Genomic DNA, 72,089 nt, shown 5'->3' with positions numbered 1-72,089 from the left:
CCTAGGGTAGGGTCATGGACCTGTCCAGCATACCCGCCCCAAGGACATCTTTACAAAGAATCAGAAGCAGTCGAAGAGAAATCATCATCCACTCGACCGTGGAGATGCGCTCACTCGACCACCTTGAAGACACTCAACCACCAGAAGATGAGGAACCCTCCACTCTGCAACGGTTAAGACTTAAACCATAGCATTATGAGCATTTATGACATTTACTGTAGACATTACCAGTAACGTCTTTAATTTATGAGCATTGAACTCTATGTAACGGAGGAGAGATGGGGTCCTGGCGCACTCTATATAAGCCGCCTCCCTCCTCTGGGACAAGGGTTCGCACTTTTGTAAACACGCACACACATATAATCCAGTCGACCGCCTCAGGGCACCGAGACGTAGGGCTGTTACTTCCTCCGAGAAGGGCCTGAACTCGTAAAACTCGTGTGTACAACTACTCCATAGCTAGGATCTTGCCTCCTCAAACCTACCCCCCATTCTACTATCAGTCTTAGATCCACGACACCCGGTCCCTAGACCTTGGGGCCCACAGGTCACAACAATAGTGGCACTTGGTTAGGATTTTGACCCAAAAAATCCTTAGGCACATGGGATGGCTTAGTGTATGAGTTTCCATGATCCTCAGGCTTTCTTGAACTCCCTCAACCCCTATCAATAGTGTGGTTTTCCTACGACTTGAATAAAGACATAAAACCTTAAGAGTCTTCATATAACCGATACCTTTTTTCCTTTTTGAAATGGGGGTCAATCATTTTCGTAATATATCACCGAGAGACAAATGTCCCGAGGTAAACTTGAGAACCAATATTAGTCCTACAAACGATTAACAGATGGTCCAAAGACTCTTAGGACTCCAATTTGGATGCCTATTTAGGCCAGAACGCACCAAGACGTTTGAAATCCCTAGTTCAACCCCAAATCAGGGGAGTTCATGTTGGGGAACGTAGCAGAATTTTAAAATTTTCTACGCATCACCAAGATCAATCTATAGAGTCATCTAGCAACGAGGGAAAGAGGAGTGCATCTACATACCCTTGTAGATCACAAGCGGCAGCGTTCAAGAGAACGGGGTTGATGGAGTCGTACTCGACGTGATTCAAATCACCGATGACCAAGTGCCGAACGGACAACACCTCTGCGTTCAACACACGTACGGTTGGGAAGACGTATCCTCCAACTTGATCTAGCAAGGGGGAAGAAGAGGTTGATGAAGATCCAGCAGCACGACGGCGTGGTGGTGGAAGCAACGGTGATCTCGGCAGGGCTTCGCCAAGCGCTGGGAGACGGAGGAGTGTCACGGAAGAGACAGGGAGAGGCCTGGGGCTTTGGTGCGCAGCCCTCCCTTCCCCCCACTATATATAGGGTGCCTAGGAGGGCGCCGTCCCTAGGAGATCCAATCTCCTAGGGGGGGCGGCGGCCAAGGGGGTGCCTTGCCCCCCAAGGCAAGGGTGGCGCCCCCCACCCCTAGGGTTTCTAACCCTAGGCGCAGGGGGAGGCCCAAGGGGGGTGCACCAGCCCACTAGGGGCTGGTTCCCCTCCCACTTCAGCCCATGGGGCCCTCCGAGATAGGTGGCCCCACCCGGTGGACCCCGGGACCCTTCCGCTGGTCCCGGTACAATACCGGTGACCCCCAAAACCTTCCCGATGGCCAAAACTGGACTTCCTATATATAAATCTTTACCTCCGGACCATTCCGGAACTCCTCGTAACGTCCGGGATCTCATTCGGGACTCCGAACAACTTTCGTGTTACCGTGTGCTAATATCTCTACAACCCTAGCATCACCGAACCTTAAGTGTGTAGACCCTACGGGTTCGGGAGACATGCAGACATGACCGAGAAGCCTCTCCGGTCAATAACCAACAGCGGGATCTGGATACCCATGTTGGCTCCCACATGCTCCACGATGATCTCATCGGATGAACCACAATGTCGAGGATTCAATCAATCCGTATACAATTCCCTTTGTCAATCGGTATGTTACTTGCCCGAGACTCGATCGTCGGTATCCCAATACCTTGTTCAGTCTCATTACCGGCAAGTCACTTTACTCGTACCATAATGCATGATCCCATGATCAACCACTTGATCACATTGAGCTCATTATGCTGATGCATTACCGAGTGGGCCCAGAGATACCTCTCCGTCATACGGAGTGACAAATCCTAGTCTCGATTCATGCCAACCCAACAGACACTTTCGGAGATACCTGTAATGTACCTTTATAGTCACCTAGTTACGTTGTGACATTTGGCACACCCAAGGCACTCCTACGGTATCCGAGAGTTGCACAATCTCATGGTCTAAGGAAATCATACTTGACATTCAGAAAAGCTACAACAAACGAACTACACGATCTTTGAGCTAAGCTTAGGATTGGGTCTTGTCCATCACATCATTCTCCTAATGATGTGATCCCATTATCAATGACATCTAATGTCCATAGTCAGGAAACCATGACTATCCTTTGATCAACGAGCTAGTCAACTAGAGGCTCACTAGGGACGTGTTGTGGTCTATGTATTCACACATGTATTACAATTTCCGGATAACACAATTATAGCATGAACAATAGAAAATTATCATGAACAAAGAAATATAATAATAACCATTTTATTATTGCCTCTAGGGCATATTTCTAACAGTCTCCCACTTGCACTAGAGTCAATATTCTAGTTACATTGTGATGAATCGAACACCCATGCAGTTCTGGTGTTGATCATGTTTTGCTCTAGGGAGAGGTTTAGTCAACGGATCTGCTACATTCAGGTCCGTATGTACTTTACAAATCTCTATGTCTCCATTTTGAACACTTTCACGAATGGAGTTGAAGCGACGCTTGATATGCCTAGTCTTCCTGTGAAACCTGGGCTCCTTGGCAAGGGCAATAGCTCAAGTGTTGTCACAGAAGAGAGTCATGGGGCCCGACGCATTGGGTATGACTCCTAGGTAGGTAATGAACTCCTTCACCCAGACTGCTTCTTGTGCTGCCTCTGAGGCTGCCATGTACTCCGCTTCACATGTAGATCCCGCCACAACGCTTTGCTTGCAACTGCACCAGCTTACTGCCCCACCATTCGAAATATACACGTATCCGGTTTGTGACTTAGAGTCATCCAGATCTGTGTCGAAGCTAGCATCGACGTAACCCTTTACGACGAGCTCTTCGTCACCTCCATAAACGAGAAACATTTCCTTAGTCCTTTTCAGGTACTTCAGGATATTCTTTACCGTTGTCCAGTGTTCCATGCCGGGATTACTTTGGTACCTTCCTACCAAACTTACGGCAAGGTTTACATCGGGTCTGGTACACAGCATAGCATACATGATAGACCCTATGGCCAAGGCATAGGGGACGACACTCATATTTTCTCTATCTTCTGCCGTGGTCGGGCATTGAGCCGTGCTCAATCTCGTACCTTGCAATACAGGCAAGAATCCCTTCTTTGACTGATCCATTTTGAACTTCTTTAATATCTTGTCAAGGTATGTGCTCTGTGAAAGACCAATGAGGCGTCTCGATCTATCTCTATGAATCTTGATGCCTAATATATAAGCAGCTTCTCCAAGGTCCTTCATTGAAAAACACTTGTTCAAGTAGGCCTTTATGCTTTCCAAGAATTCTATATCATTTCCCATCAACAGTATGTCATCCACATACAATATGAGAAATGCTACAGAGCACCCACTCACTTTCTTGTAAATGCAGGCTTCTCCATAAGTCTGCATAAACCCAAACGCTTTGATCATCTCATCAAAACGAATGTTCCAACTCCGAGATGCTTGCACCAGCCCATAAATCGAGCGTTGGAGCTTGCACACCTTGTCAGCATTCTTAGGATCGACAAAACCTTCCGGCTGCATCATATACAATTCTTCCTTAAGGAAACCATTAAGGAATGCCGTTTTGACATCCATTTGCCATATCTCATAATCATAGAATGCGGCAATTGCTAACATGATTCGGACGGACTTCAGCTTCGCTACGGGTGAGAAAGTCTCATCGTAGTCAACCCCTTGAACTTGTCGATAACCCTTAGCGACAAGCCGAGCTTTATAGATGGTCACATTACCATCCGCGTCTGTCTTCTTCCTAAAGATCCATTTATTTTCTATGGCTCGCCGGTCAACGGGCAAGTCAGTCAAAGTCCATACTTCGTTTTCATTCATGGATCCTATCTCGGATTTCATGGCTTCCAGCCATTTGTCAGAATCCGGGCCCGCCATCGCTTCTTCATAGTTCGAAGGTTCACCGTTGTCTAACAACATGATTTCCAAGACAGGTTTGCCGTACCACTCTGGTGCGGAACGTGTCCTTGTGGACCTACGAAGTTCAGTAGCAACTTGATCTGAAGTTTCATGATCATCATCATCAACTTCCTCTCTAGTCGGTGCAGGCACCTCAGGAACATTTTCTTGAGCTGCGCCACTTACCGGTTCAAGAGGTAATACTTCATCAAGTTCTACCTTCCTCCCACTTATTTCTTTTGAGAGAAACTCTTTCTCTAGAAAGGACCCATTCTTGGCAACAAAGATCTTGCCTTCGGATCTAAGGTAGAAGGTATACCCAATAGTTTCTTTAGGGTATCCTATGAAGACGCATTTTCCGATTTGGGTTCGAGCTTTTCAGGTTGAAGTTTCTTGACATAAGCTTCGCATCCCCAAACTTTTAGAAACGACATCTTATGTTTCTTCCCAAACCATAATTCATACGGTGTCGTATCAACGGATTTCGATGGAGCCCTATTTAAAGTGAATGCGGCAGTCTCTAAAGCATAGCCCCAAAATGATAGCGGTAAATCGGTAAGAGACATCATAGATCGCACCATATCTAATAGAGTGTGATTACGATGTTCGGACACACCATTACGCTGAGGTGTTCCAGGCGGCGTTAGTTGTGAAACTATTCCACATTTTCTTAAGTGTGTGCCAAATTCGTGACTCAAGTATTCTCCCCCACGATCTGATCGCAAGAACTTGATTTTCCTGTCACGTTGATTCTCAACCTCACTCTGAAATTCCTTGAACTTTTCAAAGGTCTCAGACTTGTGTTTCATTAAGTAGACATACCTGTTGGAAATATGCCCTAGAGGTAATAATAAAAGGATTATTATTATATTTCCTTGTTCATGATAATTGTCTATTATTCATGCTATAATTTTATTATCCGGAAATCGTAATACATGTGTGAATACATAGACCACAATGTGTCCCTAGTGAGCCTCTAGTTGACTAGCTCGTTGATCAACAGATGGTCATGGTTTCCTGGCTATGGACATGGGGATGTCATTGATAACGGGATCACATCATTAGGAGAATGATGTGATGGACAAGACCCAATCCTAAACATAGCACAAGATCGTATAGTTCGTTTGCTAGAGTTTTTCCAATGTCAAGTATCTTTTCCTTAGACCATGAGATCGTGTAACTCCCGGATACCGTAGGAGTGCTTTGGGTGTACCAAACGTCACAACGTAACTGGGTGACTATAAAGGTATACTGCGGGTATCTCCGAAAGTGTCTGTTGGGTTGACACGGATCAAGACTGGGATTTGTCACTCCGTATGACGGAGAGGTATCTCTGGGCCCACTCGGTAATGCATCATCACAATGAGCTCAAAGTGACCAAGTGTCTGGTCACGAGATCATGCATTACGGTACGAGTAAAGTGACTTGCCGGTAACAAGATTGAACGAGGTATTGGGATACCGACGATCGAATCTCGGGCAAGTAACATACCGATTGACAAAGGGAATTGTATACGGGGTTGCTTGAATCCTCGACATCGTGGTTCATCCGATGAGATCATCGAGGAGCATGTGGGAGCCAACATGGGTATCCAGATCCCGCTGTTGGTTATTGACCGGAGAGCCATGTCGGTCATGTCTACATGTCTCCCGAACCCGTAGGGTCTACACACTTAAGGTTCGGTGACGCTAGGGTTGTAGAGATATGAATATGCAGTAACCCGAAAGTTGTTCGAAGTCCCGGATGAGATCCTCGACGTCACGAGGAGTTCCGGAATGGTCCAGAGGTGAAGAATTATATAGGAAGTGCAGTTTCGGCCATCGGGAGAGTTTCGGGGGTCACCGGTATTGTACCGGGACCACCGGAAGGGTCCCGGGGGTCCACCGGGTGGGGCCACCCATCCCGGAGGGCCCCATGGGCCAAAGTGGGGAGGGGAACCAGCCCATAGTGGGCTGGTGCGCCCCCCTTGGCCCACCCCACGCGCCTAGGGTTGGGAACCCTAGGGTGGGGGGCGCCCCACCTGGCTTGGGGGGCACTCCACCCCTTGGCCGCCGCCCCCCCAGGAGATCCCATCTCCTAGGGCCGGCGCACCCCCTAGGGGGCCTATATAAAGGGGGGGAGGGAGGGGGCAGCCGCACCCTTGAGTCTTGGCGCCTCCCTCTCCCCTGCAACACCTCTCCCTCTCGTAGTAGAACGGCGAAGCCCTACTGCGGTGACCCCTGCATCCACCACCACGCCGTCGTGCTGCTGGATCTTCATCAACCTCTCCTTCCCCCTTGATGGATCAAGAAGGAGGAGACGTCACGCTGACCGTACGTGTGTTGAACGTGGAGGTGCCGTCCGTTCGGCGCTAGGATCTCCGGTGATTTGGATCACGTCGAGTACGACTTCCTCATCCCCGTTCTTTGAATGCTTCCGCGCGTGATCTACAAAGGTATGTAGATGCAATCCGATCACTCATTGCTAGATGAACTCATAGATGGATCTTGGTGAAACCGTAGAATTTTTTTTGTTTTCTGCAACGTTCCCCAACAGTGGCATCATGAGCTAGGTCTATGCGTAGTTCTCTTTGCACGAGTAGAACACAATTTATTGTGGGCATAGATGTTGTCAACTTTCTTGCCGCTACTAGTCTTATTTTGCTTCAGCGGTATTGTGGGATGAAGCGGCCCGGACCAACCTTACACGTACGCTTACGTGAGACTGGTTTCACCGACTGACATGCACTAGTTGCATAAGGTGGCTAGCGGGTGTCTGTCTCTCCCACTTTAGTTGGAGCGGATTCGATGAAAAGGGTCCTTATGAAGGGTAAATAGAAGTTGACAAATCACGTTGTGGCTTTCACGTAGGTAAGAAAACGTTCTTGCTAGAACCCTTTTGCAGCCACGTAAAACTTGCAACAACAATTAGAGGACGTCTAACTTGTTTTTGCAGCGAGTGCTTTGTGATGTGATATGGCCAAAGTTGTGATGAATGATGAATGATATATATGTGATGTATGAGATCATGTTCTTGTAATAGGAATCACGACTCGCATGTCGATGAGTATGACAACCGGCAGGAGCCATAGGAGTTGTCTTTTTTTTGTATGACCTGCGTGTCATTGAGAAACGCCATGTAAATTACTTTACTTTATTGCTAAACGTGTTAGCCATAGTAGTAGAAGTAATAGTTGGCGAGCAACTTCATGGAGACACGATGATGGAGATCATGATGATGGAGATCATGGTGTCATGCCGGTGACAAGATGATCATGGAGCCCCAAGATGGAGATCAAAGGAGCTATGTGATATTGGCCATATCATGTCACTATTATTATTTGATTGCATGTGATGTTTATCATGTTTTTGCATCTTGTTTACTTAGAACGACAGTAGTAAATAAGATGATCCCTCATAATAATTTCAAGAAAGTGTTTCCCCTAACTGTGCACCATTGCGACAGTTCGTTGTTTCGAAGCACCACGTGATGATCGGGTGTGATAGATTCCAACGTTCACATACAACGGGTGTAAGACAGATTTACACATGCAAACACTTAGGTTGACTTGACGAGCCTAGCATGTACAGACATGGCCTCGGAACACAAAAGACCGAAAGGTCGAGCATGAGTCGTATAGAAGATATGATCAACATGAAGATGTTCACCGATGTTGACTAGTCCGTCTCACGTGATGATCGGACACGGCCTAGTTAACTCGGATCATGTTATACTTAGATGACGGGAGGGATGTCTATCTGAGTGGGAGTTCATTATATAATTTGATTAGATGAACTTAATTATCATGAACTTAGTCTAAAATCTTTACAATATGTCTTGTAGATCAAATGGCCCACGTTGTCCTCAACTTCAACGCATTCCTAGAGAAAACCAAGATGAAAGACGATGGCAGCAATTATACGGACTGGGTCCGGAACCTGAGGATCATCCTCATAGCTGCCAAGAAAGATTATGTCCTAGAAGCACCGCTAGGTGACGCACCCATCCCACAGAACCAAGACGTTATGAACGCTTGGCAGACACGTGCTGATGACTACTCCCTCGTTCAGTGCGGCATGCTTTACAGCTTAGAACCGGGGCTCCTAAAGCGTTTTGAGAGACACGGAGCATATGAGATGTTCGAAGAGCTGAAAATGGTTTTTCAAGCTCATGCCCGGGTCGGGAGATATGAAGTCTCCGACAAGTTCTTCAGCTGTAAGATGGAGGACAATAGTTCTGTCAGTGAGTACATACTCACTATGTCTGGATTACATAACCACTTAACTCAGCTGGGAGTTAATCTCCCGGATGACGCGGTCATTGATAGAATCCTTCAGTCGCTTCCACCGAGCTACAAGAGCTTTGTGTTGAACTTCAATATGCAGGGGATGGAAAAGACCATTCCTGAGGTATTTTCAATGCTGAAATCAGCAGAGGTAGAAGTCAAAAAGGAACATCAAGTGTTGATGGTCAATAAAACCACCAAGTTCAAGAAAGGCAAGGGTAAAAAGAACTTCAAGAAGGACGGCAAGGGAGTTGCCACGCCCGGTAAGCAAGCTGCCGGGAAGAAGCCAAAGAATGGACCCAAGCCCGAGACTGAGTGCTTTTATTGCAAGGGAAGTGGTCACTGGAAGCGGAACTGCCCCAAATACTTAGCGGACAAGAAGGCCGGCAACACAAAAGGTATATGTGATATACATGTAATTGATGTGTACCTTACCAGTATTCGTAGTAGCTCCTGGGTATTTGATACCGGTGCGGTTGCTCACATTTGTAACTCAAAGCAGGAGCTGCGGAATAAACGGAGACTCGCGAAGAACGAGGTGACGATGCGCGTCGAGAATGGTTCCAAGGTCGACGTGATCGCCGTCGGCACGCTATCTCTACATTTACCCACGGGATTAGTTTTAAACCTCAATAATTGTTATTTAGTACCAGCTTTGAGCATGAACATTGTATCAGGATCTCGTTTAATTCGAGATGGCTACTCATTTAAATCCGAGAATAATGGTTGTTCTATTTATATGAGAGATATGTTTTATGGCCACGCTCCTATGGTGAATGGTTTATTCTTAATGAATCTCGAGTGTAATGCTACACATATTCATAGTGTGAATACCAAAAGATGTAAGGTTGATAATGATAGTCCCACATACTTGTGGCACTGCCGCCTTGGTCACATAGGTGTCAAACGCATGAAGAAGCTCCATGCAGATGGACTTTTAGAGTCTCTTGATTACGAATCATTTGACACGTGCGAACCATGCCTCATGGGTAAGATGACCAAGACTCCGTTCTCAGGAACAATGGAGCGAGCAACCAACCTATTGGAAATCATACATACTGATGTGTGCGGTCCAATGAGTGTTGAGGCTCGTGGTGGCTATCGTTATGTTCTCACCCTCACTGATGACTTGAGTAGATATGGGTATGTCTACTTAATGAAACACAAGTCTGAAACCTTTGAAAAGTTCAAGGAATTTCAGAGTGAGGTTGAAAATCAATGTGATAGAAAAATCAAGTTTTTGCGATCAGATCGTGGAGGAGAATACTTGAGTCACGAATTTGGCACACACTTAAGAAAATGTGGAATAGTTTCACAACTCACGCCACCTGGAACACCTCAGCGTAATGGTGTGTCCGAACATCGTAATCGCACTCTATTGGATATGGTGCGATCTATGATGTCTCTTACCGATTTACCGCTGTCATTTTGGGGCTATGCTTTAGAGACTGCCGCATTCACTTTAAATAGGGCTCCATCGAAATCCGTTGAGACGACACCGTATGAATTATGGTTTGGGAAGAAGCCTAAGCTGTTGTTTCTAAAAGTTTGGGGATGCGATGCTTATGTCAAGAAACTTCAACCTGAAAAGCTCGAACCCAAGTCGGAAAAATGTGTCTTCATAGGATACCCTAAAGAAGCTATTGGGTATACCTTCTACCTCAGATCCGAAGGAAAGATCTTTGTTGCCAAGAATGGATCCTTTCTAGAGAAAGAGTTTCTCTTGAAAGAAGTAAGTGGGAGGAAAGTAGAGATTGATGAAGTACTGCCTCTTGAAGCAGAGAGTAGCGCAGCTCAGGAAAATGTTCCTGTGGTGCCTGCACCAATTAGAGAGGAAGTTAATGATGATGATCAAGATATTTCTGATCAAGCTCCTACTGAACTTCGAAGGTCCACAAGGACACGTTCCGCACCAGAGTGGTACGGCAACCCTGTCTTGGAAATCATGTTGTTAGACAACGGTGAACCTTCGAACTATGAAGAAGCGATGGCGGGCCCGGATTCTGACAAATGGCTGGAAGCCATGAAATCCGAGATAGGATCCATGTATGAAAACGAAGTATGGACTTTGACTGACTTGCCCGATGATCGGCGAGCCATAGAAAATAAATGGATCTTTAAGAAGAAGACAGATGCGGATGGTAATGTGACCATCTATAAAGCTAGGCTTGTCGCTAAGGGTTATCGACAAGTTCAAGGGGTTGACTACGATGAGACATTCTCTCCCGTGGCAAAGCTGAAGTCGATCCGAATCATGTTAGCAATTGCCGCATACTATGATTATGAGATATGGCAAATGGACGTCAAAACGGCATTCCTTAATGGTTATCTTAAGGAAGAACTGTATATGATGCAGCCGGAAGGTTTTGTCGATCCTAAGAATGCTGACAAGGTGTGCAAGCTCCAACGCTCGATTTATGGGCTGGTGCAAGCATCTCGGAGTTGGAACATTCGCTTTGATGAGATGATCAAAGCGTTTGGGTTTATGCAGACTTATGGAGAAGCCTGCGTTTATAAGAAAGTGAGTGGGAGCTCTATAGCATTTCTCATATTATATGTAGATGACATACTTTTGATGGGAAATGATATAGAACTTTTGGACAGCATTAAGGCCTACTTGAATAAGAGTTTTTCAATCAAGGACCTTGGAGAAGCTGCTTATATATTAGGCATCAAGATCTATAGAGATAGATCAAGACGCCTCATAGGTCTTTCACAAAGCACATACCTTGATAAGATATTGAAGAAGTTCAATATGGATCAGTCTAAGAAGGGGTTCTTGCCTATGTTGCAAGGTGTGAAATTGAGCTCAGCTCAATGTCCGACCACAATAGAAGATGTAGAAGAGATGAGTGTCATCCCCTATGCTTCAGCCATAGGTTCTATTATGTATGCCATGCTGTGTACCAGACCTGATGTAAACCTTACCGTAAGTTTGGTAGGTAGGTACCAAAGTAATCCTGGCAAGGAACACTGGACAGCGGTCAAGAATATCCTGAAGTACCTGAAAAGTACTAAGGAAATGTTTCTCGTTTATGGAGGTGACGAAGAGCTCGTCGTAGAGGGTTACGTCGACGCTAGCTTCGACACAGATCTGGATGACTCTAAGTCACAAACCGGATACATGTATATTTTGAATGGTGGGGCAGTAAGCTGGTGCAGTTGCAAGCAAAGTGTTGTGGCGGGATCTACATGTGAAGCGGAGTACATGGCAGCCTCAGAGGCAGCACACGAAGCAGTCTGGGTGAAGGAGTTCATTACTGACCTAGGAGTCATACCCAATGCGTCGGGCCCGATGACTCTCTTCTGTGACAACACTGGAGCTATTGCCCTTACCAAGGAGCCCAGGTTTCACAGGAAGACCAGGCATATCAAGCGTCGCTTCAACTCCATTCGTGAAAGTGTTCAAAATGGAGACATAGAGATTTGTAAAGTACATACGGACCTGAATGTAGCAGATCCGTTGACTAAACCTCTCCCTAGAGCAAAACATGATCAACTTCAGAATTCCATGGGTGTTCGATTCATCACAATGTAACTAGATTATTGACTCTAGTGCAAGTGGGAGACTGTTGGAAATATGCCCTAAAGGCAATAATAAAAGGATTATTATTATATTTCCTTGTTCATGATAATTGTCTATTATTCATGCTATAATTTTATTATCCGGAAATCGTAATACATGTGTGAATACATAGACCACAATGTGTCCCTAGTGAGCCTCTAGTTGACTAGCTCGTTGATCAACAGATAGTCATGGTTTCCTGGCTATGGACATGGGGATGTCATTGATAACGGGATCACATCATTAGGAGAATGATGTGATGGACAAGACCCAATCCTAAACATAACACAAGATCATATAGTTCGTTTGCTAGAGTTTTTCCAATGTCAAGTATCTTTTCCTTAGACCATGAGATCGTGTAACTCCCGGATGTTGTAGGAGTGCTTTGGGTGTACCAAACATCACAACGTAACTGGGTGACTATAAAGGTATACTATGGGTATCTCCGAAAGTGTCTGTTGGGTTGACACGGATCAAGACTGGGATTTGTCACTCCGTATGACGGAGAGGTATCTTTGGGCCCACTCGGTAATGCATCATCACAATGAGCTCAAAGTGACCAAGGGTTTGGTCACGGGATCATGCATTACGGTACGAGTAAAGTGACTTGCCGGTAACGAGATTGAACGAGGTATTGGGATACCGACGATCGAATCTCGGGCAAGTAACGTACCGATTGACAAAGGGAATTGTATACGGGGTTGCTTGAATCCTCGACATCGTGGTTCATCCGATGAGATCATCGAGGAGCATGTGGGAGCCAACATGGGTATCCAGATCCCGTTGTTGGTTATTGACCGGAGAGCCATCTCGGTCATGTCTACATGTCTCCCGAACCCGTAGGGTCTACACACTTAAGGTTCGGTGACGCTAGGGTTGTAGAGATATGAATATGCAGTAACCCGAAAGTTGTTCGGAGTCCCGGATGAGATCCTGGACGTCACGAGGAGTTCCGGAATGGTCCGGAGGTGAAGAATTATATATAGGAAGTGCAGTTTCGGCCATCGGGAGAGTTTCGGGGGTCACCGGTATTGTACCGGGACCACCGGAAGGGTCCCGGGAGTCCACCGGGTGGGGCCACCCATCCCGGAGGGCCCCATGGGCCAAAGTGGGGAGGGGAACCAGCCCATAGTGGGCTGGTGCGCCCCCCTTGGCCCACCCCATGCGCCTAGGGTTGGGAACCCTAGGGTGGGGGGGCGCCCCACCTGGCTTGGGGGGCACTCCACCCCTTGGCCGCCGCCCCCCTAGGAGATCCCATCTCCTAGGGCCGGTGCACCCCCTAGGGGGCATATATAAAGGGGGAGGGAGGGGGCAGCTGCACCCTTGAGTCTTGGCGCCTCCCTCTCCCCTACAACACCTCTCCCTCTTGTAGTAGAACGGCGAAGCCCTGCTGCGGTGACCCCTGCATCCACCACCACGCCATCGTGCTGCTGGATCTTCATCAACCTCTCCTTCCCCCTTGCTGGATCAAAAAGGAGGAGACGTCACGCTGACCGTACGTGTGTTGAACACGGAGGTGCCGTCCGTTCGGTGCTAGGATCTCCGGTGATTTGGATCACGTCGAGTACGACTTCCTCATCCCCGTTCTTTGAACGCTTCCGCGCGTGATCTACAAAGGTATGTAGATGCAATCCGATCACTCGTTGCTAGATGAACTCATAGATGGATCTTGGTAAAACCGTAGATTTTTTTTTGTTTTCTGCAACGTTCCCCAACAATACCCATATCTACTCAAGTCATCAGTGAGGGTGAGAACATAACGATAGCCACCGCGAGCCTCAACACTCATTGGACCGCAGACATCAGTATGTATGATTTCCAATAAGTTGGTTGCTCGCTCCATTGTTACTGAGAACGGAGTCTTGGTCATTTTACCCATGAGGCATGGTTCGCACGTGTCAAATGATTCGTAATCAAGAGCCACAGGTATGTGGGACTATCATTATCAACCTTACATCTTTTGCTATTCACACTATGAATATGTGTAGCATTACACTCGAGATTCATCAAGAATAAACCATTCACCATCGGAGCATGACCATAAAACATATCTCTCATATAAATAGAACAACCATTATTCTCGGATTTAAATGAGTAGCCATCTCGTATTAAACGAGATCCTGATACAATGTTCATGCTCAAAGCTGGCACTAAATAACAATTATTGAGGTTTAAAACTAATCCCGTGGGTAAATGTAGAGGTAGCGTGCCGACAGCGATCACATCGACCTTGGAACCATTCCCGACGCGCATCGTCACCTCGTCCTTTGCCAGTCTCCGCTTATTCCGCAGCTCCTGTTTTGAGTTACAAATGTGAGCAACCGCATCGGTATCAAATACCCAGGAGCTACTACGAGTACTAGTAAGGTACACATCAATTACATGTATATCACATATACCTTTTGTGATGCCGGCCTTCTTGTCCGCTAAGTATTTGGGGCAGTTCCGCTTCCAGTGACCACTTCCCTTGCAATAAAAGCACTCAGTCTCGGGCTTGGGTCCATTCTTTGGCTTCTTCCCGGCAGCTTGCTTACCAAGCGCGGCAACTCCCTTGCCGTCCTTCTTGAAGTTCTTCTTACCCTTCCCTTTCTTGAACTTAGTGGTTTTATTCACCATCAACACTTGATGTTCCTTTTTGACTTCTACCTCTGCTGATTTCAGCATTGAAAATACTTCAGGAATGGTCTTTTCCATCCCCTACATTTTGAAGTTCATCACAAAGCTCTTGTAGCTCGGTGGAAGCGACTAAAGGATTCTGTCAATGACCGCGTCATTCAGGATATTAACTCCCAGCTGAGTCAAGTGGTTATGCAACCCAGACATTTTGAGTATGTGCTCACTGACAGAACTATTTTCCTCCATCTTACAGCTAAAGAACTTGTCGGAGACTTCATATCTCTCGACCCGGGCATGAGCTTGAAAAACCATTTTCAGCTCTTCGAACATCTCATATGCTCCGTATCTCTCAAAACGCTTTTGGAGCCCCGGTTCTAAGATGTAAAGCATGCCGCACTGAAAGAGGGAGTAATCATCAGCACGTGTCTGCCAAGCGTTCATAACATCTTGGTTCTATGGGACGGGTGCGTCACCTAGCGGTGCTTCTAGGACATAATCTTTCTTGGCAGCTATGAGGATGATCCTCAGGTTCCGGACCCAGTCCGTATAGTTGCTACCATCGTCTTTCAGCTTGGTTTTATCTAGGAATGCATTGAAGTTGAGGACAACATGGGCCATTTGATCTACAAGACATATTGTAAAGATTTTAGACTAAGTTCATGATAATTAAGTTCATCTAATCAAATTATTCAATGAACTCCCACTCAGATAGACATCCCTCCAGTCATCTAAGTATAACATGATCCGAGTTAACTAGGCCGTGTCCGATCATCACGTGAGACGGACTAGTCAACATCGATGAACATCTTCATGTTGATCGTATCTTCTATACGACTCATGCTCGACCTTTCGGTCTTCTGTGTTCCGAGGCCATGTCTATACATGCTAGGCTCGTCAAGTCAACCTAAGTGTATTGCGTGCGTAAATCTGGCTTACACCCGTTGTATTCGAACGTTAGAATCTATCACACCCGATCATCACGTGGTGCTTCGAAACAACGAACCTTCGCAACGGTGCACAGTTAGGGGGAACACTTTCTTGAAATTATTATGAGGGATCATCTTATTTAAGCTACCGTCGTTCTAAGCAAATAAGATGTAAAACATGATAAACATCACATGAAATCAAATAGTGACATGATATGGCCAATATCATTTGCTCCTTTGATCTCCATCTTCGGGGCTCCATGATCATCGTTGTCACCTGCATGACACCATGATCTCCATCATCATGATCTCCATCATCGTGTCTTCTTGAAGTTGTCACGTCAACTATTACTTCTACTACTATGGCTAACGGTTTAGCAATAAAGTAAAGTAATTACATGACGTTTATGTTGACACGCAGGTCATAAATAAATTAAGACAACTCCTATGGCTCCTGCCGGTTGTCATACTCATCGACATGCAAGTCGTGATTCCTATTACAAGAACATGATCAATCTCATACATCACATATATCATTCATCATTCATCACAACCTTTGGCCATATCACATCACAAAACACTTGCTGCAAAAACAAGTTAGACGTCCTCTAATTGTTGTTGCAAGTTTTTTACGTGGCTGCTATAGGTTTCTAGCAAGAACGTTTCTTACCTACGCCAAAACCATAACGTGAATTGCCAATTTCTATTTACCCTTCATAAGGACCCTGTTCATCGAATCCGATCCGACTAAAGTGGGAGAGACAGACACCTACCAGCCACCTTATGCAACTAGTGCATGTCAGTCGGTGGAACTGGTCTCACGTAAGCGTACGTGTAAGGTTGGTCCGGGCTGCTTCATCCCTGGTCCGGGCTGCTTCATCCCACAATGCCGCCGAATCAAGATAAGACTAGTAACGGCAAGCAAATTGACAATATCGACGCCCACAACTGCTTTGTGTTCTACTCGTGCATAGTAACTACGCATAGACCTAGCTCATGATGCCACTGTTGGGGAATGTAGCAGAATTTTAAAATTTTCTACGCATCACCAAGATCAATCTATGGAGTCATCTAGCAACAAGGGAAAGAGGAGTGCATCTACATACCCTTGTAGATCACGAGCGGAAGCGTTCAAGAGAATGGGGTTGATGGAGTCGTACTCGACGTGATTCAAATCACTGATGACCAAGTGCCGAACGGACAACACCTCCACGTTCAACACACGTACGGTTGGGAAGACGTCTCCTCCAACTTGATCCAGCCAGGGGGAAGGAGAGGTTGATGAAGATCCAGCAGCACGACGGCGTGGTGGTGGAAGCAACGGTGATCTCGGCAGGGCTTCGCCAAGCGCTGGGAGACGGAGGAGTGTCACGGAAGGGAGAGGGAGAGGCCTGGGGCTTTGGTGCGCAGCCCTCCCTTCCCCCCACTATATATAGGGTGCCTAGGGGGGGGCGCCAGCCCTGGGAGATCCAATCTCCTAGGGGGGGTGGCGGCCAAGGGGGTGCCTTGCCCCCCAAGGCAAGGGTGGCGCCCCCCACCCCTAGGGTTTCTAACCCTAGGCGCAGGGGGAGGCCCAAGGGGGACGCACCAGCCCACTAGGGGCTGGTTCCCCTCCCACTTCAGCCCATGGGGCCCTCCAGGATAGGTGGCCCCACCCGATGGACCCTCGGGACCCTTCCGGTGGTCCCGGTACAATACCGGTGACCCCCGAAACCTTCCCGATGGCCGAAACTGGACTTCCTATATATAAATCTTTACCTCCGGACCATTCCGGAACTCCTCGTGACGTCCGGGATCTCATCCGGGACTCCAGACAACTTTCGGGTTACCTTGTGCTAATATCTCTACAACCCTAGCGTCACCGAACCTTAAGTGTGTAGACCCTACGGGTTCGGGAGACATGCAGACATGACCGAGAAGCCTCTCCGGTCAATAACCAACAGCGGGATCTGGATACCCATGTTGGCTCCCACATGGTCCACGATGATCTCATCGGATGAACCACAATGTCGAGGATTCAATCAATCCGTATACAATTCCCTTTGTCAATCGATATGTTACTTGCCCGAGACTCGATCGTCGGTATCCCAATACCTTGTTCAGTCTCATTACTGGCAAGTCACTTTACTCGTACCGTAATGCATGATCCTGTGATCAACCACTTGATCACATTGAGCTCATTATGATGATGCATTACCGAGTGGGCCCAGAGATACCTCTCCGTCATACGGAGTGACAAATCCCAGTCTCGATTCGTGCCAACCCAACAGACACTTTCGGAGATACCTGTAATGTATCTTTATAGTCACCCAGTTACGTTGTGACGTTTGTCACACCCAATGCACTCCTACGGTATCCGGGAGTTGCACAATCTCATGGTCTAAGGAAATGATACTTGACATTCAGAAAAGCTACAGCAAACGAACTACACGATCTTTGAGCTAAGCTTAGGATTGGGTCTTGTCCATCACATCATTCTCCTAATGATGTGATCCCGTTATCAATGACATCTAATGTCCATAGTCAGGAAACCATGACTATCCTTTGATCAACGAGCTAGTCAACTAGAGGCTCATTAGGGACGTGTTGTGGTCTATGTATTCACACATATATTATGATTTCCGGATAACACAATTATAGCATGAACAATAGAAAATTATCATGAACAAAGAAATATAATAATAACCATTTTATTATTGCCTCTAGGGCATATTTCCAACAGTTCAGGCGGTCCACCACCCACCTGGCCCACATTCAGTCAGGCTAGCCCAACTCTCCTCACTTATATATAGCTTTTGGGGAATGAGCTAGAGATGCTCTCTAGCGGGGATCCCTTATCCTATAGTTCTATATTGTATCCCCTATCCTCTAAAAAGCTATATTTTAGGGGATTGAACTTTTCTTCATCTAGAAAATCCCCTAAACTTATTCCCCAGACCAATTCAACTCCACATGGGAGCCTCTCTTCATCTTCTTCTTACTTCTTCCGTCTTTCTTCTTCTTCCTTTCATGTGGACAACGATGACTTCTCACCACTAGACGATGTCCATGAGCTATCTAGGGCTTGGATATATGATCCGCAAAAGTAGTTTGATAAAGGATCATCGAGCATGATTGTACGCATGTGAAGGAGTCTACAAAGTAGGTGCAATTCGTCTTCCATGGGCCACGGTTTCAACATTTCTTCTTCAGAATGAGTTCTTCTCATCTTCCTTCTCCTAGTGGCACGATGGCGTGGTTCCGAAACGCAAGGAATCATTGGAATCGATGTTGGCGGCCATGTTTCTCAGTACAAAAAAATCTATGTCATGTTTCTCCTTTGTAGGAGTCTGTCTGCTTGGGTCGCTGCTCTACTCATGGCCAGTGAGGACAGGGAGGAGCCATCGAGCCAGGGATGCTAGGGACAAGCTCCACAATGGTTGGAGACAAAGAGGAAGACAAAATGATGAAAAAAGAAGTTTGCCGGAATCTCACCGGAGACGGTGAGGAGGCGGGGATGTGGAGCAAATATAGGCTAGGGGGAGATTTTAGTGGGGGTTATATTGGAGGCACTAAACTTTTTTAGGGATTTGTTGGACGGTGTTTAATCCCCTAAACCAGATATTTTCCCCAAAAAAAATACCTTTTGAGGGATCCGCTAGAGATGATCTTAGATTCCTACTTGAGGTTGGGGCTCTTCAAAAGTTTCACAAATTTGCCACATTCATATGACTCTACCTATAAAGCTTATGTGCTAGGGTTTTGAAAGTTAAATATTATCCTAATGGGCGGTTGGAGGATATTGTTTTTGCAGGTAACGCGTCCTCTACTTGGCAGGCCATAACATATGGCTTGGAGCTCCTCAAGAGAGGGCTCGTATGGCGGATCGGTGACGGTCAAAATGTTCGTATCTGGCGCGACCCTTGGCTCGAACGACCGGCGTCATACCGGCCCATATCACAGGCTGAAAGGTGCCGGTTACGCCGGGTGGCAGAACTACTTGATGATCATGGTGCATGGAAAATAGAGTTACTTCAAGAACACTTCTTGCCACTTGATGTTGATGAAATACTAAAGTTGCGTCCCTCGCCAAGGATGCATGATGTCTTGGCTTGGGGTCCATACCCAAAAGGCATCTTTTCTGCCAAGTCGGCTTACAAGATTGGTCTTGAGGATAAATTTCACACGTCTTCATGAGCCGCAAGCAGGCCACCGGATGGCAATTGTGCCGTCTGGAAGGCAATGTGGAGGTGCCCTGCTGCACCTAAGGTATGCGTCTTCGGTTGGCGGATTGCAACCAACTCATTGGCTACGATGGAGAATAAGCATAAGAGAACCTTGGAAAAATCTTATGTGTGTGGCCTATGTGGCGTTGAGCAGGAGGACACCTTCCATACTATTTGCAGGTGCCCCATGGCGTGTGCACTATAGGAGGCCATGAGGGAGTCATGGCTACTCCCGGACCTGGCGACGGTCGTGAACACCGGCAAGGAATGGCTACTTCACCTCCTGGATAACTGCACCGAGTTGCAGCGGCTGGTCATCCTCATGACCTTTTGGCGTGTGTGGCATTGTAGGAACGAGGTCACACATTACAAGCCGGCACCAGCTATCGAGTGTCCGTGGAGATTCTTGTGTAGCTACATCGAGTCCCTACCGTGCATCAAGCAGCATCCATAAGGAGATTTGGTGAAAGGCAAGATGGTTCAGAGTGTAGCGCATATGGTCAAGCAAACAGTAGCATCACCGAGAGGTATAGTAGCTAACACAACTTGGGAGAAACCTCCGGCGGGATGGACGAAGCTCAACGTGGATGGATCATACATCCATGGCGAGAATACAGGGGGTGCCGGCATGGTACTAAGGGACGACACCGGGGCCATCATCCTTTCTTCGTGTTGCTTTCTTCGATCATGTCGCTCTTCGATGGAGGCGGAAATGGCAGCGTGTCTTGAGGGCACGTCCCTGGCACTGCAGCGAACGGAGAAGTCATTAATCATTGAGTTAGATTGCAAGCAGGGAGTGTGCGCCCTGATGGATAGCAGCGTCAACAGATGTTCACTGGCGAGCTAGGTGAAGGAGACGAAGAGGGCCCTGCATGGGATCCGGAGGCATAGTTTTGGCCATGTCTCATGGCGGCCGGCGCCCCAGCCAAAGCTGACCTCGCGGCGGCCGAGCCGCGTTCGGCAACGCTTTGGGGTCGGCCGGCGGCGGGTATTGCCCCTCTCCCTTCCGTGCATCCCTTCCGAGTCCCCGGGTTGGTTTGGATCTTGCCGGATCCACCTCCGGTGTGTTCTGGTGGAGCAGATCGGTGTCCGGGGGAAACCTTGGCAGCCTTAGGCTGACTGGCAGCGGCGACGCCGATTTTTGGCGCCGCTTTCCTCCTTGGGGGCGTTGCTGAGGGCACCATCTCTCCTCTCCAACCCATGTCCGGGTGAAAGCCCAAGATCCGATGCGGATCGGGCGTCGGCGGCGCCTTAGGCACCGTAACCTTCCTGGAGGCGACGCCAAGGACATTGGGATCGGATGGAAGGGTCTGCAGGTGAGGGGTGGGGGTGTGCTGCCTCCCTTCGGTGGAGCGGTGTTTCATTCTACATATTCTTGGCGGCGGCTCTTGGCGGCATGGAGCAGCGGAGGCTGGGCGTCAGATGTGTGGTGACGGACACGCGCAGGAGGTCGACGCTGTCTGGCGTCGTGGTGGCGTCGGCGGCAGCGAGACCAGGCAAGGCTGTTACAACAGTACAACTCTGAAGATGGATATGTGGTAGGTGGTTGTGGCGGCCTCATACCCGGCGGGCGGCCTGGTTGAGGAGCACGCCGGACTGGTGGGTGCCCATACCCGGCAGGCGTCCAGGTTGGGACCTCAGGTCTTAGATGTTAGGTTTGGCTGCGAGGTCTGTTTGGTATTAGGCCCAGACCATCAGCGCCCCTTCATCAGTTAGATAGGAGTAGCGACAGAGGTTGCGAAGATGGTGGCTTTGGTCTTACTGTTGTACGACTTTGTAAGGTTTTGTGCTAATAATTAATAAAGTGGCCGTATGCATCGACCAGATGCAGAGGCCGGAGGTATTCCTCCTTTTCGAAAAAAAAAAAAAAAAATAGTTTTGGCCATGTCTGGAGATCAGCCAACAGTGCCACCCATTGTCTAGCTCATAGGGTACGCACCACCCAGCGTACTAGGCTCCGGGCCCAAGGATCTTTCTCTTATTTGTGAAAACGAGTGTAACACCTTTTCTTAACTAATACAATCTCGTTTCATCCGCAAAAAAGAAAAAAAAACTAATCCAACTTGTGCAGGTTTCACTTCTAACCGTACTGTATACAGGGAGGGGAAAAGCCTTTTGTAGTTTATATGCTCAGTATAATACACAATTGAACCAATCCAGTAGCGAGCAGAAAATCACCGGGGCTGTCTGCCTGCCTGCCTGCCTCTACTACACCCACGTTGTCCCGAGTCCCGACCCTCTGCTACTCGCCAGGAGCTGCTGCCACTTCAACCCTATGAAAACTCAATCACCTCACCATGTCTCTACAACAAAGCGTCTTCGACGGGCAGAACGAAATTAGCGTCGCCATGACTACCACCTAGCTCCTCCTCCTCCATCAAGCCATCCTCAGCGCCTCCCTGAAGCCGATGCTGAAGCTGCTCTCCAGCCCGGCCCCGGCCTTCTTCGCCAGCCCCAGCGCCGGCTTCTGCATCATCGCCACGAACTCGTTGTAGTCTATGCGCCCGTCCTGCCAAAGCAACCAACACACGAGATCATCAGCGTTTTGGTGTTTCAGTTCAGTCAGAGCACCCCGAAGAGAAGAGAAGAAAAAAGAAGGGAGGGAAGGTGTGACTGACGTTGTCCTGGTCGACTTCTCTGATCATGTTGTCGAGGCTGAGGTCGTCGGAGCCGAGGCCGAACTCCTCGCACGCGAGCTGCAGCTCGTCGGGGGTGATGTAGCCGCTGCCGTCCTTGTCGAAGTACTGGAACGCCGCGAACAGGTGGTCCTCCCGCTCCACCTTGTTCAGGTGCAGCGTCGCCGCGATGAACTCACCGTAGTCGATCGTCCCGCTCTTGTCCACGTCCGCCTGCATTCACCCCATTTCATTCTTCGTGTCAATGCCAACACACTTCTTTCACTGGATTCATCACACTCTTGTGAATTTGAGTGACAAACTTACGGCCTGCATGAGCGCGTAGATCTCCGACTCCTGGAGGTTGGCGCCCACCTTCTTGAGCCCCACCTTGAGCTCCTCGTACGTGATCTGCCCGCTGTTGTCCGAGTCGATCATCTTGAACATCTCCTTGAGGCCGGCGATCTCGTCCTCGGACAAGTTCTCCGCAATCACCTGGACAGACACACACATACACACGCGTCAGGACAAGTCGATTTGGATGGTTTTGCATTCTTGGTCTCTTCCATGATAACATCCACCAAGCTCCAAATGGCAGGTGGTGCCGGCCACTTGGCTTGGTGGACGAGCACAAAGGCAAGATGACAATTCAGAGCGACAAGGCATGCGAAAGAAACAATCATTTCAAGCCGGGAAGTGAATGCTTCTTACCCTGAGAGCCATCTTTTTCAGCTTGTTCATGGCCGAGAACTGCTTCATACGGGATAGAACAGCAGAGTCCAGAGGCTTGTCAGGAGCCAGACCGCCAACCTGAACCCATGGATGCCCTGAGACAATGCGAAAATAGAAATCTTCAGACTTCAGCAACACAATTCACTAAAGAGTAAAGACCATTGAGAGAACTAGAATTTATTTAGTCATGTGATGAGAAATTTAATGACTCACGTAGAACTTCATGGGCAGTCAGTCTCTTCTTGGGGTCCCTGAGGAGCATTCTCCTCACGAGATCCTTGGCGCCTTCGGAGATGCTGGGCCATGGATCTGACTCGAAGTCGAGTTTCCCGTGTAGAACCTCTTCGAATATGCCCTGCTCGTTCTCTGATCGATGAAAAGAAACAAGGCTGTAATTAGATCAAAATGCCAAAAAATTGTAAAGTAATTGCGCATTGTGTCGAAGAAGTAAAGAAGTCAGAAAGTGAACACAATTCATACCTGCCCAAAATGGCGGCACGCCACACAACAGAATGTAGATGATCACACCGGCGCTCCAGACGTCTGCCTCGGGGCCATATTTCTTCTTCAGGACTTCCGGCGCGACATAGTAGGGGCTTCCGACAACGTCGGTGAATATTTGACCTGGGATAATTAAGATCCACATTAGCAGAGATTACAGTGGAGAATGTCTCAAATCTGATGAAAATTCAAAAAAAGATTCAGGCTGCAGTCTGATAAAGATGTGTGGCCAAGATGTTTATGGTTGCAGTTGAATGGCATAATTTCTCAGGAAAAAACATGTTGCTGAAAGCACAATGCATTGCAAAAATTCAGTATGCTGTCATGCTTTATGAAGCCCACAACATGGTCACATCAATCAGTCTGGATGGGATGTGAGCGTGTGACCAAATTATGGATCAAATCAAGGAACAGAAATACAGAACCATGGTAGCAAAATGACAAATCATACATATTTTCTTGCCCATCTAGATGCAGTGCAATGTATGATAAGTATTGTTTTCATGTTTATTTTTCTGAAAAATAAATACGAACATAGGCAAGTGTTTCCTTTTCTGAAAAAAAAAATGGAGATGAACTCTAGCTATGATTAGTAACAGAATGGTGGTTGCACCCACCAGATTGACCAAAAACTCACCAGGCCGGAAGAAGACGGAGAGACCAAAGTCGATGGTCTTGAGCGCGGCCTCCTCCGTCTGGTCGACGAAGAGGAAGTTCTCGGGCTTGAGGTCCCGGTGCATGACGCCCATGGAGTGGCACACCTCGACGACGCCGACGATGACCCTGGCGAGCTCGGCGGCCTTCCGCTCGGTGTAGTGTCCCTTCTGCACGATCCTGTCGAAGAGCTCGCCGCCGGCGCAGAGCTCCATGACGAGGTGCACGGCGACGGCGTCCTCGTAGGCGCCCCGGATGGAGATGACGTTGGGGTGGCCGGCCAGGTGGTACATTATCTGGATCTCCCGACGCACGTCCTCCACGTCGTCGTCGGTGACGAGCTTGCGCTTGAGGATGGACTTGCAGGCGTACTCCTTGCCGGAGCTCCGCTCGACGCAGAGGTAGGTGGTGCCGAACTGGCCCTGCCCGAGCCGCCGCCCCAGGCTGTACTTCTCCTTGACGCTCTCCGTCTTGCGCTTGAGCACGGAGCCGACGAGCAGGCCGGCGCTGGACACGCGCTTGACCGGGGGTACCTTGGGCCGGTGGTGCGGCGGCTTGGCCTCGCCGCCGGAGCCGGAGCCGGAGCTGCTGGACGAGTCCGTGGACGCCTTGGACTCCTGCTCCTTGGCGGGGGCGGGCTTGGGATGCACCGGCGGCTTGGCCTTGGGCTTGGGTTGCGCCGCCTCATCGGGCTTGGCGTTGGCGGCGCCGGAGGCGATCTTGACGGGCTCGGGCGCCTTGCTCACGATGTGGCCGGCCAGCGGCGCGTCCGGCGGCGGGGCCCGGTCCGCGACGCCTCCATTGGCGTTGGCGTTGGCGGCGGGCAGGGCTTCGCCGTCGGGGCGCCTGGTCCAGAGCACGGTGGAGACGGAGTGGAAGAAGCCGTTCTTGCCGATGCTGGGGCCGACGCAGGTGTTGCCCATCGTCGCCGCTGCCGATGGATGGATGGATGGAACGGCCGGACCAAGACGAAGACGGAATCGGCGAATCTTTATCGACCGGCGGGCGGGGGGGACAGGACAAGAGGCTGCGGCAGCTACCCCACCACCACTCCTACTCCTGGTCCTGGGATCCAAGGAAGGAAGGAGCAGCAAGCACGGGACGGGAGACTCGTGGTGCTCTGCGCCGCGCCGGGGTCGATCAGATCGCGGCCCGGAGGGATGTCGGCCACCCACCGAGGAAAGGAAAAGAAAGGATTTTTACCTCCCAACCGGGAAGAGATGGGCTGAACTGAAGGAAAGTGCTAGCAGAACCGATGAACCAACAAAGTCAACGCTTTCCATCCGGCAGGAGCTGGAGCTGCAGCGTGGAATGCCATGATCTGACGCTTCTTGGACGGGGGCTACGTATGCATCAAGAGGAAGAGGCAGAATTGTTGAATGAGCACATTGAATTGAAGGTGGTTGGTGGGCCTTGGAAAGAAGCAGTCAAAGGCGAATGCTTATGCAAGAAACCAAATTGCGCAAGCAAAGATGGTCAGGGACTGGTTCTAGGACCAAGAAACCGCACGCACGCCAATCAGCAAACAAAACAAAAAGTGTGGACGAAGAGATCGGACGGGCCCTCGGCGATGATGATATACTGCTGTGAAGAGAGGAAGGGGACAAGGGAGACGAGGGAGGCCGGCCCCGCGAGGAGAGGAACCCAGCCGTGATATCTAAGACGAAGGAGAAGACTGGACAAAAAGTAATGCTAGCAGCAGCAGTACGTGACGGGAGGTAAGTGTGTGTGAACAAAAAAAAAACAAAGAAATCCAGCCACGGGCAGGGCAGGAGGTGGTTGCGGGCCTGCTAGTTAAGAAGAGGCAATGATTAGCGAGCTGCACCTACTTATCTGCGACCTCGACATGGCACCGCACAGCACGGGGGAAGGGAGAGGGGGAGAAGTGGGATGCGAGAAGAAGGTCGCATAGATATATATTCATATCTGCCGTGCCCTTTCGCTCTTCCCGGGCGGAGTGCCTAAACCGCAACGCGAGCTCGGAGAAAGAAAAGAAAGCGCGTTCGCCCGCGACCAGGTCGTGCCGCGCTCGCCGCTTGGCGCTGTCGACAAAGTCCAAAAGGGCGTCGCCGTCTCTACCACACAGGGAGGGAAGAAGAAGAGCCACTGGCCGTTGGGCCTCCTTTTCCCGGCAGGTGGCCAGGCAACGTCCCTGTAACATCCCCTGTTTCTGACGGGGATCGCGACCGACGTGGCTCGGGCATGCTACGTGACTGTAATAATTCAACGTATGGATGCCGATTGCTGCCTTTTTCCCGGAGAACGGGTCAAGCAGATGGGAGAAAACCGGTCGCTTTCTCCGTGGGGATGGATAACACAGAATGGCGATCAAACGGAACAGCTCATAAGGACGGACGGGCACAGTAAACAAACACGGCACATTGCCGCGTTGACAGATGAAGGGAAGCATCCAGGAAGCACGCATGCTCTAGTGCTTCCAAAACAAGCCTGCTGGGTGCTGAGACAAGAATAATAAATAGTACAACGCCAGTGCATTTCCTCTCTACCAGACAAATATATCGGACGCAAATAAGAAAAAAAAGGAAATGAACCAGACCAGACGGCAGGGAAAAGGAGACAAAATTACACTCTAAACTAGAGTTCTAAGCCAGTTGGGTGTGGAAACAAAAAAAGGAATAATACACCAGTCAGTACACTTTCTCTGCGAGACAACTATATCGGACCCGACGCAAATAAGAAACTCAGACAAAATTACACCTTCAGATACACACTCTTGTTTGTTCCATTTTACACCCCAAGAGCACAAGCATACTACTACAACATGTGCCAACCCACCAGGGCTTTCACCCTTTCGACTGACCCACCAAGCAAGCAAGAAAATATAATTGAGTGGCTACTCTACACTGACCTTGACTTGATATTCGCATGACAGCCTCCAGATAGATATATGTCCTGTCGGTGGGACAGCTTCGATGCTGGAACATGTGTATGGCCATACGAAATCATTGCCTCCGGAGTTCCCATCCACATGACCTTCCCGGACATTGCACCATCGAAAATAGCCACCATGTAATGCAAAATTGAACGGCGAGGCTACCTTTTCTTCTGTGTCCTCTTGGCCTTGATGATCCGCCTGTTGGACTTGTCGCCACCCATGCTGCCCAACGAGAAGTTCCCGCCCTGAAACTCTAAGCTACCACCAGTTGGGAATGCCGGGTTCTGCTGCACTGAGCCTTGTTGACCGCCAAACTGGAAAGCTCCGGCAGGCTGGGCAGCCGGAGCACCAAATACTGGAGTGGCCGGTGAACTAGCTGGCTGCCCAAATATAGGAGCGGCGGGTGAACTAGCTGGCTGCCCAAATAGCGAAGAACCAAACACTGGTGCAGACACTTGCGGGGGTGCTGCTTGGTTGGTGTCATCAGCCATGCTGTCTTCCATACTCATCTGGTCATTTCCAGGAGATCCCATTCCGAAGCCTGTGTTGGCATTTGTCATCCCAAATGCAGGCTGTGGTGTAGACAAATTCATGCTTGCGCTCGCCGAGGTAAACGAATAAACTGGAGGAGCTTGCGATGAGAAAGCTGGAGCTGACTGTGCTCCAAATGAAAAAGCACCCCCTGAAGATGCTGATTGTCCAAATGTAAACATGCTGGGAGAGGACGAAGCTGAACCAAAAGGGTTGCTGAGAGCAGCGGACGATGAAGCCGTGGAGCTACTGCTGAACATACTTGTACTAGCCGCTGCCAAGGACGAGGCAGTGGAAGAGCTAGGTGATGAAAATGCAAACCCACTTCCAGATCCAGAGAAGGCGGCAGCTCCAGATCCAAACGGTGAATTACCAAACACAGGCCCGGTAGAGGAAGTTGTCACGCCAAAAGACACAGTTCCAGGTCCAGATGAGGAAGGTGTCCCTCCAAAAGTCATAGTCCCAGATCCAGATGAGGAAGGCGTCGCTCCAAAAGATACAGTCCCAGGTCCAGATGACGAAACCCCTGCTCCAAACGAGAAGACACCAGTGCCAGATGAGGAAGCTCCTCCAATAGAAACACTCCCTGGACCTCCTGATGAGGCAGCCCCCGCTCCAAAAGACACGGTACCAGGACCAGATGAAGATGCCCCTGCTCCAAACAACAAGGTCCCAGGGGGAGAAGCTCCCGCTCCAAAAGAGACAGTGCCAGGTCCCGATGACGAAGCTGCCGCCACTCCACTAGCCACAATCGGGAACGAGGAGCTAAACTGTGTGGCTGAACTCTGAGGCGGCTGTGACATTGTGCCCTGTGGCTGTGGCGGCTTGCTACCAAAGATCGTGCTAGCAGGAGATGGTTGAGAGGTACTGCCACCAACAGTTGTGCTCAGACCAGTAGATTGAGATGGAGAACTGAACCCAAATATGCTGTTTCCTGAGCTCGAGAATGCAAACGCTGCCGTTGAAGCGGACTGGACACCAGATGTAGTAGATGGTGTAGAATTAGCTGGTGCAGTTCCAACACTAAAGGATGCAACAGGAGAAGACGAAAATGTTGCAGTGCTCGAGAAAGAAGAGGATGTGACTGGAGAACTCGAAAAGGTTGTGATATTTGATGAGAAAATGGACGAGGTATTCAGATTGGATGGTGCATTGCTGGCTGATTCTGGGGCTTTAGACTTGGATTCAGTTGTAGTACCCACGGTACCAAAGAGTGAAGTGCTAGCTGGCTTTGTCTCTGTGGATGTCGTCTCTGGTTTTGGTGTTGCTACTGTTGGACTGCTGGAGCCAAAATTGATAGTTGAAAATGCAGGAACTGAAGATGAAACAGGTGGACTGCTGCTGGATACAGAGAAGCCGGCAATGGTAGTTAATGGAGTGGTGCTGACAGCAGGTTTATCAGTGGGCGTGGTATTTGACAACTTCGGTGGTGATGTGTGCGACAAGCCATTGCTCAGGCCCGGTGAAGTAGATGCAGCAGAAGCAAAATGGAGAGGTGGAGTCAATGTTGGTGCAGCCGTAGGCAACTCCTTGTCAGATGACTTATGGATATCTCCAGCTCCTTCCCTTCCATTGCCCTTCTCCAAATTAGGTGTGTCCAATGATGCGGGCTTCGTGGCACTGGAAACACACAAGTAGCAGAATACGTTAGCAGATACTCCAAATAGTAGAATGCAACTGCCTATGAAAAATAAATGCCTAACAAATCCAAAACAAAATTTGAGTTATAAACAAAAGAAACAAGAATTTCTGATGGGTTGTCCTCCAATTTTTCAATCCATAGTGATTGAACATAACTAAGATGCCCTTATCTTTCAAACTATACCCTTTGCTATATGTTTCACAGTTGTAACTACAATGCTCACTCGTCTTACTATATGTTATTGGCCTCGGAAAACTCTGTTCCCAGAGAGTAGGGCAGTGATGAGATACTGATACATGAGATGTATACATGGACGACACTTAAAAACAATATTTTCCCATTGAGGGAATCAATATTGTAGTCAATATTTGCGCTTTACCCCTATTTAACTGATTTGGAAATTGCTGATTGGTAGTACTGTGACATTAGGTGTGTGTAGTCTCGTTCTTCTTAGAATTACTGCATCCTTGGTCTGCGCACATGGTAGGCTGAAGACTGATATAGAACAACACAAGCACTTTCACTACAATTCAAAAGTATACAACATGTCCGAACTTGGTGCACACCCTTCGACCCTTGCCATTAATTATCTTAATATTATTGCGACAAAATACGATATGAAAGAAGCTCCTCAAGTGAATAATTAATATGCATCTCTTGTCCTAACAGATTTCTTTCTAGCCTACCTTTATGATATCCCTTCCAGGTAATACCAAAATCTTTCAAAAGATGGGTATGCAACCAAATAATTAAACATGGGTGCTTAAGGAAAAATGAGGAAAAAAGAGTTCCAAGAGAATCACCTCTCCCCAAGTCTTCCTTTGGTTTTTACACCAGCGGCTGTTGATGTTTCCAAATCTGATGTACTGGATGGCTTGGAACCAAACATAAAAGGTGAAGCACTGGTCTGTTTATCGTCTTTATTTGAAGCAAGTGGAACTGCTGAAACAGTACCCTCAGCACGGTCTGCAGGAGATACATGCTGAAACGTAAAACCAGTGTTGTTATTTGAGGAAACATTGGGGGTGCCCTTCTTTTCAGTATCACTGGATGAAAACAAGCCGGGTGTAGAGACATCTTTTGATGTGGATGTTCTAGGCTGTTCAGTAACTGAAGAATTGATAACATTCTGCTCCGATGAGGTTGATTCAACTTTCTGCTCAAATTTAACATGTTGAACTTTCCGCTCCTTCATCTTTGAATCAAACTTCTGCTCTGTTGCCTTCACATCTGTCTCAAATTTTGAATTCTTTGATGGGACAGGGGCTTCCAGATCATCGTCAAACTCAGTTAAATCCTGAAACGTACAAAACAAAAAAATGGTAAATATAACTTTCAGATCATAAGTGCTTATATGACTAATTTACACTGCATTAATATTTCTACCATACCTCAAAAACAGCCATTTTGAAACCTGGTTTCCTTGATGTAGTAGCAGAAACTGAATTCCCCGAAATGGCAGGCTTATTAAGAATAGCAACATGATCAGACTTCATGTCTCTGTTGCCTAAATCCTGATGAAACGTAATGGAATGAACTTTTGATGATCCATCTTTCATCAGCTTGTCTTTATTCAATGTAGAACCATTCAGATCAGAATCATGGGGAAGATTAACTCCATCCAAATCTTGAAATTGTCGGGAACTACTGGGGTCACTTACACCCTTTGGCCCATTGGACATGGATTGCCTTGGTTTCCCAGCAACAGATTGTTGCCCAGACTGTTTGCCTTTTGGTGATGGAGCTATTATGTTAAGCTGCTCAAATATCTTCTCAGCCATCTTGTTTGGTTGAGTTGGAACAGGAGGAACATCATCATTAGAAGGTTTGCCACCTTCACTATTTCTCGGTCTTTCTACAGTCCGCAGGGATTGGCCGGACTCAAGCAGTAATCTTTTTGAACTAGGAGGTTCCTGATGGGGTGAACTGCCTTCAGCAAAATCTGAACCAATTGTACGGGTAGGAAGAAAATTTCCCCGAGGACTAGCATGAGCATCTTTAAAAGGAGACATCATATTCGACTTCTGACGAATCCTGCGTATGGGGCCAACAGATCCAAGTTCATTGTCAAACTCTGTGCCTCTTCGTTTCAACACCTGTTAGGAAGACAGATGATTTAGAAAAGCTCTGGCAGATATAGTCCAGACAATGCAAAATCTGATGGAGAATGTTCCTCAATCCTCACTAATATTAAATTTATTATTTATATTGAGACTAAAATCTAAATGGGTCGTTGTCACAACGCCACTAGTGTCAATCAAACAGGATGACCTGTTACTTTCTGCCTCATTAATGTTGGGATATCAACAGTTTGTCCATATATATATATAAAGATGTTAAAAGGGTCGATTGGGTATCAACCATAAATACACACCATGTTTCAACTGCTTTTCAACAAACGGCATGTTTTTCAAGCTGAATATATAACATGAACAAGAATATACAGTGCAGTATGTGACTTATTTCAAATTCAGAAATCTTCCACAAATTACCTGCCTGCCGCCAGCAGCCAAACTTGGGGTTCGTGCATGAGATAATGAAAATGGTGAAACATTCATATCATTGGAAGAGCTTGGGCCCTGCTAGGCATAAATAGATATTTAGTAAAAACAACTATCACAGTTTTGCAGTTGAAAATCACTCAACTGAAGAGAGAAAATTCAAGCACCATACAAGGACAAGAGTATGCCACGTGGAGCAAAATATAAATGTAGAACTATGAGATGGAAAGAGAATGATGTGCAGCAGATAGAAGTATAAAGCTACCTTAAAAAATGGAGAGCGGGACATTTTACATATTGCTGACCGCCCACGTAATCCTGAAGCCATATAGCCATTCACAGGAAGTCCAGGGTTTTCATTGCTAACTTGATTCAGCTCCTGAACAAGTGGTGCACCAGAAGTCCTATAATAACCAGTGTTGCTTGATTCCGCTTTGTTACCAAAAAGTACTTGGCTCCTTAGACTACTCTGTTGGAGTTCTCTCGAATAACGGGAGCTCATATATTGTTTGGCAAGGTCCGCAGGGGACTTAACATCCCGGATAGGAACCTGCAAATTGAATATGAATTATAATTAAAACAGGCAACTGAAATCCTAACCAAGCTTAATAGAAGTACAGCTACATTTGCCTGCCTCTTCCTAACTTAAACACTGAATAACTTAGTTGCCAGGTGTATTGTATTAGACGGGCAAAACAAGGAAACCAAAAGGTAAAATCCATGCTACCCTGTTTGAATTGCAGGTAAAATCCATGAACTGTTCAACTGCACAATTGTGCACCTAATATTGTACAGGTGAACCAAAAGAGGTCCTAACAGACACAGAAACTTAGATCAATCTGAACAACTGAATCCACATCATATGTCAAATTGATGTATTACTTCAATGAAAGTTGCTAGATCACAGTGATAATTTTGCTACCATCTTACTTAACATATTCAAGTTTGATCGAGCAAAGTCAAGTGAGCATCATCACTAACCTGACCACAGGAATCACTGAGACAGCATACTAAACAAATACAGTATCTACTAACAACATACACTTCATGGAATTCGTCAAAAATGTTCACATGGTCCTTACCAGCACCTTAATACAAATTTATCCAACAACTAAAAGGAAATTACACAAACAAGGTAACTCCTTACATCAGCGGGCGGAGAATGGTCTATAGCCATCCCATGAGATGTGGAGCCTCCTATTCCATCAATTCTGGTTCTTGTTTCATTCTTATCCTCATGGTGGTCTACTTGTGCAGACAAAGCAGGCTCTACAGTTCTTGCACGCAGCAAGTCTGTGAGACGATCAAACTCAACCCTGAACAGAAGAATCCAATCGTCAAGAACAGGTACAAAAGCAGTGAGGGAAAAGAGATAATGTTGCAGAGGATATCAGGTAGTGACAATGTTCAGTCCAAAATAATGGAACGCGAAACAAAAAATAGAGAAATAACTTGGATTAATATATACTGTGTTCTGAAGCAAGTTGGACATCAAAAGGACATACATCATCCATTAATACTAGGGGATCAGAATTCACCATGGACAGCTAACAATTAACATATTTTGATACTTACCGAGAGAAAAAAAAACTAGTACTCCCTCTGTAAATAAATATAAGAGCGTTTACAGAGGGAGTAGAAAACTGGAAGTTCAAGAAGCACAAAATATGCAGATACTTTCCTGGTGAACGTTTTCCGCATTAACAGATGCTCTACTTCAGACAATGATTTGTCACCGGATGTACCAGCGAGGTCCTTCCCTTTCGCCATTCCACCCACTGGAGATAAACCCTGCGTAAAAATTTGAAACAGCCCTTGGTCAGAACAACAGGGGATGAGCTTAAACAGGTTGCACCATGATTGCTACTTACCGTATGTGTTGCCTCAGGCAAATCTTGATTAGGTTCAGCATCTTGGCCTGCATACATGAAACAGGTATCAGATTTGTAAGTGCAGCTCAATGATATAAGCTAGACAACAGTATGATGCAATTACAACTAGAGCTTCAGTTATCTAGCAAAAAGAACTGAAACATGAAGAACATCTCCTGTGTTGTATTCTAATTTCTACCCAATCAAACATATGGTTCCAATAGACCACACTCCCCTCCAATACAAAAATTGGCACAATTTAAGTGTAGCTTACAAACATCAACGTAACGCACAGGATAATAAAAGTTGTCCAGTATAACTAGTTTCAAGCACAGATCTAAGCCCATGTGTTATTCTTCAGAACGCACAGCCATGCACATGCCACATCCATATCGATACAAACTACAACTTTAAACATAATAAAGCAAAAGCAAGTAAAAAACTTTAGAGGGCTCCAGTTAACACCCTTTTTCCTCGTGAAATTGGCTCTTCGTGCCAGCAATAGCACTGGTCGGGTCAAAATCGCCGAAAACTGGAAGCAGGCGGTCAGCAATCTAAGCTAAACCCTAGCATGCCGGGAAGCAGACCGAAACCCTAGCCCAAGCCCGCAGCCACAACCAATCTCAGGAGCGCGCGCGAGCAAACACGAATCTCGGGAGGGGAAAGCGGGAAGGAGAGGAAGCTGTAGGCTCACCGGGAGGCGGGGAGGCGGGGGGCTGTGCGGCCGCGGCAGGGGCAGGGGCTGGCGCGGGGGGCGCGACGGCGAAGCGCTTGCGGAAGACCGAGGAGAAGAGCCGCGCGGCGCCGCCCGCGATGAGGCGCGAGGCCGGGTCGACGAGCCGGGACACCCAGCCGCCGCCCTCGCCGTCGCCGCCGCGGTAGGCGGCTGCGGCCGCGGCCGCGAGGCGGCGGGAGGCGGCGGCGGCGGGGGGGCGGTCGTAGGGGGTGGCGGCGGAGGCGCGCGGGGGCGGGCGGCGCCGGATCTTCCCGCCGGCGCCGGAGTACGAGCCCTGCTCCATGGGCGGTGCGGCGCGGCGCGGAGGCGGGGCGCGGGGGAGGGAGAGGAGGCAGGAGGAGGAGGCGGGCGTCGTGTGGGGGGGAAGGGAAAAGGGGGGCGCTTCTGCCTAGGGCTCTTGCGCTGCGAGGCCCGCGTAGTTCGCAGGCAGCCTCCTGTTTTTTTCCGGGGTATTTTTCTTTCCTTTTCGTGCGCTAGGGCGCGGGCGGCGCGGGCGTGGGTGGATTACGGGCCCGTTTAACGTTCGGCTCGGGTCGTTAGGAGCCGTTAATCTCGCTCAGGCGTGGCGTCGCGGATGGGCGAGGGGGTGGATTTAAATTTCGAACCGATGGATGGATGGATCGGCGGATTTTGGCTGGGGATACACGCACGCACGCGCAGATTCTATTGTCTCGGGAACGGCGGGGTTGCTCCTTGTCATCGGTGACGCGGCGACGAGCGGAGAGCGGAGAGCGGCAGAGCGCACGTGGGGCGGTCTCGCCGGAAGCTGCTTGCGAAGCGTGCAGTCCAAACGTATGAGAAAGGTGTTTATCTTTACTACCAGACCAAAGCAAAGCAAAGGAGAGTGATCATCGCCGTTGGTGCGTCCAACATCTGCTCTCTATACTACACAATACTCCCTCCGTTTCTAAATATAAGACTTTTTTAGGATTTCACTATACTCCCTCCGTTTCTAAATAATAGACTATATACGGAGCAAAATGAACGAATTTACACTCTAAAGTATGTCTATATACATTTGTATGTAGTTCATAGTGAAATCTCTAAAAGGTCTTATATTTAGGAACGGAGGGAGTACATCGTTTGAAAATATTCTCTCCTCACAATTATCCTCTTACTGAATTACAAATCAGTTTTGCTAAGTCTCGACCGACTAAGACTTGGTTGTGTCTCAGTCGATACTATATTCGTTTGATCTTCCATGAAGATCCGTGCAAAAAATGTCCTTTTCGTTTTCTTTTTCCTTCTTATATATTATGTCACTTTGATTGAGACTTGGTTAAGTCTCGGTCGACTGAGAACTAACCACCACGCTGAACGCCGGCCGAACGCCCGACCGGTCACGCGCCACGCTGGTGTCGTGCGCCCACTCAAGCAGCCCCTCGCGCGAGACACGTGTATTTCGGTGGAGCCGTGAGGACCGCCCCTTCCTGCCTTACCTCTTCCCGTGCACTCCATCTCCTACCTTCAGCCGCGTCCTTCCCGCGCCATGTTTCTTCTCTCCCTTCCCCGCACTGTCGCGAAACCACCACAAGGCACACTTCAGTTGCGCCGCCGTCCCCCCGTTCCATTATTTTTCCTTCTCTGGCAAGGCAGGGAGGGAGGCCCCCGGCCATGGGTGCTGCCTTTTTTTCGCATGAGGATCTGGCGCTGCTCTGGGGGAGACAAAGGGGGGATTGCGGCGCTGCCTGCCAGGAGCTTGCCACCCATGGGCCCGGCACCGCTAGAACCAGAGTCCAGCGATGCTGGAACGAGCAGCCATGGTTGCTATAACCAGCAGTCGCCGAAGGTGGAGACGGGAGAGGCTTCGGTGTTGCAACCGAGCTTTTGTTTTGCTGGAACCAGAGTCCCGAGATGCTGGAACCGGAGACCATGCTTGCTGCAACCAGCAGCTGTCGGCGGCGAAGACGACGGGCTCCGGTGCTGCAACCATATATCATTTTTGCTGGAACCAGCTGGCGAAAAAGCTGCATCCACACATGACCAGTGCTGGAACTGAACGACGATACAGGTAATTTTGCTACAACAGGTTTTTTGTTTTGCTACAACCGGCAAAAAAATTGCTAGATCCACATTAACAAATGCTGGAACTAGAGCCCGTAAGCTTTTTTTGCTGATCGAACGTTTGATTTTTGCTACAACCGAAAAGAAATTTTGCTAGAACCAGCTCTCTGTTTTGCTGGAAACGGGGTGGCAGGGTGCTGGGACGGGCTCTCTGTTTTGCTACAATCAATCACCGGGAGTTCTTGCTGAAAGAGTTGTTATTTGCTGGAACCGGTGTTCATTTTTGCTGGAACCGGGTTTTTTTTTGCTACAATCGGTCAATGGAGTTCTTGCTGAAGAGTTGTTATTTTGCTAGAATCGGTGTTCAATTTTGTTGGAACCAGGTAAATTTTTTCTTCAACCGACAATAGAGGATTTTGTTGCTTTTGGACTTCTGTGTTGGGCATGACTGTGCAAGTTGACGGCCACGACGACGCCGGTGGTGCTCCAATCATGGTGTATGGCGCTGGAACCGACCGCATCAGAGCTGCAATGGTCTGATTTGTCAGCTACGGACACGACTGTTGGGGAACGTAACAGAAATTCAAAAATTTTCCTACGTAACACCAAGATCTATCTATGGAGAGACCAGCAACGAGTAGAAAGGAGAGGAGAGTGCATCTACATACCCTTGTAGATCGCTAAGCGGAAGCGTTCAAGTGAACGGGGTTGATGGAGTCGTACTCGTCGTGATTCAAATCACCGATGATCAAGTGCCGAACGGACGGCACCTCCGCGTTCAACACACGTACAGCCCGGTGACGTCTCCCACGCCTTGATCCAGCAAGGAGAGAGGGAGAGGTTGAGGAAGACTCCATCCAACAACAGCACAACGGCGTGGTGGTGGTGGAGGAGCGTGGCAATCCTGCAGGGCTTCGCCAAGCACCTACAGGAGAGGAGGAGGTGTCACGGGAGGGAGGGAGGCGCCAAGGGCTCAGGTATGGATGCCCTCCCTCCCCTCCACTATATATAGGGGCAGGGGAGAGGGGGGAGGCGCAGCCTTGCCCCCTACTCCAAGAAAGGGGTGCGGCCAAGAGGGGGGGAGGAGTCCATCCTCCCCAAGGCACCTCGGAGGTGCCTTCCCCCTCGAGGACTCTTCCCTCTAGGGTTCCCTAGGCGCATGGGCCTCTTGGGGCTGGTGCCCTTGGCCCATGTAGGCCAAGGCGCACCCCCTACAGCCCATGTGCCCCCCCGGGGCAGGTGGCCCCACCCGGTGGGCCCCCGGGACCCTTCCGGTGGTCCCGGTACAATACCGATGACCCCGAAACTTGTCCCGATGACCGAAACAGGACTTCCTATATATAAATCTTTACCTCCGGACCATTCCGGAACTCCTCGTGACGTCCGGGATCTCATCCGGGACTCCGAACAACATTCGGTAACCACATACAAGCTTCCTTTATAACCCTAGCGTCATCGAACCTTAAGTGTGTAGACCCTACGGGTTCGGGAGACATGCAGACATGACCGAGACGTTCTCCAGTCAATAACCAACAGCGGGATCTGGATACCCATGTTGGCTCCCACATGTTCCACGATGATCTCATCGGATGAACCACGATGTCAAGGACTCAATCGATCCCGTATACAATTCCCTTTGTCTAGCGGTATTTTACTTGCCCGAGATTCGATCGTCGGTATACCGATACCTTGTTCAATCTCGTTACCGGCAGGTCACTTTACTCGTTCCGTAACACATCATCCCGTGATCAACTCCTTGGTCACATTGCGCATGTGATGATATCCTACCGAGTGGGCCCAGAGATACCTCTCCGTTTACACGGAGTGACAAATCCCAGTCTCGATCCGCATAAAACAATAGATACTTTCGGAGATACCCGTAGTGCACCTTTATAGTCACCCAGTTACGTTGTGACGTTTGATACACCCAAAGCACTCCTACGGTATCTAGGAGTTACACGATCTCATGGTCAAAGGAAGAGATACTTGACATTGGCAAAGCTCTAGCAAACGAACTACACGATCTTTGTGCTATGCTTAGGATTGGGTCTTGTCCATCACATCATTCTCCTAATGATGTGATCCCGTTATCAACGACATCCAATGTCCATAGCCAGGAAAACATGACTATCTGTTGATCACAACGAGCTAGTCAACTAGAGGCTCACTAGGGACATATTGTGGTCTATGTATTCACACGTGTATTACGATTTCCGGATAATACAGTTATAGCATGAATAAAAGACTATTATCATGAACAAAGAAATATAATAATAACTTATTTATTATTGCCTCTAGGGCATATTTCCAACAACGACATGCGGCAACGACGAGCTTTCAGCAGAAGGGTGGCATGGGGGCTACGACGCTGGTGCTGCAACGAGCAGCGGCGCAATGGGACGGGGTGCTGTTGCCCCTCGTCGGAGCGCAAGCGCGTGGGGGGCGAGGGCAGAGATGCTCGCGGGAAACAGGAAGGAGGGGATTTCTGTTTGCGTTGACCAACGCGAGAGGAGGAGATGGTTCAGCGAGAGGCTACAAATCACCGGATCGGAGGAATAAGAATGAGGCGGGGTTAAGTGCCAGATCAGATGGACCCAGCTCGCTGCATCGGGCGGCTGGCGTTTGACCGGCCAACTGTTGGGCCGGCGCACCGGTGCAGATAACGCCCTTATAAATATACATCTCCTTCATGATTTATGCATATATCTTCATTATTTGGTATGTTTTGCAAACTAACGTCTCATTCATAAATCACATAAAAACATAAATTATGTCCTTCATGTGTCACAAGCACGTAAGGTCCATTTTCCCCGAAGTCATTTGTTTGCTCCCACGCTGCGAATTTGTTGGCGGTGTGTTACGGTGTTCTTTTTGTCAGAAAGAAACACAAGAGAAAAAAAATCTACCAACACCTGTCACAACATAGAAAGCCATTGAAACCCTCTCCTCTAGCAATAAGGCACCCTGCCACCCAATTCTCAATGTTGTGCTACAGTGGAAGTTGATTGATGTTGTCGTTTTATCAACTTTAAGATTCCCACAAGTTTGAATGATTTGTGTTTGCTTGGTTGTAAGGAGGAAACATGTGGAAGATGTCGGTGTTTCTCACGACTTATTTGACGTCACACGAGAGTCACGCTCTCAACACGCATGGTTCCAAACTATAGCGATTCTTTCATTTGTATTTATGTATGTATTACCCTTTTGCTGTTGTGGAATATCGCGTAGATTTCATTTATTGTTCCGTTATGACGCACGGGTATTTAGCTACCATAGGAGGACAACTGCATAGCCAACGCCGCACCCTTTCTTGTCGCATACAAGTGTTGATGCTCCAGTAGGGACACATGCTTAACATCTATTTGTGCGTATTATAACTAAGCGCTGAGTCATCAGAGATAACAAAATCATCGGAGCAGAAGAAAAAGGAGCCGCTTTCATCAGAGTACTACATAGACAAAGCATTTAGGTGCTTCACAGTGCGACGCTATCTTCTCTGCCTCGGTGGACAGCGTGCTAGCAGCAACCCACGACAGGTCCTCCACGGATGGACGCCCTTGTCGGGCCATCACAACAGGATGAATGCGGCACCGGCCCCAACCAATCACCCAAAATGCCCATGGTTCGTCGAAAGCAACCGCGGAGCCCAACCACACATGTAAAACACACACACAAGCGACATTCAACACTCAGAAAACACGCACTGGCAGCAACTCTGAATAAAACGGCTCAGTCCAACACATGCTCTCCCACTCGGGGTGATTCAGATTTTAGAGAGTTCTGCAGGTACATACATACATCCGTGGACCATGGTGGCTCTTTGCAACTGCAACCAAGGGTGTGTTTGGGTCGCGGCACATATTTGGTTCACATAATGGCGACAGGTGCGACGAACCCGATGCTGAACCCGAACAAGATGCAGGTCAGCTCCTCGTTCTTGTCTCCCAGCAGCTTCATCTGGAGACTGTAAGAACCCTGAAGCACATCACAGCAACACAAAACGTCAGGATGTCTAGATGTGATCTTACTTGCAGCGGCCTATTGAGCCCCTTGTCTGTCACAAGCACTACAAGGGAAAATATCTAGACAAGTTCGGCACCGAAACTGAATGTGCACTGCGGGTATGCTTACTGGTGGGGTGTAAGATGGCAAAGTCTGTTCGCTGGCTAGTACGAATTCGCCCGTTGCGGGACAGGGAGTCCCAGCACACAAGTCGTGAGTCTCTGAATCGACGTGGAAAAAGAAGTACCACACATCTACCACCAGCTTCCCTTTGGTGATGGTTTTATCTGCCAGGTGTAAACAATAGTAAAAATGTATCAGGGAGATTCAGAGCAAGGAAGCAACTAGAAAAAAAAACATTCTAGTTACAGAAAAATACTGTGAAATATGGGTGCATGCCGCTCATGCGTGTGTGTGCGTGTGCAGACACTAGTAGCAGATCCACGATAGACTAGGCCCAACAGACAAAAAGAATCTATATTTCAGCAGAAACCCTGCCAGATCCACATCACAAAAATTTCAATATTAAAGCCCTAGCGACCATGGTACTAACTATGAAGTGGAATATATAAAGTGTTTTGCAGGAAACACATGTTACAACTCACATTTCTTTCACCTATTGGCTATCAGAACAACTAACTGGGACATACTCCTACAAACCATTTCGGTTGACATGTCAGATGAATTTTAAGAGACTCAGGAAGCCTTGGCAAACTCAAATACAAGCATCGACAAACACAGGGAAGTCGTGAAAGTAAGGCCGATAAACATGCACGCATTACTGCAATTTGCGGCCAACAAATATTGGACGTTCCACAATCCAAACATGCAGGTGCAAAATATAGAAAGACAGTAACAGCTGCCTTGTCCAAACTCCAAAGAAGTCTTACAAAAACACCTAAAGAGACATATTCCCCAAATCTCAGTTCCTAACACACCACATTAGGTCCTTCACAAAACTCCAATTCGGTTGAAAACTTGAAATGTTACCGCGGACATGACTAATTCACATATAACAGTACATGGATAGGGCCAGCCAAACCTTCAGCAGGGCACTAATTTGATTGCTCGAAAAAATTGACACATCAAAAAACAAGCAAAAGTGCATCGATTTGATCTGACTACCACATACACACGGAGACACCGATCTAAACTCTGGAGTAGGCTGCTACCAACAATAAGCCATAACAAGGAGTACTCTACTAACAAGCTACTCCCTCCGTTTCTAAATACTTGTCTTTCTAGGCATTTCAACAAGTGACTACATACGGAGCAAAATGAGTGAATCTACACTCTAAAATATGTCTACATACATCCGTATGTACTAGTCATTTGAAATGTCTAGAAAGACAAATATTTAGGAACCGAGGGAGTAGATTCAAGTTGGCCGACAGCAGTCATGAGCACACCGCGCCACAATTCACAAGCCAAATCGCAAGGAGTTCAGGCTATTCGACGAAATCTTACCGGTGGAGGCGGAGATCTTGAAGGTGGCGGGCTCGCCGCGCACGACGGGGTCGGGGACGATCTCCACGCCGCTCACCTTCACCGGATAGTGGCGCCCCTTTTCTGCGGAACCAAACACCAACAGAAGCTCGCATCGCATACACAATCCGCGGAATCTCAAAAGTCAAAACGGGGACGATTTAGCCGCGAAAGGAGAGCTCGGAGCACTCACTGCAGTACTCGAAGTCGGCGGCGGCGGCGCAGGAGGCGGAGAGCAGGAGCGCCGCGGCGAGGAGGAGCAGGTCGCGGAGGCGGCGGTCGGTCGCCATCGCTGCGAACCAAAGCTCTGCGGTGTGGCGACTAGACCGGCAGGCAGGCAGGTGGACGCGAGTCGTGTCGCTGAGCAAGTGGGGCCGGTCAATCCAAGGAGAGAGATGTTGGCAGCAGTGTGTGTATGTGGAGGCCTATTTGGGCCTTGACATTGTCATTGCGTGCAATTGAGGTGGAGGCAAATCTCAAAACAAAAAAAAAACACGGGTGGAGGCCTTCAGTTGAGTTTTACTGTACAAGCCTGCCTGTTTTTCTGACATGCTTATATAAAACAAACAAAAATCTGTGTTTTTGCCTAGGGATGTAAGTGGCAAATAAATGACTTGACATTCCTATTTTTGCCCTAGAAAAATCTGTGTTTTAAAAGTTCGATTCAATGAGGTCAAAATAAAATAATTTTTTTACCATCTCTTTGAAGATCCATATCCTTATGGTAGTTTCGAAATCATACTTTTTAAAATAGATTGTCACTTTTAAAATATTTGGGATTCAACTTGAGTGTCTTTTTTAGATCGGATTCAACTTGAGTCGTGGAGCTATGATGTATATGAGATTATTGTTAACACCACTTGGTATATCCCGTGATTCCTACCTATCTGAATTCTAATTGGAAGCCCATTGTTCAACTTGCACACGCTGCGTGGGCCTATGGGGCTGCAGGCGCTGCAAATCGGCTGACCAAAATTTGTGGCCACCACACTTCTACGTAGTTGCTCCCTTTTTTTGTATTAAGAAGAAAAACACCAAATAGCTAAATATAACCACCTTCGCATCGTAAGGCTTAATGGGGTGCTGAATAAAACAACGGAAATGTTAACGCCCACACGCGTGGGCTTTTGCATCTCGCCCACACGCGTGGATCCGCGTCCGTTCGTGAGCGCACGAATCTTGGCATGTTTCTAGTGCCACGTAGGACAGGCCTGGTGTGTGGGCGTTCAGCCGGTCGCCCACACGGCCGTTTCACCACACAGGAGGGACTGGCGTGTGGGCGTTCAGCAGTTCGCCCACACGCCACTTTGCACGCACACACAAGGGCTAGTGTGTGGGCATTTGGCATCTTGCCCACACGCCCTTCTCCTCTCCCACACCCAAGCTGCTAGTTGCCATGTGTTTTTGCACTGCACATGGCAACTGCCCCTAGTGTGTTTTTATAAACAGGTGGCAACTCTTTTTTTTTACCCGAATTTGCCATGTGTTTTGCAGGGTACACGGCAACTGCCTAGTGTGCACGTAAGCAGATGACAACTCTCTTTTACCGAGTTGCCATATGTTTTTGCATGGTACATGGCAACTGACCTAACGTGCATGTACATGACAACTGCCCTAACGTGCACGTAAGCAGATGGCAACTCTTCATTTTTACATGACAACTGCCCTAACATGCTTGTGAGCACATGTCAACTCTCTCAACTGGCTAGTGTTAGTATGTGGCAACTCCTAAAGTTATGAAATCATGGCAACTACATTAGATCAGACCATACATGGCAAGTGCAGTTGAGCAACCATGGCAACTGCAGTTGTCCGACATGGCAACCGTAGTTCAGCGACATGGCAACTGCAATTAAACGAACATGGACGAGGGTCTGGACCATGGCAACTGCGGGCGCGCGGTGACCGTCACGCGTGGCGTGCGGGACCAGGAGGTACGAGGCCTAACATATGGGCATGTGGGCGTTATCAACTTCGCCCACACGCACGCGTGTGAGAGGGATCGGGAGGGGGGGGGAAGAGACGTGTGGGCGCTAATTGTTTTGCCCACACGTAGGTATGTGGGCTGCTCCTCTTATACACCACACAAAATATATGGGCGGACTTCCTAACGCCCACACGTGTGGCACTTATCGGCGTCCTAAAACAATAGGTTCATGGACCAATTCTCTATTTATTTCTTTTAGTAAAAAGACACTTGTTTTCCATTAGAATGGTCTTTCACGCTATTGCTGGGTTTCTGGGTATTTTATGGCTTACTAGCAAAGTATGTGTGCTAGGCAATAGATCTAAGGAGACGAATACATGTTCATAATCTCGAAAGAAAATCAATAAAATTATGTTAGGGTTTGCCCAAATTTTATTCCTCCTATTTGTTTGGATGAGGTGGGGGAGGGCATAGAGTCACGGGGTCATTATAGGGGTTTTCTGCAAATGTGCCTGGTTTGGAGATACTAACGAGTTTTCTGCAAATGTGGCACAGATTCACGGGGTCATTTTGCAAAATACCGCATCTTGTCTCGCATGCCTTATATTAGGTGTAGATTGGATAGTCAGAAATGACTGGCAAGATCACGAACATACTCTTTTATAGGAGTAGATAAATGAATATTGATGGTACTTAGATTCTAGATAAAATGTTGATCAAAAAATTGTTTTTATCCAATAGACTAGAGGAGATCACATTGCAAAAATGAAGTTGCAGGCAAAGATCTAGTTACCAGGCGGAAAACTCGGTTATCGCCCGGTAACTGTGAATTCCCGATACCTCACAAGAAATTGCCTGGCTGAGCAAAAAAAAACCTAATTCATGAATTTGAATGAATTTAAACTAAATTTTGTTGCATTGAATTTCATTCAAAAAATCATCTGGTAACCGCTCGGTATTTTCTGGTTAACGTGGTAACCAGAAATCTCGGTGCACAATGAGTTTTTTTTTTTGCATCCGGAATTGAAATCCTTTGTTGCAGGCAGGGAAGGAAAATGACACCTTGTTCGAAGTGAGACAACTGTGGCATTTGATTTCCACGTTTTTTGAAAGGCTCATAAAGATATATCGACGGGTCTTTTTTGCGACTAATTTACAGAAAATGGCATGGGCTGAACGAAGTACTGAAATTTGCAATAAACAGAGACAAAATTGTACTTCCTCTGTTTTTATTTAATCTGCATTTTAGCTTTGCTCAAAGTCAAACTTTGTAAACTCTGAACAAGGTGTCTGTTTGTTAAAAACAGACGTGGGCGTTCTGGGTCTTTTTCGACCGCCTTCGTTTTTCTACGACGTCAGCTGGTTAAAAAAATCGCTGGCTGTACGTCTGGATTGCTGGACCACTAACAGTAACAGTACCACGAGCCTACGATACCACTTAACAGTACACAGAGCAGAAAGTCGTCTCCATTAAAATCATCTACCGTAAGCGGCGTATCCAGCTCTTCAACGCTGTACCATCACAGACCATAACACCACAGATGCCCGAATCCTGATACAGGAGTACCTCCTCTACTGTATACCATTTTCTGCCGTGTTTCATCCATAGTACGTTTGAAATGTAATCAACCGACACTTTCTTCTCTGATTCTCTCCAGCAGCCGGTAAAAACTGAACCCAATGCAGTGCCTACGATTCAACGAGCACCCAGACTCTCAGCAGATCAGTGCACAAAAATAAGTTAAAATTCAAATGGACGGTCATTGTTTTGTTCGGATCAAGGCAGAAGTCGCGTGCCCTGGAATCGAAGGTGCCTGTCATTTTGCTCTATATCTTGTCTCGTAGAACATGAAGCCGCATGGGTGTCTGTGTTACTCCAAAGCACAATGAAAACTACGGGTTTTCGCATGATTGACCCTGCAAACCTGGGGGGAAGGGGGCTGCATGTACTCCACCTTGCTTAGAGACCAAGATTATATTAAAGATTCAGTTTGGGGGGTTGCCGGAATTGTAAATTGGTCAACTTGCTGGAGGTGTTTGAAATTGAATACCGAACTATCGCTGTTCGATGTTCTAACTGACACTGGAAGCCAAGAATATCGAATCGGCCCAAAGCGCTGATTCTGAACTTGTCTGCTGCATTTGCGAATCAGTGTATGGCAATGAGAGAATGCATTTACATTTCGAGCTTGAAACCCAACATTTGATTCAGTATATTCAAGACAACCTACTCTACATTGTGACATTGACACCCAATTTGCTAATGTCAAGTAATAATCCCTCTTTGAGCACATGTTCTGAACTTCTGATCGGGGAACTCTCAACCATTTGTATCAGGATTCAGGACAGAATGCTAGGCTGACTTGCATTTCCATCAGAAGTGAAACTAAGCTGAAACCGGATTTACACCCCAGATCACAAAAGAAACTTCTAATTGATTCCTAACCTGAACTTTTCTTTCACCAATCCCAATTTTCTAAAACAAGAGAAAAAGGAACGAGAAAAGAGCAAGAACATTAAAACCACGCAAGAACCTCTGTGTGGTGTCAGGAGGACAGCCTCGTCATGGCCAGCGGCGTGACCTCCGCGAGGGGCGTGGGCAAGGGGCTGGGCAGCGGCGAGGTCCGGCAGACGGGGCAGGTCGGGTGCTTCCGGAGCCAGGGGTCGACGCACTCCCGGTGGAACAGGTGGCCGCAGTCCGGCAGCATGCGGAGCACGTCGCCGTCGCCGTAGTTGTCGAGGCACACGGAGCAGCAGGTGCAGGTGGTGCCCAGCTTCCTGTTCTTGCTCCTCCGCGCCTCGCCGTACACCACCTCCGGGTACCCCTTGAGCGTGGCCTCGTCGATGCCGAGCTCCACGTCGACGTCGTCGCCGGTTGCCCCGCCGCCATCGTTGTCGCCGCCGCCCTCGCGGCGCCGCGCACGCCGCCTTCGCCGGGCCGTCCCTTCGGCGTCGGCGGCGGCCTCCGGGCCGGGCGGGGGCGCGCGGGTGCAGAAGTAGGAGGCGAGCGTGATGGTGGTGATGAGGAGGAGGATGCCGACGGAGACGCCGACGCCGTAGCCGAAGCCGCCGATGCGGTCGGAGCTGAACATGCCCACGGAGGTGCCGTCGCCCGGGGTGAACCGGCCGGGCGCCGGCGGGGCACCGGCGTTCATCCCGACGTCGCGCTCGTCGCCGCTGGACCGAAGCGAGCGGAGGCTAGCTAGCTAGCTAGGAGAGGTGAAGGTGAGGAGTCGTTGGTGGAATGGTGGTGGTGGAGAGGGGAGAGCGATTCCTGATCGTCCGGTGGGGTTTTTGTTTGGGGTCGAAGGAAGGGAGGGAGGGAGCTCGGATCCAGCGGACGGAGGTTGCTGCGAGGGGGACGTCAACGCTTTGCATGTTGCGGGGAGCGGGACGGGGAGACGACGACTAGGGGAGCGAATACCATGTACGGGTACGAGTAGTGCGGGAGAGCTGTATTAATTGGATGCGTCCGGGCTATGGCATCGATCGAGGTCAATGCTGCGTCGGGCGATTTTTAAAATGCTCGTTCGGTTTGGTTTGATTGGTGCCCTCTTTCCTGCATGTTTTTGCTGTTGATTTCTGCTTGTTTGTCAGTTCCGCCGTGGTCAATGCAAATCATGGTTCATGGGCTGACTTTTGCGGCTTCTTCGGTTGTCTTTCTTCCAATTTTGTTTTCCAACTTGTGCGAGAACCTATACTGTGCAAATTTTTATACGTCCTTAGAAAACATCTACTCCCTCCTTTTCGATTTATAAGGCCTATCTTAATTTTTTTGTTTTTCCAATTTAAAGGGCTCATCTCCATCTTATTTTTAATTTCCAATGCACATTAAATATTTGCATGCAAGAATTAAAAAGAAACACACTAATGCATGTAATGTTCCTACTCATCTACTCCCTCCATTCCCAAATACTTCCTCCGTTCTAAAATAGATGGCTCAACTTTGTATTAAAGTTAGTATAAAGTTGAGTCATCTATTTTGAAACGGAGGGAGTATAAGTCTTTCTAGAGATTCCAACAAGTGACTACATGCGAAGCAAAATGAGTGAATCTATACTCTAAAATATGTCTACATACATCCGTATGTTGTAGTGCATTTGAAATGTCTAAAAAGACTTATATTTAGGAACGGAGGGAGTAGTGGTCAAGCATGCATGCACTGTAATTAGTCCAAATTAGTGCATGAGTTTAATTAGGATAGTTTTGTAAAGTACGAGATACATTCCTCCAATCACAAAATGCCTTGGTTGATGAGATTTGAGATTTGAGCCTTATAAACTGGAAGGAAGGGAGTAGATGTGAATTAGACAAACTATTTTTATATTACAAATAGGCGTCTGTCCATTACCAAGTGGCATGGTATTCATTTTTCTAAAGTAGGACGTTTATGATCGTGGGAGTGGGGAAAAACATGCATGTAGAAAATGTATAACATGGCAGTGTAAAATGCTTATAGAAAACTAGAAACATATAAATGTATGGTAAGATGGTAGCGGTCGGAAATGCCTAATGGAGCTCGAGCTCCATGGAACCCTTTATTTGAAAAGTTCAAAAATCAAAATTTTATGTTTCATGGAGGAATACAAGCATACACACGGATCTATACTACTTTTCTGCAAAGTTTCATGGCGGAATACATTTATACGTGAGCTACACAAAAATGACTAAATCACATATTTCTAGCACATGTATTGTTCACTATAAAAGTACATGGTTCTTTTTGTACAGCCCACACCAAAACGTATTTCGCGATGAAATTGTACACACATCTAGTATACATATATAAGTACTTGTGTATTTTTTTTAAAAACTAAAAAGGTAAAAATTTAAATGTTTGAAAATTTCGGACTCCATGGAGCCCGAGAACAAAAGGTCCACTCTTGGTAGTTGTTGGTTTTTATAATATGTAATAACACATAAAAAATCAGACGAGATGACTAAGTCTATACCATAAATTTCATAGATACAATAGACTTATATAAGATTGGGCTCGGTGATTTCATTTTTCTTCAAAATTGCATGCATCATTAGATCATTGCGGAAAGCATAAATTTCTATGGGTTCCAAGTCAATAGACTAGACAAGCTTTGTAGGGAAATTTTCTAAATGGCACAGTCCTCTAATTTTGTTTTATAAAAAACATTTAAATCAAATAAGAAGCCTTGGCAATGGTACCGTTGTCTTAAACCTTCTTTGATTAAATGAATGATGCATGGATGCATCCTAGGATGTAGAAGTTGAAATTTCTTCCAAAGAGATATCCCCTCCGAGGGAGTCCTGGATTAGGGGGTGTTCGGATAACCGGGCTATACCTTCAGGCGGACTCTTGGACTATGAAGATACAAGATTGAAGACTTCGTCCCATGTCCGGAAGGGACTTTCCTTGGCGTGGAGGGCAAGCTTGGCCATACGATATGCAGATCTCCTACCATTATAACCGACTTTGTGTAACTCTAACCCTCTCCGGTGTCTATATAAACCGGATGGTTTTAGTCCGTAGGACAACATAAACAACAACAATCATACCATAGGCTAGCTTCAAGGGTTTAGCCTCTCCGATCTCGTGATAGATCTACTCTTGTACTACCCATATCATCAATATTAATCAAGCAGGACGTAGGATTTTACCTCCATCGAGAGGGCCCGAACCTGGGTAAAACTTCGTGTCCCTTGCCTCCTGTTACCATCCGGCCTAGACGCACAGTTCGGGACCCCCTACCCGAGATCCGCCGGTTTTGACACCGACATTGGTGCTTTCATTGAGAGTTCCTCTGTGTCGTCGCCGTCAGGCTCGATGGCTCCTACGATCATCAATAGCGATGCAGTCCAGGGTGAGACCTTTCTCCCCGGACAGATCTTCGTCTTCGGCGGCTTCGCACTGGGCCAATTCACTTGGCCATCTAGAGCAAATCGAAAGCTACGCCCCTGGCCGTCAGGTCAGATTTGGAAGTTTAAACTACACGGCTGACATCCGCGGGGACTTGATCTTCGACGGATTCGAGCCACTGCCGAGCGCGCCGCACTGTCACGACGAGCATGATCTAGCTCTGCCGCTGAACAGTGCCCTGGAGGCCGCACTCGCATCGGCTTCGACCCTTAATTCGGAGCCAACTGCGCCGATCGAGGATGGGTGGTTGGACACCGCCTCGGGGGCTGCGCTCCCAACGGCGATCGCGCCGAACACCAGCCCCGCACTCTGCGAGACTCATGACTCCAAGGAGCCGGACTCCTCTCCAGACTCCGAACCCTCCGCGCCCCTGCCGATCGAATCCGATTGGGCGCCGATCATGGAGTTTACTGCCGCGGACATCTTTCAGCACTCGCCTTTCGGCAATATTCTGAAGACACTAAAGTCTCTCTCTTTATCAGGAGAGCCCTGGCCGGACTACGGTCAGCAAGGTTGGGATACAGACGATGAAGGAATTCAAAGCCCACCCACCACCCACTTTGTAGCCACTGTCGACGATTTAACCGACATGCTCAACTTCGACTCCGAAGACATCGACGGTATGGACGCCGATGCAGGAGACGATGAAGAACCAGCACCTATCGGGCCCTGAAAAGCCACCTCGTCATATGACATATACATGGTGGACACCCCAAAAGAAGGAGATGTCGATGGAACAACGGAGGATGACCCCTCCAAGAAACAGCCTAAGCGCCGGCGTCAGCGGCGCCGATCAAAATCCCGCCAAAACAAATACGGCGATTCCAGCACGGGAGACAATAATACTCCGGAGAGTGCCGAAGAAAACCCCCTCCAGCAAGATTTAGCATAGGAGGATGGAGAAACCAGCCCTCATGAGAGAGCGGCAAACAGAGAGGTCGAGGATGATAATTATATGCCTCCCTCCGAAGACGAGGCAAGCCTCGACGACGACGAATTTATCGTGCCAGAGGATCCCGTCGAGCAAGAGCGTTTTCAATGCAGGCTTATGGCCACGACAAGAAGCCTCAAGAAAAAACAGCAACAGCTTAGAGCTGGTCAAGACTTGCTAGTCGACAGATGGACTGAAGTCCTTGCGGCCGAAGAGCATAAACTTGAACGTCCCTCCAAGAGCTACCCAAAGTGCAGGTTGCTACCCCGACTAGAGGAGGAAGCACTTAAACCTGCATCACCTGCACTTGATACGGCCGATCGGCCACCTCGTGGCCGCGACAGAGAGGCCTCTTGGCCCTTCACTCAAGCCGCACCCCGTATCAAGGCACGGGAAAATGCGCCGGACCTGCGAGATATGTTGGAGGACAAGGCAAGGCAAACAAGATCGATCTATGGATCGCGTGGGTGCCCCACGACTCGAGACGGTAACCGTCACACCGGCCACAAATTCGGCAGGGCCGAACACAGTAGACAAAGCTCATTGGAGCTACATCGTGATATAGCCCAGTACAGAGGCGCCGCACACCCACTATGCTTCACAGACAAAATAATGGATGATCAAATTCCTGAGGGTTTCAAACCTGTAAACATTGAATCATATGATGGCACAACAGATCCTGCGGTATGGATCGAGGATTATCTCCTTCATATCCACATGGCCCGCGGCGATGATTTCCACGCCATCAAATACCTCCCACTCAAGCTTAAAGGACCAGCTCGGCATTGGCTTAACAACTTGCCAATAGGATCAATCAGTTGTTGGGAGGACCTGGAAGCCGCATTCCTCGACAATTTCCAGGGCACTTATGTGCGACCCCCAGACGCCGATGACCTAAGTCACGTAATTCAGCAGCCAGAGGAATCGGCTAGGCAATTCTGGACACGGTTCCTAACAAAGAAAAATCAAATAGTCGACTGTCCGGACACTGAGGCCCTAGCAGCCTTCAAGCACAATATCCGTGACGAGTGGCTTGCCCGGCACCTTGGACAGGAAAAGCCGAAATCTATGGCAGCACTCACGACACTCATGACCCGCTTTTGCGCGGGAGAAGACAGCTGACTTGCTCGTAGCAACAACATGACCAAGAACCCTGGTAATTCGGATACTAGGGACAGTAGTGGCAGGTCGCGTCGCAACAAGCAGAAGCGCCGCATTAACGGCGACAACGCTGAGGATACGACAGTCAATGCCGGATTCAGAGGCTATAAATCCGGTCAGCGGAAAAAGCCATTCAAAAGAAATCCTAGGGGCCCGTCCAGTTTGGACCGAATACTCGACCGCTTGTGCCAGATACATGGCACCCCCGAAAAGCCGGCCAATCACACCAACAGGGATTGTTGGGTGTTCAAGCAGACAGACAAGTTAAATGCTGAAAATACAGACAAGGGGCTGCATAGCGATGACGACGAAGAGCCCCGGCCGCCGAACAACACTGGATAGAAGGGTTTTCCCCCACAAGTGCGGACGGTGAACATGATATACACAACCCACATCCCCAAGAGGGAGCGGAAGCGCGCGTTAAGGGACGTATACACGATAGAGCCAGTCGCCCCAAAGTTCAACCCATGGTCCTCCTGCCCGATCACCTTTGATCGAAGGGACCATCCCACTAGCACCCATCATGGAGGATTCGCCGCATTGGTTCTAGACCCAATTATTGACGGATTTCATCTCACTAGAGTCCTTATGGACGGCGGTAGTAGCCTGAACCCGCTTTACCAGGATACAGTGCGGAAAATGGGCATAGATCCCTCGAGGATTAGGCCCACCAAAACGACCTTTAAAGGCGTAATACCAGGTGTAAAGGCCAACTGTACAGGCTCAGTCACACTTGAAGTGGTCTTCGGATCTCCGGATAATTTCCGAAGCGAGGAGTTAATCTTCGACATAGTCCCATTCCGCAGTGGCTATCACGCGCTGCTCGGACGAACCGCATTCGCCAAGTTCAATGCGGTACCGCACTGCGCATACCTTAAGCTCAAGATGCCAGGCCCTCGAGGAGTAATTACGGTCAATGGAAACACCGAACGCTCCCTCCGAACGGAGGAGCACACGAAGGCCCTTGCAGCGGAAGTACAGAGCAGCCTTTCCAGGCAGTTCTCCAGTCCAGCCATTAAACGTCCGGACACCGTCCAACGCGCCCGGAGTAACCTACAACAAGACCGCCTGGCACGTTCCGAGCAGGCGTAGCAATGCGGCCCCAACCCCAGCCCTCGCAAAAATGCGGCACCAGTACTTCGCGTACATAACTACGCTCTAGAAATACCATGGGTACAGGGGGAGGGGCACCATCACGGCACGCCCAAAACACGGCTTAAACCGCACCAGGGACTGCCGATTTTTTAATTTTCTCTTACTTTCAGGACTCCACTCTTCGGAAGGCCTGTTCGGCAGTTCAATTGCCGCACAAACGATGCAAGAACCAGGGAAGCAGACAAGCCATGCCACATTACGGAACTCCCAAGTGGTCTCTATCACGAGCAGTATACCTGTTTCGCATATCATTCCGCAGCCTGCCCTTGGAACGGACATGTTAAAATAGTCCAACCTTTTGCTTATCACATTATTTGTATCGTTCTGCTTTGATCGCAGCCCCTTTTTAATAAACAATGCATAGCTTCTGTCTATTTTTGCATTACTCTTTTTTTACAAATATATGTTCCTTAACGACATGTTGCACCCGTGCACTTCGGTACGGCCAAGATACGCCAGGGGCTTTAGTACCCCTCAACATGGTGTGAGAAGTCCGAACACTTTAACAAGTGCGGCACCCCGAACTTATAGCATTATATGCATCGGCTCCGAATCATGTCTTGGGTCAATAGTTGGGTTTGCCCGGCTCCTATGTTTTGGTGCCTTACGTTCCGCTATATCGGCTAAGGTAGCACTAGGAGAACCACTGCGATTGTGCCCCAGTTGAGCTGGGTTGAGCACCTCAGTGGAGAAAGCTAAAACTGACTGTCATGATGAAGCGAGAGCTGGTCGCTGTTTGAGATGTTTTTCGAGTCCCTAAAGACTTATGCCGCTTAGAGCAAGGAGTCGGCTCTGTCCGGCCAAGTCGTGGATAGCGCCCCGAACTCGGTCTTCCGTATACCAGGGGCTTCGCCGAAATTTAAAATTATACTCCCTCCGTTCCAAATTATGTGTCGCAGAGATGAATGTATCTAGAACTAAAATACATCTAGATACATCCATACCTACGACAAGTAATTTGGAACAGATGAAGTAGAATTCTATGGCTAAGTGAGAGTGTTCACGCATTATAGTCTGATTGCCTTGTTTGTTGGGCTGAGCGCCTCCCTCAAAGGACCCAAACATGGGAAAAAGAGCGCTCAGGTTTATCCCCGAACACCCCAGCACTAGCGGCATGGGGGCAGAAGCCGACGACTCTCCATCTCTCAGAATTGATAAACAGCCGCACAGAAGGTAATATTTTAAATTCCAACAGCATTGCTTAGCGCATATGAACAAGTTTTCAGCGCACAGGACAAAACGAGCAAGTTTCACTAAAAAATTACATCCCTAGAACATTCATTCTCCACAAGGCAGGCACCCTTCAGAACATCCTTATAATAATTCTCGGGCTTGCGATGCTCTTTCCTCGGCGGTGGCCCGTCCTTCACAAGCTTCTCAACATCCAGCTTGCCCCAGTGCACCTTAGCATGGGCTAGGGCCCTACGGGCACCTTCAATGCAGACAGAGCGCTTGATGAATTCGAGCCTTGGACAGGCCTCCACCAGCCGCCGCACCAGCCCGAAATAGCTCCCAGGCAGAGCCTCTCCAGGCCACAGCCGAACTATGAGGCCCTTCATGGCCTGTTCGGCCGCCTTGTGGAGCTCGACCAGTTGCTTCAGCTGGTCGCTCAGGGGCACGTGGTGTCCGGCCTCAGCATAGTGAGACCAGAACACCTTCTCTGTCGAGCTGCCCTCCTCGGCTCGATAGAATACGGCGGCATCAGACACACTCCAAGGAAGATCTGTGAACGCTCCTGGAGAGCTCCGGATTCGGGTAAGTAACAAGTAACTCACGTTTATGTGTTTGCTTTGCATAAAGAATGCCTTACCCGCCTCTATCTTCTTCACCTCATCCAACTTCTGGAGGGCCTTCTGGGATTCGGCCTTGGCAGACTTGGCATTTTCAATAGCCACCGCAAGCTCGAACGCTCGCGTCTTTGAGTCAAGCTCCAAACTCTCATGTTTTTCCATGAGAGCCTGGAGCTCTTGCCGCACCTTGCCAACCTCGGCCTCATACTTCTCTCGCTCGGTGCGCTTCGTGGCCGCCGTCTTCTCGGCCTCGAGCAGCGCTTGCTTAAGGGTCACCACCTCAGACGTGGCCCCTACAATAGCCACGACAATCCTGTCATTTTTTGCAATTGCACCTTTTTATATATATTTGAACAAGGTATTTCTTACCTTCCTTGTCCTCGAGCTGCTTCTTGACACGCCCGAGCTCTTGCATGGGCTGCTCGAGGTTCTACTTTAGCATGTCCACTTCCGCAGTCTGTGCGGTGGACGCCAGTAGAGAAGCCTGCATACGCATATTGACTCTTTTTTGTTAGACTCCTGTGAATTTAATTTGATCCTCTATTCGGCTTTTCTTCCCGAACGCCAAACAGAGCATCAGGGGCTACTGTCTATGCGGTAATATTATTTACACATTCTTTACTTACCTCAAAGCCTGTTAAAAGGCTAGCACAAGCTTCAGTCAGTCCGCTCTTGGCGGACTGAACCTTCTGGACCACCACACTCATAATGGTGCGGTGCTCCTCGTTGATGGAGGCGCCTTGGAGCGCCTCCAACAGATTGTCCGGCGCCTCCGGTTGGACGGGGGTCACCGGCACGGAGGGCTCGCTCCTCTTGGAAGGAGGTCGCCCGCCGGACTCTGGAACCTTTGAAGGTTCCGGAGCGATGTCCGGCCTGGAGCCGGACTTGGAGCCCTGGGAGATTTTATCCCCTTCACCCCTGGAGTCCGGGAGGTCGCCTCGCGGCGCCTCGCGGCGCCTCCAGGACCACCTCCTCCTGGCTTGGAACCTGTTGGGGCAACACTTCGGCGTCGTCCGTAGGGCGGGGGGAGGAAGCCGTCGGAAGCGAATTCACGTCCGACGAGTCCAGTGAACCGCTCGACGACGCGTCGAGCCGGTCTTTTGGTGGGTTGCATATTCATATTCGACATAAGGGAAAGCTGTGCAATAAAGGAATACTATGAATTACTCTGGTATCCGGATACTTACGATTTCGCCAGGGGCTTGGCCCTGTGTGGCCACTCCTCTTCGCCGTCATCGGCGTCGGTGGAGTAGCCCGGAGGAAGGGTTTTCCCCTTCTTGGACCCTTCAGCCTCCCCAGTTGGGGCGACCTTCCTTTTCTTCCCTTCCCCCACTGGGGGGGGGGAGATGTCTCTTCTTCCTCCTCCTCCTCTTCGTGGAAGGAGTGCATCTTGGAGCCGTCGGATGATGGATCCGACACCTCCTAGCGCCGGGCACTCTTTCGAGTCCCCGCGGCCTTCTTCTTGGCCTTCTTCTCTGGCACCACATAGGGTGCCGGAACCAGCAGCTTCGCCAAGCGAGCGTCCGCTGGCCCTTCGGGCAAAGGAGCCGGACAATTGATTTGTCCGGACGTCTCCTGCCAATCTTGTCAAAGGTAAGGGAGCTTAGATCCCGCATGGAGTCAAACTATGAAAAACTGATACCCTATAGAAGGTAAAAATAGCTTACCGCACGAGCGTGACGCTACGTGCTGAATCCGCGATCCTCAGTAGCGGATGCGGGGGCCTCGCGCCTTTGAAAAGCACCTTCCAGGCATCTTCATACGTCGTGTCGAAGAGCCTGCTCAGAGTTCGGTGCCGCGCCGGGTCGAACTCCCACAGGTTGAAAGCCTGTTGTTGACATGGGAGGATCCGGCGGATGAGCATAACCTGGACTACGTTGACAAGCTTGAGCTGCTTGTCCACCAGGGTTTGGACGCATGTTTGGAGTCTGGACAGCTCTCCTCTTTTACCCCATGACAGGCCCGTCTCTTTCCAGGACGTGAGCCGCGTTGGGGGTCCGGATCGGAACTCGGGGGCTGCGACCCACTTAGGGTCGCGCGGCTCGGTGATGTAAAACCACCCTGATTGCCACCCCTTCAGGGTCTCCACAAAGGAGCTCTCGAGCCATAGGATGTTGGGCATCTTGCCCACCATGGCGCCTCCGCACTCCGCCTGGTTGCCGTGCACCACCTTCGGCTTGACATTAAAAGTCTTGAGCCATAGGCCGAAATGGGGGCGGATGCGGAGGAAGGCCTCGCACACGACGATAAACGCCGAGATGTTAAGGACAAAGTTTGGGGCCAGATCGTGGAAATCCAGGCCATAGTAGAACATGAGCCCCCGGACAAATGGGTGGAGAGGGAAACCTAGTCCGCAGAGGAAATGGGGGAGGAACACCACCCTCTCATGGGGCCTAGGGGTAGGGATGAGCTGCCCCTCTTCGGGAGGCCGGTGCGCAATGTCGTTGGAAAAGTATCCGGCCTTCCTTAGTCTTTTGATGTGTCCCTCCGTAACGGAGGAGACCATCCACTTGCCTCCCGCTCTGGACATGGCTGGAGAAGGTTGAGGTGGGGAGTGCGGACTTGGGCGCTGGAGCTCGAGTGCGCGAAAATGGATAGGCAAAGGAGGAAGAAGGCGTAGGTGAAAAGGTGGATCCTTATCCCCTTATATGGGTGAACGCGACTATGCGTCCCCATCAGCCTGGTAAAACTCGCTTATCTCCCAAGCGCCGTAATCAATGGTGCGGTTGGGTTACCCACGCCCGTATTGATGAGAATCCCGGAATAAGGGGACACGATCTCTGCTTTAACAAGACGTGCCAAAGAAACCGCCTCGCATAACATGCTGAGATGGGACAGTAAAACGATTCGAATAAAGGCTTGGCCGTGGTGTGATGTCACACTACAGAATACGTCAGCAGATTAGATTTGTGTAAATATTATTCTCTCTATGGCAATATGTGGAAACTTATTTTGCAGAGCCGGACACTATCTTTGTGTTCAAAATCTTCTATGAAGTACTTGGAGGAGGAACCCGCCTTGCAATGCCGAAGACAATCTGCGCGCCGGACTCGTCGTCATTGAAGCCTAGTTCAGGGGCTACTGAGGGAGTCCTGGATTAGGGGGTGTTCGCATAGCCGGACTATACCTTCAGCCGGACTCCTGGACTATGAAGATACAAGATTGAAGACTTCGTCTCGTGTCCGGAAGGGACTTTCCTTGGCGTGGAGGGCAAGCTTGGCGATACGATATGCAGATCTCCTACCATTGTAACCGACTTTGTGTAACCCTAACCCTCTCCGGTGTCTATATAAACCGGAGGGTTTTAGTCCGTAGGACAACATAAACAACAACAATCATACCATAGGCTAGCTTCTAGGGTTTAGCCTCTCCGATCTTGTGGTAGATCTACTCTTATACTACCCATATCATCAATATTAATCAAGCAGGACGTAGGGTTTTACCTCCATCGAGAGGGCCCGAACCTGGGTAAAACTTCGTGTCCCTTGCCTCTTGTTACCATCCGGCCTAGACGCACAGTTCGGGACCCCCTACCCAAGATCCGCCGGTTTTGACACCGACACCCTCTTTTCGTCTAGAGATGTTTCTCCACTAATGAAGGTAAAATCACATGAATATACATTAGGCTTTTCAGATCCCATTGCTCCGCATTGACCAAATCATTAATGCAACTGCAGGACACAATTCACCGTGCTTCTTCAACGCATACTCCAGATACCATCAAATTAAGATGAGGGAATCCGATCAAGCCGCAATGGCATTCATCACCCCGTATGGGCCTTTCTGCTTCAACACTATGCCTTTCAGACTCAAAAACGCCGGCGCCACCTACCAACACATGATTCAAACGTGCCTGGAAAAACAAATTGGCAAGACAGTGGAAGCATATGTAGATGATGTAGTCATCAAAATTAAACATGTAGAACCATTGGTGGATGACTTGCGCCTCACATTCGACAACCTCCGAACATACGACATACGGCTCAATCCGAAAAAAGCGTTTTCGGCGTCCCGGCCGGAAAGCCGCTCGGGTTCATTGTTTCCAATAGAGGAATCGAAGCAAATCCAGCCAAAATCCGAGCCTTGTCGCAATTGGCAATGCCAACAGATCTAAAGTAGGTCCAAAAACTAGCTAGGTGCGTGGCAGCCTTGAGCCGCTTTATCTCCAGATTGGAAGAAAAGGTACTACTACTTTATCGCCTGCTCCGACGTACCGGTCACTTCGAATGGACGGATGCAGCAACGACCGGGTTGGAAGATATAAAACTCTATTAGCAAATAACTCAATCCTTGCCGCACCAAACGTCAGCGAACCTATGCTACCATACATACCAGCAACTCACCAGGTTGTGAGTGTTGTGCTCGTTGTCGAATGAGAGGAAGAGGGACACAAATTCCCACTCCAAAAACCAATATACTATGTATCGGTGGTCCTTACACCATGCAAATCCCGATACCCGCATTATCAAAAGATAGCGTATGTGGTCTTCATGGCATCTCGAAAGCTGCGACACTATTTTCAAGAGTGCTCGATCACGGTGGCCTTTGAAGTACCACTTAATAACATCATAAACAATCGAGACGCCACCGGCCGCATTGCCAAGTGGGCTATCGAGCTCCTACCATTTGAAATAACATATAAGCCACGCCGAGCTATTAAATCTCAGGTGTTGGCCAACTTTGTCGCCGAATGGACAGAAGCCGAACTCCCCAGAGAGTACATCACATACTCCAATTGGGTGATGTACTTCGACGGCTCCAAAATGTTAGCCGGATTGGGAGCTGGCGTCATCCTAACATCCCCTACAGGGGACACAGTCCATTATGTATTACAAATCATGTATACAGACTCCAATAACACAGTTGAATATGAAGCGCTCATGCATGGACTCCGGATGGCCGTTTCTATGGGCATACAACGCCTTGAGGTGCTGGGGATTCGAACCTCACGATATTTCAAATAAATGGTGAATTCGACGCAAAAGATCCAAAGATGGCGGCCTACCGCAACACCGTACTTAGAATATCAACTCGATTTGAGGGGCTCGAGTTTCATCATGTGGCTCGAGATAGTAATCAGGCAGCAGACATCCTTGCTCGAATGGGCGCTAAACGCGACCCCGTCTCGCCTAACACCTTTTTGGAAAGTCTTTTCAAGCCATCTGTGGTATGGCAAGACAAGAGCGGAAATACCAGTCCGGCACCGATCACACCCCCGGACGCCGAACACGATTCGGATATCATCGGGGGCTTGGGCACTGAGCTAAAGCCTTCTACTCATGTAATCATGGCAGTTATTGTTCCATGGACCAAACCCTTCTTGGCCTACCTTAATAGGCAGGAGCTACCTAATGATCAGAACGAGGCCCGTCGCATAGTTCGACGCTCCAAGGCCTAGAAAGTTCACGAAGGAGACTCATGCCTAGGCATGCATTAAGTATACATACCTCTTGGAAGACTGTGAGGTCTCCGCAGTACTCCCGGTCTCTTTTCGTTTTGAACGAGGGCCTTGCGTGGGGGCCGCCCTCAAGGAGATACGGTCCTTGGAGCGCCGATCCTGTTAAAACCCAGATCAGTACAATAGGTAAGGATACAAATGAGGATCTCTTCTTAGGAAGCCTCTGGATACTCACGATGCAGAATGAGTAAAGGCGAGGGTAGTCGGCGATGATGGTCACTTCTGAACCGTCAAATCTCGCTTGATAGAATACCCCATCATCGAATTCTATATATATATATATATATATATATATATATAGGAAAATGGTTGTGTACTCCTAGGAGTACGTACTCCCGCTCCTCATATACCACATAGATGAATTTTTTATACCTTTTTATTATTTTTAATATACTTCATTACTAATTATGAGATACCCCAAAATGAGTTTCATGAAAAAATTCATGTGAGTCTATGTATTTTGAAATATTTACGTATATACTGATGTGTTTGTATGTGAAAAGGTATATTACAAAAAGTACGTCGCATATGATATTTTTTCAACTAAACTCATATTGGGGTATCTTAGAATATTTAATGAAGTATATTGAGAATAATAAAGAGGTATAATTAATGCGTATATGAGGTATATTGAGGATGGGAGTACATACTCCCAAGAATACAAAAGAGGAGTCCTATATATATATATATATACGGATCCTCGCAAAAGCCAGGATCTTCATCACGATTATGATCCTCTGGATGGGGAGCATGACAGTAGACGTCCTCGGTCATCCTCCTCCATGACTAGTTGGTGGCAACAAAAAGTACATTTGATTAGTGTCTGCAAATGTAGTGAAATAAGCACAGACGATCGAGATTTACCCATTCGATAGGGGTGTACATGGAATAGGCCTCCCGACAGTTTAACCGGAGAAAATATTCCTTTTCACCCTTGTATAGATCGACCAAAATTGAAGCCAGTTCGGCTAGGGTATCCGGACCCTGCCGTCTGTAGCAGGACGCGTCTTCTTCTTCATTGTAACACCATAAAGGAGTTACTCTGGATTGAAGGGGCTGCACACACCTCTTTATTGCGATTGCCATGACTTCAACCATTGAGAGTTCGGAGTGGGCTAGCAGCCTGACCTTGCTGACCAACCTTTGTATCTCCGCACTGTCCACTTCTTTGGGACTTCGGGGACGCCAGTTGAGGCGCTTCTTTAGAGGAGTGCTGGAAAATTCAGGGAGACCGCGCCTGACTGGATCCGGCAGCGGAACATCGTCCATATAGAACCACTCCGAAGACCACAACGGGTATGCTTCTTTAGGAGTTCCTACAGGGTATCCGGATCCGGCAATACGCCATACTTCGGCACCACCCACTTCAAATATGGAACCCCTTTTGTGGCGGGGAACGAGGCAGAAGAATTTCCTCCATAATCCAAAATGGGCCTCGATGCCTAGGAATAGCTTGCAAAGGGCAACAAAGCCTAAGATGTGCATAATTGAACCTGGGGTGAGGTTGTGCAGTTGGATGCCGTAAAATTCCAATAACCCCCAGAGGAAGGGATGGATTGGAAATCCCAGGCCCCATAGCAGAAACGGGATGAAGCACACCCTCTCCTCCTTACTGGGGTTGGGGAAGTTCTCAGCCATTGCGTCATTGCCAATTGAATATAATCCCGCTCGAACGCGAACTATATCTGCGAGGGGGAGGTAGCCCTGCATTTGGAGCCAGCTTAGTCGAAGATGAGGCACAGAGCAACTCTTCCAATCGCCCTCTTGAGGGCCATGTGGGTGATGTGTACTACGCAACTTTATTCTTGTAGACATGTGTTGGGCCTCCAAGCATAGAGTTTTGTAGGACAGTAGCAATTTTCTCTCAAGTGGAAGACCTAAGGTTTATCAATCCGTGAGAGGTGTAGGATGAATATGGTCTCTCTCAAACGACCCTGCAACCAAATACAAGAAATCTCTTGTGTCCCCAACCCACCCAATACAATGGCAAATTATATAGGTGCACTAGTTTGGTGAAGAGATGGTGATAAAAGTGTAATATGGATTGTAGAAATATATTTTTATAATCTGAATAAATAAAAACAGCAAGGTAGCAAATAGTAAATGGGCACAAAAACGGTATTTCAATGCTTAAAAACAAGGCCTAGGGTCCGTACTTTCGCTAGTTCAATCTCTCAACAGTGCTAACATAGTTGGATCATATGATTATCCCTCAAAGTGTAACGAAGAATCACTCCCGAGTTCCTATTAGCGGAGAACAAAAGATAGGAATTGTTTGTAGGGTACTAAACCACCTCAAAGCTATTCTTTCCGTTCGATCTATTCAAGAGTTCATACTAAAATAACGCAAAGCTATTTTTTACGTTTGATCTATCCTAGAGTTCGTACTAGAATAACACCAAAGAATATTCATATTCATAATACTTAGTCCACACAAAGAACTACAAGAGTGCCCGAAGATTTCTACCGGAGAAACAAGGACAAGAACGTGCATCAACCCCTATGCATAGATTACCCCAATGTCACCGCGGGAATCCGCAAGTTGAGTGCCAAAACATATATCAAGTGAATCAATACGATACCCCATTGTCACCATGAGTATTCAATTGCAAGACATATATCAAGTGTTCTCAAATCCAAAAAAGTATTCAATCCGATAACCACGAAATCTCAAAGGGAAAAACTCAATTCATCACAACAAGATAGAGAGGAGAAAACAACATATGATCCGACTATATTAACAAAGCCCGCGATACATCAAGATCGTGACATCTCAAGAACACGAGAGAGAGAGACATGCACATCAAAGCTTATTGATGTCTACTACGGAACCTTTCTTCTTGTAGACTCGTGTTGGGCCTCCAAACGCAGAGTTTTATACGACAGTAGCAAATTTTCCTCAAGTGGATGACCTAAGGTTTAGCAATCCATGGAAGGCGTAGGATGAAGATGGTCTCTCTCAAACAACCCTGCAACCAAATACAAGAAACCTCTTGTGTCCCCCCAACACACCCAATACAATGGTAAATTATATAGGTGCACTAGTTCGACAAAGAGATGGTGATACAAGTGTAGTATGGATAGTATATATAGGTTTTTGTAATCTGAAAATATAAAAACAATAAGGTAACTAGTAACAAAAGTGAGCAAAAACGGTATTACAATGCTTGAAAACAAGGCCTAGGGTTCATAATTTCACTAGTGCAAAGTCTCTCAACAATGATAAAATAATTAAATCATATGGAAATCCCTCAACATGCGACAAAGAGTCACTCCAAAGTTCCTATCGCGGAGAACATAAGATGAAATTGCTTGTAGGATACGAAACCACCTCAAAGTTATTCTTTCTGATCAATCTTTTGAACTATTTCTATAAGTGTCACAAACAGCCCTAGAGTTCGTACTAAAATAACACCATATGATACACATCAATCAACCCTAATGTCACCTAGATGCTCGAATGTCACCACAAGTATTTGTGGGTCAATTATACGATATGCATCAACCAACTTCAGATTCATATTATTTAATACAACACAAAGAACCTCAAAGAGTGCCCCAAGATTTCTGCCGGAGAAATAAGGATGAAAACGTGCATCAACCCCTATATGCATAGATTACCCCAATGTCACCTCGGGAATCCGCTAGTTGAGTGCCAAAACATACATCAAGTGAATCAATAGAACACCCCATTCTTACCACGGGTATCCCATGCAAAACATACATCAAGTATTCTCAAATCCATAAAAGTATCCAGTCCGATAATAGTGAAACCTCAAAGGTAAAACTCAATTCATCACAAGAAGATAGAGATGGAGAAACACCATATGATCCAACTATAGTAACAAAGCTCGCGATACATCAAGATCATGCCAAATCAAGAACACGAGAGAGAGAGAGAGAGAGAGAGAGAGAGAGAGAGAGAGAGAGAGAGAGAGAGATCAAACACATAGCTACTGGTACAAACCCTAAACCCCGAGGGTGTACTAATCCCTCCTCATCGTTGTTGTCGCCGGGATGATGAAGATGGCCACCGAAGATGATTCCCCCTCCGGCAGGGTGCCAGAACGGGTCTAGATTGGTTTTCGGTGGCTACGGAGCCCTGCGGCGGCGGAACTTCTGATCTAGGTTAACCCCAAAGGGTTTCGAAATATTTGGGAATTTATAGTGCAAAGAGGGGGTGCGGGAGGCCACTGAGGTGGGCACAACCCACCTGGGCGCACCAGGGGGCCCTGGCGCACCCTGGTGTGTTGTGCCCCCCTCGGGGCACCCCCAGGTGCAGCTCTGGCCCAATGGGTTCCTTTTGGTCCAAAAAAAATCTCTGTAAAGTTTCGCGGTGTTTGGACTCCATTTGATATTGATTTTCTGCGATCTAAAAAACAAGCGAAAAACAACAACTGGCACCGGACACTGGGTTAATAGGTTAGTCCCAAAAAATGATATAAAGTTGCTATAAAATGATTGTAAAACACCCAAGAATGATAATATATTGGCATGAATACTTCATAAATTATAGATATTGGAGACATACCAGGGGGCGCGGAGAGGAGCCTGGGGTGCCGACCATGATCGAAGGCTTTGTTTTGTGGCTAGACTTGGCCTTTATTTCTTCTGCGCGGTGTGAGATGGCCTTTGGAGATCTATATCTCTTTATATAGGTGCCGCCCGAGCGTGGTGGAGGGCTTATTTGCGAAAAATCATGGACCGTTCGTATTCACCCGGCACGCGAAAATCGAAGCGCCATTAGGGGGGAATCGTAAAAGACATTGGGGTTATCGCCGGATTATCATTGGTCCGGATTATGATGAAGAACCTGCCTTGCAAAGACGAAGACATGGGCCTAATATTACATCATCATTGAAGGCAAGTTTGGGGGCTACTGAGGGAGTCCTGGATTATGGGGTCCTCGGGTGTCCGAGCTGTATAGCTTGGGCCGGACTGACGGGCCATGAAGATAAAAGGTAGAAGACCTTACCCCGTGACCGGGTAGGACTGTCTTATGCGTGGATGGAAAGCTTAATGTCCGGACGTGTATTTTCCTTTCTCTATAAACCGACTCTGTACAACCCTAGGCCCCTCCGTGTCTATATAAACCAGAGGGTTTAGTCTGTAGAGGCTATCAGAATTCATATAGGCTAGACATCTAGGGTCTAGCCATTACGATCTCGAGGTAGATCAACTCTTGTAACCCCTATTGTCGGTGTCAAAACCAGCGGATCTCGGGTAGGGGGTCCCGAACTGTGTGTCTAAGGTCGATGGTAATAGGAGACAGGGGACATGATGTTTACCTAGGTTCGGGCCCTCTCTATGGAGGTAATACCCTACGTCCTGCTTGATGGATATTGATGAATACGAGTATTACAAGAGTTGATCTACCTCGAGATCGTACTGACTAAACCCTAGAGGTCTAGCTGGTATGGCTATGGTAATGAATCTCTCTCCTTTCCGGACTAAGTCCTCCGGTTTATATAGACACCGGGAGGATCTAGGGTTACACAAGGTCGGTTACAAAGAAAGGAATCTACATATTCGGTCGCCAAGCTTGACTTCCATGCCAAGGAGAGCCCCATCCGGAAACAGGTGCAGTCTTCGGTCTTCGCATCTTCACAACCCATCAGTCCGGCCCATGACTAACAGGCAGACGCCCGAGGACCGCTTAGTCTAGGACTCCCTCAGTAGCCCCTGAAACTGGCTTCAATGACAAGGTATCCGGCACATAGATCTGTCTTCGGCATTGCAAGGCGGGTTCCTCCTTCCGAACTCCAAGATAGTCTTTGGACGAAACAAACGTGTCCGGATCTGCAACACACAGCCGTAGAGAGTATAGTATTCCACGAATCCAATCCACTGACAACTTTACTAATGTGACATCACGCTTTCTCGATCATTATTTCAAACCGTTTCTCGTACCGCCGCTCCATATTTCGGGGCGTGGTTTTTATTGGCACGTCTTGTGGAAGCAGAGATCGTGTCCCCTTATTGCGGGATTTTCATCAATACGAGTGTGGGTAACCCAACTGTCCTGCAGGAAAGATTCCTGAGGAATAGGCAGGTTCTTAGGCTTAGGAGGAGGTGTTCAATACCCGCTGCCTTTATAAAGGAACCAAGGGCCGTCTTTGTTATGCCAAACTTCTCCTCGGCCTTCCCAACCTCGAGTTCTAGCACCCAAGGTTTGACTTCGTTGCTTCAAGCCTCCCCATCATGTCCAGACCCAGCCCTCAAGGCTGATGGATAGCTTCCTCTGTTCCATAGGAGGATATTGCAAAGCTTCGGGCGGCCAGATACTTGACCGCAGAGGTACACCATAGGCTCCCTGCTCAAGGATAGGTTATTTTGACCCCCCATATCTGGCGAGAGGGTCGTATTCATCTCCCACTTCCTCCGAGGGATAGGGTTCGCTCTTCACCCCTTCGTCCAGGGGCTAATGTTTTATTACGGACTAGATTTTCATGATCTAGCTCCGGACTCCTTTCTCCATGTCTCGGCATTTATCATCACATGCGAGGCCTTCCTCTGAATCCACCCATACTTCGGCTTATGGCTTAGGACATTTAGTGTGAAGCCGAAGGTAATTGATGGGGAACAGGCAGAGTGTGGTGGTGCTGTAGTGAGCAAACTTACCAAGACTCCCTGGCCAAATGGCTCTTTCACCGAAACCTCCAACCAATGGCAGCGGGAGTGGTTTTATGTCACGGAACTCCGTAGTACCAAGTGGGCAGCTATACTTGCGTTCCGTTCCGGCCCTCCGCCATAGCTTGCATCATGGATTAACAAGGGGCTGGACTGGGGATCAGTTGATTAAGTGCAGACTCTACAGAGCCGCATCCGAACCCTCCTTGAGAGAGACATCGATCTTGTCAACGTGATTCAAGTGATGCTAGTTCGCTGAATCCTGCCATGCTAGCGCAGGTCTCGCCGTATGTGGGAGCTTAATCCAGAAGGATCACGAACCCTCCAACACTTCTTTGGCACTACGCACGAAGGGATGTGGAAGTTGTTTTTCGGGAAGCGAAAACATTGGCCGGACACTGATATGTCTCCGTCGTATCTACTTTTCCAAACACTTTTTCCCTTGTTTTGTACTCTAACTTGCATGATTTGAATGGAACTAACCCGGACTGACTCTGTTTTCAGCAGAATTGCCATGGTGTTATTTATGTGCAGAAACAAAAGTTCTCGGAATGACTTGAAACTCCACGGAGATTATTTTTGGAAATAATAAAAAATACTGGCAAAGAATCAAGGCCAGGGGCCCACACCCTAGCCACGAGGGTGGGGGGCGCGCCCCCTGCCTCATGCCCCCCTGGAGCTCCACCGACCTCAACTCCAACTCCATATATTCGTGTTCGGGGAGAAAAAAAAAATGAAGAAAAAGGATTCATTGTGTTTTACGATACAGAGCCGCCGCCAAGCCCTAAACTCTCTCGGGAGGGCTGATCTGGAGTCCGTTCGGGGCTCCGGAGAGGGGAATCCGTCGCCATCATCATCATCAACCTTCCTCCATCACCAATTTCATGATGCTCACCGCCGTGCATGAGTAATTCCATCATAGGCTTGCTAGACGGTGATGGGTTGGATGAGATTTATCATGTAATCGAGTTAGTTTTGTTAGGGTTTGATCCCTAGTATCCACTGTGTTCTGAGATTGATGTTGCTATGACTTTGTTATGCTTAATGCTTGTCACTAGGGCCCGAGTGCCATGATTTCAGATATGAACCTGTTATGTTTTCATGACTATATGAGAGTTCTTGATCCTATCTTGCAAGTCTATAGTCACCTACTATGTGTTATGATCCGGCAACCCCGAACTGACAATAATCGGGACCACTCCCGGTGATGACCATAGTTTGAGGAGTTCATGTATTCACTATGTGTTAATGCTTTGGTCCGGTACTCTATTAAAAGGAGGCCTTAATATCCCTTAGTTTCCACTAGGACCCCGCTGCCACGGGAGGGTAGGACAAAAGATGTCATGCAAGTTCTTTTCCATAAGCACGTATGACTATATTCAGAATACATGCCTACATTACATTGATGAATTGGAGCTAGTTCTGTGTCACCCTAGGTTATGACTATTACATGATGAACCGCATCCGACATAATTCTCTATCACCGATCCATTGCCTATGAGCTTTCCATATATTGTTATTCGCTTATTTACTTTTCCGTTGCTATTGTTATCATCACTATAAAACACCAAAAATATTTCTTTTGCTACCGTTACCTTTTGCTACCGTTACCACTACTATCATATTACTTTGCTAGTAAACACTTTGCTGCAAATATTAAGTTTCCAGGTGTGGTTGAATTGACAACTTAGCTGCTAATACTTGAGAATATTCTTTGGCTCCCCTTGTGTCGAATCAATAGATTTTGGTTGAATACTCTATCCTCGAAAACTGTTGCGATCCCCTATACTTGGGGGTTATCAAGACTATTTTCTGGCACCGTTGCCGGGGAGCATAGCTCTATTCTTTGAGTCACTTGGGATTTATATCTACTTATCATTATGAAGAACTTGAAAGATCCAAAAACCAAGATTTATCCCTCAACTACGAGGGGAGGTAAGGATCTGCCATCTAGCTCTGCACTTGATTCACCTTCTGTTTTGAGTAAGCTTGCGACACCTAAACCTGCTTCTGCTATTAATTCTGATATGTCACATATTATTGATGATGCCAGTTCTGCTATGCATGATACTTATGATGGAACTACTTCTATGCTTGATACTACTGTGCCACTTGGTGAATTTTTTGATGAACAACTTGCTAGGGCTAGAGAGAATGAAATTATTGAAATTGATAATATTGATGAAAGTGATGATGAAGGCTCTCTTAATAAATATGAATTACCTGTTGTGCCTGAGGGCTATTGAGGGAGTCCTGGATTAGGGGGTCTCCAGACAGCCGGACTATATCCTTTGGCCGGACTGTTGGACTTTGAAGATACGAGATTGAAGACTTCGTCCCGTGTCCGGATGGGACTCTACTTGGCGTGGAAGGCAAGCTAGGCAATAAGAATATGTATATCTCCTCCTTTGTAACCGACCTTGTGTAACCCTAGCCTCCTTCGGTGTCTATATAAACTGGAGGGTTTTTGTCCATAGGACAATATACAATCATACCATAGATTAGCTTCTAGGGTTTAGCCTCTTTGATCTTGTGGTAGATCAACTCTTGTAATACTCATATCATCAAGAATAATCAAGTAGGACGTAGGGTATTACCTCCATCAAGAGGGCCCGAACCTGGGTAAACATCGTGTCCCCTGCCTCCTGTTACCATCCGCCTTAGACACACAGTTCGGGACCCCCTACCCGAGATCCGCCGGTTTTGACACCGACATTGGTGCTTTCATTGAGAGTTCCATGGTGTCATCACCATAAGGCTTGATGGCTCCTTCGATCATCGCTAGCGATGTGGTCCAGGGCGAGGTTTTCCTCCCCGAACAGATCTTCGTATTCGGCGGCTTTGCACTACGGGCCAATTCGCTTGGCCATCTGGAGCAGATTGAGAGCTACGCCCCTGGCCATCAGGTCAGATTTGGAAACTTGAACTACACGGCCGACATCCGCGGAGACTTGATCTTCGACGGATTCGAGCCCATGTCGGACACGCCGCACAGTCGCGACGAGCATGACGTAAGTCTATCGTCGGACATTGTTCGGGAGATCGCATCCGCAACTACTCCGGCCGTTAATCCGGAGCAAATCGCGCCATCCGAGAGCGGAGGGATAGACCCCGCCATGGAGGCCACACTCTCAGTGGCGATAGAGACAGATACTGACTTCACCCCTTTCGAGAGCCGCGTCGCCAAACCATTGGATTTACCTCCGGCCACAGACTCCGAGCCGTCCACATCCGTGCCCGTCGAATCCGACGGGGCGCCGATCATGGAGTCCACCTTCGCGGATATCTTTAAGCACTCACCTTTCGGAGATGTGATAAATTCATTAAGGTCTCTCTCCTTGTCAGGAGAACCTTGACCAAACTATATCCGGCTAGAATGCGATGCGGGCGACGAAGAAATTCGCTGCCCACCCACCACCCACTTAGTAGCCACTATCGACGACTTAACTGACATGCTCAACTTCGACTCCAAAGACATCGATGGTATGGACGACGATGCGGGAGACGAACAGGAACCACCGCCCACAGGGCGCTGGACCGCCACTTCATCACATGACGTATACATGGTGGATACACCCAGAGAGGGCAATGGCAAAGAGACAACGGAGGATGCCCCCTCCAAGCAACCCAAGCGCCGATGTCAGCGGCGCCGCTCTATGTCCCGCCATAGCAAAAACAGTGATAACAGCACACGAGGAAATAATAGTCCAGTCGACTCTAGAAGAAAGGACGACTGCACCACCCTGGTGAAAGAGCACGATCAAGATGCAAACTGCAAACATAGTACAGATCCGACGTCCGAACACGACGCCGCCAAGGATAAGCCTCATTAAACCCCGTCTAGGGAAGAAAACAGTCTGGACGAAGATGCACACATCATCCCGGAAACGCATTTGGAGCAAGAGAACCTCCGCAGAAGGCTTATTGCCATAGCGAGAAGCCTAAAGAAACATAAGCAAAGGCTAAAGGTCGCACAAGATACGCTAAACAACAGGTGGAACAAAGTAACAAAGTATGGTGTAAGTTACCATAAAAATAGCTATCCAAAGCGCAAGCTATTATCGGAATTCGACGATGAGGCCTTAGAGCCCATATAGCTGAAGAATGATATGGCCAACCGGCCAGATCCACCACCTTGTGAACGCGATAGAGCAGCTAACAAAGTTGCGCATAAGTCAACACACGATCTATGTGAGAACTTGCGTCAAAAATCCGGCGCGACCAGATCCATCTATGGATCTAGGAAACGCGCTACGGTACAAAACCAACACCGAATACTACAACCGTCCGAACACCATGGCACATCCCAATATAGGGGTGCCGCACACCCCTTATGTTTCACTGATGAGGTGCTGGATCACGAATTCCCAGAGGGATTCAAACCGGTGAACATAGAGGCGTACGATGGGACCATAGACCCTGGAGTCTGGATAGAGGACTTTATCCTCCATATTCATATGGCTCGTGGAGACGATCTCCATGCCATTAAATACTTGCCCCTCAAGCTTAAAGGGCCAGCTCGACACTGGCTGAAAAGCCTCCCCGAAAACTCAATTGGAAGTTGGGAGGCGCTCGAGGACGCTTTTCGGGCCAATTTTCAAGGGACTTATGTCCGACCTCCGGATGCAGACGATTCAAGTCATATAATCCAACAGTCCGGAGAGTCCGCCCGAAAGCTTTGGAACAAGTTCCTCACCAAGAAGAACCAAATCGTCGACTGTCTAGACGCCGAAGCCTTAGCAGCTTTTAAACACAGCGTCCGAGACGAATGGCTCGCCAGACACCTCGGCCAAGAAAAACCGAGAACAATGGCAGCCCTAACAAGCCTCATGACCCGCTTTTGTGCGGGCAAGGACAACTGGTTGGCCCGTAGCAGCACCAGCGACCCAAGCACATCCAAAGTCAGGGATGGCAATGGTAAACCACGACGCAACAAAAACAAGCGTCGGAATAAAGAAGGTAGCCCAGATAACACGGCGGTAAACGCCGGATTCAGGGGCTCCCAACCAGGTCAGCGGAAAAAGCCTTTCAAAGGCAGCAGAGAAGGACAATCTGGCCTAAACAAAATTCTTGACAAACTCTGTTTGATTCACGGCACCCCAGACAAACCTACAAATCATACCCACAGAGAATGTTGG

General features: G+C 48.2%; 3 protein-coding genes across 3 annotated transcripts; all 3 read right to left on the bottom strand.

Moving 5' to 3' along the window:
- Positions 1-21,785: 21,785 nt before the first annotated feature.
- LOC100192129 (nuclear pore complex protein NUP1) lies at positions 21,786-34,887 on the bottom strand. The gene is made up of 17 exons (XM_044527381.1): positions 34,477-34,887; positions 33,783-33,829; positions 33,593-33,702; positions 33,059-33,227; positions 32,177-32,461; positions 31,903-31,989; positions 30,802-31,506; positions 30,214-30,707; positions 27,400-29,388; positions 27,211-27,277; positions 24,325-25,009; positions 23,667-23,810; positions 23,400-23,552; positions 23,166-23,281; positions 22,782-22,949; positions 22,458-22,688; positions 21,786-22,348 (listed from the first exon to the last, which is right to left on the bottom strand). Exons 1-17 carry the CDS (start codon positions 34,799-34,801, stop codon positions 22,217-22,219), a joined length of 5,907 nt encoding a protein of 1,968 aa, XP_044383316.1. The 5' UTR covers positions 34,802-34,887; the 3' UTR covers positions 21,786-22,216.
- Positions 34,888-40,203: 5,316 nt separating this feature from the next.
- LOC123105331 (MD-2-related lipid-recognition protein ROSY1) lies at positions 40,204-42,439 on the bottom strand. Its single transcript, XM_044527380.1, has 4 exons — positions 42,203-42,439; positions 41,992-42,093; positions 40,654-40,811; positions 40,204-40,497 (listed from the first exon to the last, which is right to left on the bottom strand). Exons 1-4 carry the CDS (start codon positions 42,297-42,299, stop codon positions 40,390-40,392), a joined length of 465 nt encoding a protein of 154 aa, XP_044383315.1. The 5' UTR covers positions 42,300-42,439; the 3' UTR covers positions 40,204-40,389.
- Positions 42,440-46,023: 3,584 nt separating this feature from the next.
- Positions 46,024-47,320, bottom strand: LOC123107953 (putative RING-H2 finger protein ATL71). The gene has a single exon (XM_044529831.1). The coding sequence runs from the start codon at positions 47,089-47,091 to the stop codon at positions 46,483-46,485; it is 609 nt and encodes a 202-aa protein (XP_044385766.1). The 5' UTR covers positions 47,092-47,320; the 3' UTR covers positions 46,024-46,482.
- Positions 47,321-72,089: the final 24,769 nt, after the last annotated feature.

Source organism: Triticum aestivum, chromosome 5A, assembly GCF_018294505.1.
Source record: "Triticum aestivum cultivar Chinese Spring chromosome 5A, IWGSC CS RefSeq v2.1, whole genome shotgun sequence".
Lineage (NCBI taxonomy): Eukaryota > Viridiplantae > Streptophyta > Magnoliopsida > Poales > Poaceae > Triticum > Triticum aestivum.
The sequence above is the reverse complement of the archived record's forward strand: the minus strand, read 5'-3'. Positions and strand labels throughout refer to the sequence as shown.

Bases quoted from the DNA above. Each gene is read 5' to 3' on its own strand.
- LOC123105331 (XM_044527380.1), bottom strand. From the start codon at position 42,299: ATGGCGACCGACCGCCGCCTCCGCGACCTGCTCCTCCTCGCCGCGGCG. The intron at 42,094-42,202 runs GTGAGTGCTCCG...TTGGTTCCGCAG, and splicing joins CGCCGACTTCGAGTACTGCA to AAAAGGGGCGCCACTATCCG. The intron at 40,812-41,991 runs GTAAGATTTCGT...TACACCTGGCAG, and splicing joins CAAGATCTCCGCCTCCACCG to ATAAAACCATCACCAAAGGG.
- LOC100192129 (XM_044527381.1), bottom strand. From the start codon at position 34,801: ATGGAGCAGGGCTCGTACTCCGGCGCCGGCGGGAAGATCCGGCGCCGC. The intron at 33,830-34,476 runs GTGAGCCTACAG...TCATGTATGCAG, and splicing joins CCCCGCCTCCCCGCCTCCCG to GCCAAGATGCTGAACCTAAT. The intron at 22,689-22,781 runs GTAAGTTTGTCA...GGGTGAATGCAG, and splicing joins TCTACGCGCTCATGCAGGCC to GCGGACGTGGACAAGAGCGG.
- LOC123107953 (XM_044529831.1), bottom strand. From the start codon at position 47,091: ATGAACGCCGGTGCCCCGCCGGCGCCCGGCCGGTTCACCCCGGGCGAC.